At 36.8% G+C, this 71,069-nt stretch overlaps 7 protein-coding genes and 1 long non-coding RNA gene across 10 annotated transcripts in view; 3 read left to right on the top strand and 5 right to left on the bottom strand.

The window, feature by feature from the left end:
• Positions 1-2,130, bottom strand: part of LOC130940222 (uncharacterized) — a 2,931-nt gene extending 801 nt beyond the window's left edge. The window contains exons 1-5 of the long non-coding RNA XR_009070253.1: positions 2,051-2,130; positions 1,416-1,490; positions 825-881; positions 596-624; positions 107-182 (exon numbers count right to left, since the gene is read on the bottom strand). This is a non-coding gene — a long non-coding RNA (uncharacterized LOC130940222). The remainder of the gene's footprint in view (positions 1-106; positions 183-595; positions 625-824; positions 882-1,415; positions 1,491-2,050) is intronic.
• Positions 2,131-14,318: 12,188 nt separating this feature from the next.
• On the top strand, positions 14,319-15,696 carry LOC130939482 (uncharacterized). Its single transcript, XM_057867584.1, has 2 exons — positions 14,319-14,862; positions 15,041-15,696. The coding sequence occupies exons 1-2, from the start codon at positions 14,319-14,321 to the stop codon at positions 15,694-15,696; spliced, it is 1,200 nt and encodes a 399-aa protein (XP_057723567.1).
• A 6,216-nt stretch (positions 15,697-21,912) lies between these two features.
• On the bottom strand, positions 21,913-24,525 carry LOC130939481 (uncharacterized). The gene is made up of 2 exons (XM_057867583.1): positions 23,871-24,525; positions 21,913-23,765 (listed from the first exon to the last, which is right to left on the bottom strand). The coding sequence occupies exons 1-2, from the start codon at positions 24,523-24,525 to the stop codon at positions 21,913-21,915; spliced, it is 2,508 nt and encodes an 835-aa protein (XP_057723566.1).
• A 5,842-nt stretch (positions 24,526-30,367) lies between these two features.
• Positions 30,368-33,973, top strand: LOC130939480 (uncharacterized). Its single transcript, XM_057867582.1, has 3 exons — positions 30,368-31,135; positions 31,760-33,192; positions 33,274-33,973. The coding sequence occupies exons 1-3, from the start codon at positions 30,368-30,370 to the stop codon at positions 33,971-33,973; spliced, it is 2,901 nt and encodes a 966-aa protein (XP_057723565.1).
• A 14,412-nt stretch (positions 33,974-48,385) lies between these two features.
• On the bottom strand, positions 48,386-50,926 carry LOC130939478 (uncharacterized). The gene is made up of 4 exons (XM_057867581.1): positions 50,877-50,926; positions 49,426-50,284; positions 48,910-49,349; positions 48,386-48,818 (listed from the first exon to the last, which is right to left on the bottom strand). The coding sequence occupies exons 1-4, from the start codon at positions 50,924-50,926 to the stop codon at positions 48,386-48,388; spliced, it is 1,782 nt and encodes a 593-aa protein (XP_057723564.1).
• A 14,146-nt stretch (positions 50,927-65,072) lies between these two features.
• LOC130940243 (B-type cell cycle switch protein ccs52B-like) lies at positions 65,073-68,219 on the top strand. Its single transcript, XM_057868333.1, has 8 exons — positions 65,073-65,818; positions 66,234-66,356; positions 66,455-66,559; positions 66,669-66,848; positions 66,948-67,010; positions 67,253-67,447; positions 67,528-67,692; positions 67,925-68,219. Exons 1-8 carry the CDS (start codon positions 65,327-65,329, stop codon positions 68,045-68,047), a joined length of 1,446 nt encoding a protein of 481 aa, XP_057724316.1. The 5' UTR covers positions 65,073-65,326; the 3' UTR covers positions 68,048-68,219.
• On the bottom strand, positions 67,686-69,614 carry LOC130940244 (uncharacterized). Of its 3 annotated transcripts, none has more exons than XM_057868334.1 (8): positions 69,570-69,614; positions 69,311-69,443; positions 69,093-69,242; positions 68,916-69,017; positions 68,473-68,740; positions 68,291-68,389; positions 68,109-68,172; positions 67,686-67,997 (listed from the first exon to the last, which is right to left on the bottom strand). In XM_057868334.1, the coding sequence occupies exons 2-7, from the start codon at positions 69,392-69,394 to the stop codon at positions 68,114-68,116; spliced, it is 762 nt and encodes a 253-aa protein (XP_057724317.1). In that variant the 5' UTR covers positions 69,395-69,443; positions 69,570-69,614; the 3' UTR covers positions 67,686-67,997; positions 68,109-68,113. The 3 variants fall into 3 exon arrangements, with proteins under 3 accessions (XP_057724317.1, XP_057724318.1, XP_057724319.1); XM_057868335.1 differs by having other exon boundaries at positions 69,093-69,233; XM_057868336.1 differs by lacking the exons at positions 67,686-67,997; positions 69,570-69,614 and having other exon boundaries at positions 68,147-68,389; positions 69,311-69,556.
• Positions 69,615-69,676: 62 nt separating this feature from the next.
• Positions 69,677-71,069, bottom strand: part of LOC130940242 (telomere repeat-binding protein 3-like) — a 5,696-nt gene continuing 4,303 nt past the window's right edge. Inside the window, exons 7-9 of the mRNA XM_057868332.1 lie at positions 70,943-71,069; positions 70,803-70,866; positions 69,677-70,170 (exon numbers count right to left, since the gene is read on the bottom strand). The exon at positions 70,943-71,069 is cut by the window's right edge and continues 191 nt beyond it. Coding sequence (XP_057724315.1) covers positions 69,940-70,170; positions 70,803-70,866; positions 70,943-71,069 — 422 coding nt within the window. The 3' untranslated portion in view covers positions 69,677-69,939. The remainder of the gene's footprint in view (positions 70,171-70,802; positions 70,867-70,942) is intronic.

Genomic DNA, 71,069 nt, shown 5'->3' with positions numbered 1-71,069 from the left:
TACGTGAGTAACATTTTTTCCATATCATACAAGGATATACATTAATAAACAAACTAAAGAAAAATGTTTATCATCACAATGAGCAATATTTTGCCATTAAAATCACCTCTTTGTATGTTTAACATTCTTCTGTGGTATATAGTTGCTTATGAAAATCTTGGTCTTTCACTGATCAAGTAAGCCTGAAAAATTAAGAGGAGCAAATAAAAAGTAGCACCCTACATATATATAATTGTTTTATAGTAATATGATATACACTAATTTTGTATAATTTTTTATATATAGTTATGTTTAGTATTAAAAATGATATGATTTATAAGAAATGAAAAAAAAAATGATGTAAATATTATTTTTTTATTATTTTTATTCGTAATTATTTGACACTTAAGTTGTGTAGGTCATCGCCATATTCTAATTTTGCTACAATTTTATTGAAATACGCCTAGCTGATAGGTGATGGGATGGCAAATTGTAAATTAAATAGGATAATATTAAGGTCGTCATCTACATCTAAATATATCCGAAACTTAACTTCTTGCATTGCTAGTTTTTCTAAGCAAAAATTCAGGGGTAAAATAATGGAGGATACACTTACTCAAATAGTGTCGATTTTTTTCTGTAGGCCTATTTCACAAATCAAAAAATAAAAAAAGAAAAAGAAAAAAATATATGTTAAATTATTTTATAATTAAATTTCATAATTGTTGCAATAGTGCAAGCTTCTTAATAGGGAATATATAGGAAACGGATCAAAATTCTTTTCTCTACTTGAATATAATCATTATTGGGATGAAGATGTATTGTGATCTCCACCAATATCATACCTTTGCTTTATAGGAGGACACTCCACCAGAAGGATAAGTACTTGCAATTAAAGATCCCTGATGATGAACAAAAGAAAAGTATATATTTCAAAATTATTATTATTAGTATAAAATCCATGAACCAATATTAACAAATTTAATGTTTAAATTTGGATACCAAATCTTGTTCATCCTTTTTATATCGAGCACTAATGGATACCAAATCTTATTCATAAGATAGAACCTTTATCTTGATTAGTAGACCAACTCTTTCAGCACTCTTCACTCTAGCTCTTACTTTAAATCCAAGTTTTATAAGTTCTCTGAAATGAAACTATCACTAGTCAGCATTGTAAAGAAAAGTTTCTTCTTAAAGAATAAGTGAATTGAAGAGTACTAACAAATGTACCTAACAGTTCTTAAACCAACTCTACTAGTAGCACCAACAACAAATACTAAATTATCATCCTTGGAATCTGTTTTCTCAGAAATTTCCTCAATTTTTGTTAAACCTTGTATAGAGTATAAACATTAACATTCATATTAGTGATCATCAACACAAACCAAACATGTATAGCAAAATTATATATCTAACAGTTCTATCTGAATCACCTGAAGTTTGAGCTCTAATGCAGTGGAACTTGTGAGGCTTAGTTATCATCCTTTTTTTACCATCTCATTTAGTACCTTCAACAGAAGAAACTTACATTTTTAAATTCTAGTATGATAAGATAGTTATTCTGATTTCAACGCAATATGAACACTATGCAGTATGCACAAGAAGATCACATTTCTCCTACTATTAATTCATCAAATGCTCATCTTCTCTCCCTGTTCACGGGCGATGGAAGCCGAGAGAATTCCAAGATCACGATTCAAGACTGTCAATACTGATTTACATTCAGGAAGAAGCCAAATTATAATGAGTTCTCAAAAGTGAAACTCAATTCTAGTATTGACAGGAAGAATCAGAAATGCTAAGTAATGTTTGAGGGTGATTATTAGTGTTGAAATATGTCGAGATATATTGTTAACTCTCTCTCTCTCTCTCTCTCTCTCTCTCTCTCTCTCTCTCAAGAAATAAAACAGGATTATCATAGGCTTGATTCAGTTATGAATGAAAAATAAAAGACATTACTAGGTGAATTAATAAGCATGGAAGCAAAAACAACGGATAGAAGATTTCAAGCTGCTGATTAATTTCTACACCTATCCAAAGACAAGAAGTGCATTAAAATATTTTGTACCTTGGATGCTAATTCATCCACCTTTTGTTGAAGATTCAACAAAGTTTTTACTCTTCAGAAAGTTTTTCCTCGAGCTCGAAAACTTCTGGCCTGAATGAAGTTTGATTAAAAGAAACAGAATGTTACTATAGTGGTGACCTTAGATAAAAAGCACACTAGAAAACGATTTAAATCAATATTTGTTGCTATATTTGTAATCACTGAATATGAAGATAAGTAATTTATAGAAAAACTAAAGGAAGCAATCTTTTACAATGGATATATGGACTGAATCTGCACATCTACTGGAAACAATTTATATTTTTCTGAAAATATCAGGGATTATTTTTCAGCAATGAAATCTATCAACTGTGTATCCTTGACTACCTGCTCATCAACACCACCAGAAACAGAATGTAAAGCAAATGTAAATCAATTCAATATGTGCAAATAATAATAACTGAAAAAAAGAAAAAAATACCACTTAACTAGTAACAATCTCCATTCTGAATTATCAGCATAGATAGTTGCCTCCATGAGATCTATCTTTGATGGCACTTTAAGCCACAAAATATAATAGAAAAATGATTTTTTTTTGTTTTTCATCAACTGAATTTGTACCTTGTCACTTGATTGTTTGCACTACTAGAAATAGGGTTTTTTCGGACGAATTTTGAGACAAAATTGAAATAAATTTCAAACAAATTATAAACAAAAATTTTTTTCGAACAAAATTGGGACGAATTTTTTTTGTCCCAAAAAGCCTTGTTGCTAATTTAAATTTTGTCTGAAATTTCGTCCAAAATTTTTTTTCAGACGATTTTGTGACAGATTTCGAATAGCCATTTATCTGCTAGATTTCTAACTATTATGATGTATTTTAGACGAATTTCAGACAGATTAGCTAACATAAAAACAACGTATTTCAGACAAATTTCAAACAAAAAATATACTTTATTTCAGACAAATTTCTAACGAATTTAGTCAAATATAACAAATTTTTTTCAAACAAATTTTAGACAAATCAAATATTTCTTTTCAATTAAATTTCAGACAAATTTAATTTAAAAGAATTTACGTATTTGAAACAAATTTCATACAAAACAACCAATTATTTTCGCACAAATTTTCTACAAATTTAATATAATATTTCAAATAATTTTCATACAAAATAATTTGCTATTTAATAGATAAATATTTTAGAAAATAAATTGTATTCGATTTGCTTTCTATATTAAAACCATCATAATCATTTTTTTCAAATTACATTATCCAAATTATAAACACATAATAAAATCATGAAAAAGTTAATTACCATAAAAGAGTTAAAAAAATATTTATTATTAAAATACTTTTGTCCATAAATGTAATCAAACTAAAATAAGAAAAAAATACTTAAACTAAAACAAAAAAAGCCTTTAAAAAGGTCAAATATCATGAATAAAATAAAATGTACTAACTAATTCACCTAAAATTCCTTAATCTAAATCAGAAGATACATATACTCCAAATATCAATCACTCATGTTATCATCACTAGAGCCTGTCCCAAGCTCATCTTCCGTAGGATCAGACAAGGTTGAAGGAGGGCAAGTTATATGGAATGAAAAGTCATGATTATCATATATTTATGGAACGTTTACTGCCAATTGCTTTTAGTTCATTGCCAGAGCAGATATGGAAGCCAATAACAGAGTTAAGTCAATTCTTTCGAGATTTGTGCTCAACATCGTTACGAAAAAATGTTCTAAATAAGTTAGAAGAAAATATTCCAATTGTGCTATGCAAGCTAGAACGTATTTTTCCTCCTGGATTTTTTGACTCAATGGAACATCTACCTATTCATTTGCCATTTGAAGCATTGCTTGGTGGTCCTGTGCAATATAAATGGATGTATCCTTTTGAGAGGTACCTTATTTACACCTCTATATTTACTCTCAAATTTCTTTTTACTGTTTTATTAGGTCAACTATTTGTTATTTGATTTTTGTTATGAATTTTTTCATGATAGGTTTCTCCATCATCTTAAGAAAAAGGTCAAGAACAAAGCACATGTTGAAGGATCTATCGTTGAATCATACCTAATTGAGGAGATTTCTTACTTTTGTGAGTACTATTTTAACCAAACTAGCATCGATGCAAAGTAAAATGATGAAGGTGATGATTCAATTGAGCAAAATTTGTCTATTTTTAATTTGCCTGGTTGTTTTGCTGGTGAATAATGCAAAATTCGTTATTTAGATGACAAAGAATTCAGTGCAACTATGAATCATATACTAATAAACTGTGATGAAATTAAGCCATATATTGAGTGAGTATTTATCTTCATATATATATTCTTACTATTAATAATATTTTCTTATATTAATAATTTTAATTTATTTGAAATTCATGTACTATAGGATCTTTGTGGATTTCATACGCCAAGATCATATTACTTTAAGTGATGAACAAGTTGATCAATTTATTGAAGCAGAGTTTGCAAAATGGTTTAAAAATTATGTAAGTCAACATGATATGATAGTCTTATTGTACACACAATTTTTGGTAGATGACATATTATATTCTAACTTATTGGTTCTTATTTAATACAGGTTCATGATCCTTTAAATAATGTGACAGATTCGAATATTCATTCCTTGGCATGGGGTCCTTTGAGAATTGTTAAATGTTGGCCTATCTACAAATTCAATGGCTTCAAGTTTCACACAAGATCTCACTCAAGTGGAAAGTCAACTCAGAATTATGGAATATGTGTCAAAGGCACAGGTTATGGTGAATATGAAAATGATTTCTATGGCCAGTTTAATGAAATTATTCAAGTTGAGTATACTGGGCTACTACTAAAAAGAGTTGTACTATTTAAATGTGAATGGTTTGATCCCACAATTGGCAAAGGAACAAAGGTAAACAAAGAGTATGGAATCATACATATTCGAAAGAATCGACGATATGGTAAATATGATCCGTTTATCATTGCACATAAAGCAATTCAAGTATATTTTGCACCTCATCCAATGAGCAACACCAAAGAAAAAGCAGAATGGTGGTTTGTATTCAAGACTAAATCAAGAGGTGAGATTGAGATTGAAACAACGGAGGATTTTGCATATCAAGAAGATGGCACAAATCAATTTAACAATCATATCTCAAATGATATTGACATTACTGTTGATTTACTGGATACTAATAGTACAAGATATGAAGGAGGAGGAGGAGGAGATGATGATGATGATGATGATGATGATGATGATGATGATGATGATGATGATGATGCCACTTGGGGATGAAGACGAAGATATGGATGAGGATGAGAACGAAGACGAGGACGACGACGAGAACAATGAGGATGAAGATTAAAATAAATAGTATGAAAAAGTCTACTAAGAAATGTATTTATTTGTATTTTTTTAAATTTTTAATATACTACAATCTTATGAAAAAGTATATGACTTTTTATTTTACGTGATTTTTTTTATTATATTTTATTTTTACTATTTTTTTTAGAAGATTGGATATAATTTATTGAGAAAGTCTAGGAGCTAGCACTTTTATTAAAATTTGGCCGGCATTTAATTATTAAAGGAAAAATGAGTAATTGTCCATCATTAGATGTAATCTCACACCATTAAAAATACTACTGATGGCTAATTGATGGCTACAAATCACAAAATCTGCTGACCCCTAGCACTTTTCTAATTTATTTTTAAAATTTTTACATATGTAATTCTTTGATACACTTTATCTTAAATTTGTTAAAAAATTAAAATTTGAATTATTATAACGTAAATAATTAAAATAATAAATTAAAAAATAATATGAGGTAACTAAAAAAATCAAAATTAAATATAAGATGGTTTATAAAAATTTGTATGAGAAATTTAATATTAAGTATAATAAAAATAAAATAATACAAAAAAGAAGAAAGAGTATATAAAAAAAAATAAAAGATAGAGTCTCCCAAGTTTGACTAAAAAAAAGTCAAACATAATATACAATGATAGAAAAAAAAAACTAATATAGTCAATTTAATTCTAAAATTTAGGATTGAATAAGTATATTTGTTAAATTTTTTTTATTTAGTACTGAGTACGTACTACCTGAATTAAAAGAATTACGGTGAATAATAGATTAATTTATTAGTCTTATATTTTAATGGTTGATCTATAATGATTCAATTAATTATTTTAAGATTATAATTTATTTCATATTTGATATTATATAAAAAGAAATTATTAACTTAATAAAAAATTAAATGATTTTTTTATTTTTTAAAATATTTAAAAATATATTTTAAAAATAAACCAATTAAATTTCATGGTAACCCCACCAAAAGTACCCATTTTGTTAGCGCTAGGCACAAAAAGACTTCCCTCACGAGAAGTTTCAATTCGTGTGCGCCTCTCCTGAGATGATGACACTAAATCCATTTCGCGAGTACTTTGCGAACAATGGCCTGCGCATTTTTGTAAAGCTTTCTCTGCATGCGTATTATGAGAATTAATTTTTTTATTTACTTATTTATATAAAAAAGCCTGCATAAATAAGCGCTAACGTACCTATTAATCTAATTTTAAAAAATATGTATAATAATAAATAAGATGTTAATTGATATGATGATTATTTCATATTTTAATCAAGAGGTTTTGGAGTTGAAAGGTGCAAACAAAAACGGTACCTTTTTATAAGTTATATATAATTAAGGTTATTTTAGGAAAAAAAGAATTTATTTTAGAATAGTAAAAATATTTGGGACAAATCATAGACTAATTTAAAATATAAATAATATTTTTATACTAAATTTTAAAAATTTTTAATAAATATTTGAAACGTGTTTGAAAATTGATGAACTTTCAAACGGAATTTATAAATGATGCTATTTTTGTCTCAAATTTGTGGGAAAAAATTTTGTCTACTTCGAAGGGTTAGTTATAGTAAAAGCATTTAAGACTAATTATAGACAAATTTGGAATAGAATTAACATTTTTCAAAATGCGTCCCAAATCCGTCTGAAGTTATTGCGCATATTCAGATGGAATACAGACGAATTATAGGTTTTTGTCCAAAATGTGTTGCTAATCTGTATGAAAATTTTGGCGCCATCTAAAAAATTTTGGCGCTAAAATTTGGGACAAAATTTAGACAAATTTAGGACAGACTATATTGTTTCAATATCTCCACTAAAAATTGTTCAACATTTGTATCAAATTTGTCCGAAATAAAAAAGTCATTCAGACGGAATAAATTTCGTTTGAAATTTTTGTCCGAAAAAGTTCTATTTCTAGTAGTTGTGGCTCTTTCTGCCTTCAGTACTTAGCTCAAAATAACTCGCTCCCAAAATCAAGACAAGAAATATAATGTTAGCTGAAATACAATTAAGACATCACAGGATAATCAGAAGAATTAAAATTCACACTACACTGTATCTACCTACGCAAATGCTTGTTAAGAAAAGAATAGTCAATACTTCAATAGGTATCCCATAAACACTAGATAGAATTCGATGTGAACAAAGACAATAACAGAAACTAATCGAAAAATGAACTTTCTACCAAAAAAACTAAAAGAAGGTATGTGTAAATGAAGAGATAAGGAATAAAGGATAAGAAAAAAAATAAGGAACAGAATAATTAAGTTATCTTTAAGTAATGAATACAATGGAAAAAAGAAATATAGAAATAATAGAATATTATACTCAAGCAAGTCACAAGAAACCAATCAGCTCCAAACTTGGACATACCACAAATTTATTTTCTTCTGCTACTATATATATTTAAACAATACATTGAAATCACAAAGTAGTCACAAAGATAGCTTGGATAATGAGTAATTAGTAGTCATTTAAAAAATTTTGGGTAATGACAATGACAATACTTACACTGAATTCTAGCTGTCTCCTCATCACGATCAAGGACATCTCTTTGTAAGTTTTGTTGAGAAAAATGTGACTTAGCACCTAATAGCCTTTTGCAATTACGAGGACCAAATGTCATATCTTGTTAAATAGCCAAGAAATCAACACAAAAGATTTAGTAAATAATGCATTACATAGGCTAAAGCATGTTAACATTATTAACATTGTGAGTGCCGGTCATGTTTATATTCATGCAATTCCTCGTTCAGGTTAATGAAAACAAAGTCAAGAGTTTGTTTTCATATTTCAATGTTTTCTAATTTTAGGATTTTGTGAAAGATAAATTAATAACAAAATATGACCAAGAGCGGGGCTTAGCAATAATATAATGTTCTTAAAAGAAATAAATCAATATATTGTAGAACATTGTGCAGTATAAGTAAATGAAATTATTAGCAATAGCATGTGAGGATTGCTGGAAAACATGTAGCTAAAGTGGAAGAAGCATACCAAATTCAAAAATACAGTTATAGCATCAGCAACACAAGTCAGATTCACAGGCAACTTATTCAACTCAGATAAATTGTAAGTCAGCTTCTCATTGATTTTCTTCACAATTTCGGACAGAGTTTTGGATATGATCATGCCTTGAACTTGAACTAGCCTCTGTGCCAGAACAGGAACACCAACAATAGATTTGTCAATCTTTGAAAGCATTGGATGAGACTTAAAAAGCCTCTCTTCTTCAATCCCCGCCTCCTCATAAGATTCATCACCAATCCTGTTCCTGACACAGACATAACCAAGACCAATGTTAACATCATCAGCAGTTACCTTCTCCAACAAGCCTTCAGGAGACTTATCAGCCTTTGTTACAACAGCCAAGGTTCTCAAACCAGTTTTATCCACAGACTGAGACATTCTTATGGAACCGTGTAAGCTTATAACCATAGAGTATGCTATATAGAAGAAGAAGAAGAAGAAGAAGAAGAAGAAGAAGAAGAAGAAGAAGAAGAAGAAGAAGAAGAAGAAGAAGAAGAAGAAGAAGAAGAAGAAGAAGAAGAAGAAGAAGAAGAAGAAGAAGAAGAAGAAGAAGAAGAAGAAGAAGAAGAAGAAGAAGAAGAAGAAGAAGAAGAAGAAGAAGAAAAGAAGAAGAAGAAGAAGAAGAAGAAGAAGAAGAAGAAGAAGAAGAAGAAGAAGAAGAAGAAGAAGAAGAAGAAGAAGAAGAAGAAGAAGAAGAAGAAGAAGAAGAAGAAGAAGAAGAAGAAGGGCTTTAATTAAGTAAGTAATTGTACTTGTACTTGTTCCTAACTTGGAGAAGAGCAAAGAGACAGTTGTTGAATCTGCCAAATCTGCTGCAAATATTGCCAAAATAAAAGTGTAAGAAAATAAAAGAATGCCAAAATTAATAGTTTTCCAAACAACAAAAGTGAGTCAGTGAAGAAAAACATAACACATTCTTGTAATGTAATGTATCGTAGAACAAAGGGATAAAAATGAAGGTAAAAGACATTACCGTTATTGTATCAAATATGTGGTGATCATTACCCCAAGTGGTGCCAATACAGAAGGCCTTCTCCTTCTGCACTTCCAAACACTCCTGCCAAATAAATAAAATAAATAGGAAGTTTAGAAATGAATTAGAATTAGTATTCATAATTTCATCTAAATCAGAAGTGAAAGCGTGAAGCAGCTGAGGTGTTCACCTTGTCGAGATCCTCATGAGAACGAGAGGTTCTCGTAGTTCTTGTACTGCTTCAATCAAGTCTCGCGGTACTTCTGTAGCTGTGGTTAAGCTTCACCCATGGAATCCGTTGTATATCCTTCCTATGGAGCTTCAGTACAACCACACGCAAAAGGAGACAAAGACCGGTGACGCAGGAAGAAAAATAGAGCGTTACGGATTTCAGCCATAGAGGAAGGAGCGACGTTTGAAGGCTTACGAGAGAGTGAGCACAACGGAGGCTTTGAGACGGAGGGAGCAGCGATGGAGGGAGCGGCGAAGCAGGGGGTTGGAAGCGCGACGTTCTGGGATTAGGTTTGGAGGCGCGACGAAGCTCTGGGGTTAGGGTTGGATGCGGCGGCAGAGGGAGTCCGTGCGACGCAAGGTACGACGGAGAGAGATCTGTGACGCCAGCAGCGGTGACAGCAGCGGAAGAAGCTGGTGCGACGAAGAGAAGAAGCAACTCGGTGACAAAGAAAGGAACAAGCTCATTTGATATGGATGGAGTGTAAATGGATCGAGTGGATAGAGATAAGATTAGGGTTATCTCAATATTTATCGACGAAAAATTTAAATTACAGACGAATTTTTTATCTGTAATAATTTAATAAAACGCACCGTTTTCGTCTACTTAATTACAGACGGATTTTCTGTCTGTAACCATTTTTCACAGAAAAAAATTAATTTTTCCGACGGAATTATCGACGAATTTTCTTTTCCGTCTGTAATTTATGCTAATCTATTTTTTTGGTTTTTCGACAAAAAATCCCTCTGAAATTTCTGTGGGATAAAATCCGTCGGAAATATCCGTCTGTAATAATTAGTTTTCTAGTAGTGACAAGTTAAGGTGATCAGATATGAGTAGTTGAGAATCAAAGAGAGAGGATCATAAATCTTGAAGCTAGAGTAAGTAAGCATTTTTCCAGTTGAGTCCACCATGTTGAGAAAGTAGTATCCAGAGAGAGAGAGAGAGAGAGAGAGAGAGAGAGAGAGAGAGAGAGAGAGAGAGAGAGAGAGAGAGAGAGAGAGAGAGAGAGAGAGAGAGAGAGAGAGAGAGAGATGTAAGTGGAATAAGAAATGAAGGGGATGAGTGCAGAGCAAAGAGACATGCAGTGAGTGAAGAGTGATTGAGTGAAGAGAGTGTGTGGTGGCTATGGAAGGGAGACGAAGAAGAAAGAAGAAAAGAGAGGGGTATTTACGAAATTCTAAACAAAAATTAAATTAGAGTAAAGTATCGTTTTTGTTCCCAACGTTTGGAGTAAATCCTATTTGTATCCCTAACGTTTAAATCGTCTTATTTGTCTCCCTAACGTTTATAAAAGTGATTCAATGTCATCCTACCATCAATTATACTAATAAATAGGATTACATTTTTTAATTATTCACATTTGGATGTATTTATTTTTAATTAGGTCTCACTTGGATGTGTTAAATTTTAATATTGTACCCAAAATTTGTGTTCAAGTTCAATTATATCCCTAAAAAAAGTGAATTATGTAAATGTTGCAGGGATTAGTTTCAACTTTTAATGAGTTATTATCTGGAGTGGATCAATCGGTTCTGACCCAGATATTTGTATTCTAACTTTAAGAAGAGATTTTTAAAACTCCAACTAAAGCTCATGATGTGTAATTAACGGCAGGATAATGTTGAATCACTTTTATAAACGTTAGGGATACAAATAGAACGATTTAAACGTTAAGGATATAAATAGGACTTACCCCAAATGTTAAGGACAAAAACAATACTTTACTCATTAAATTATTAGTCATTTTTGTCGGATAAAACTAATTTTGTATGTGTGTAATTTTAATTTTAATTTTTAATGGTTAATTTTGTCACCGTCTCAATCTTTCATGATCAGAAATGACTATTTATTCTATAATTTTATTTCTATTGTTATGTTACTTTTTTGTCTTTTAAGATATTGTTGAGGTTTGTTATGTCATTGTTAATTATTTAAAATTTGATGTTGAGATTTTTTATATATATTTAATTTTTTTTAATTTACAAAACTACAAATTCAATCCAAATCGCATTGTAAATAAAATTAATGTTTGCATAAAATGAGTTTTTGAAAATCGATCCAAACCGCACTCCAAACATCCTTAATAGAAACTATTTCTTTTTGTAATAGATTTTATTAATTAGAAATATATGCTAGGAATATAGGCTTTTTTTTTTTGGACATTAAACGATACAGCCTTGTTTTTGTCAGAGTAAGAGATTCGGGTAACATAGAAACTTAGAAAGATAGCACTTTAAATAACATTGGCAAGATTAGGCTCTTTTTTTGTCAGAGAAAGATTAGGCTTTAATCACCCTTTCTTCCTTTTCTCTGAGGCTTAGAGGGCTTTTTGTAGAAGCAATCTCATATGATTTAGCCCAAACAATAAACATATAAATTGCTTTGGTCTTTAATTAAATTTTTGACAGAAAATAGGTATTAAATTAATTACTTACTTTGATAAAGAAACGAGAATACTTTTAATGGTAGATAAAAAAAAGGGAGAGATGGCCATGTACCTACAGGTTTCTATGCATAAAAATGACAACTTTTTTGCTGGTTATGCATACAAACTTGGATGACATTAAATTTATATGTGGGTGTATACCATAAGAACCTATGGGCCTCTGAGTCAATGTTTTAATTTTCAAGCATAACACTCACGCTCAAGATGTCTATTGTCTGGTCAAGAAGATGTCTATTGTCCAATCACATATACAAAATACTTACTCTTCAAAAGGTTTCAGACCTCTGTCCAAAAACAAAGTTTTCATAGCAACCAAAAAAAAGTTGTTTAGAGAAATCAGACCAAAAACATTAAGGCTGTATTTGGATTTTAAAATAAAACACGACATGACACTAAAAATGAGATATAAAAAATAAAGATATAAAATTTAATATATTTTACTTGATGATAAATTAAATATAAAAAAATAAATTATAAAAGTCTAATTTACTTTTATTTTTTTCACACAAAAATTTAGGAAAAAAATAAAAAAATATAATTATAAAAAAATTAATAAAAATAATAAAAAAATAAAATAAATTGTATTTTTTATTAATATCTTTATGTCCTTTTAATCACACAAAATACACTAATTCAATATCTGAAGACACAATATTTATATTCATATCTTATATGTCAAATATAAGATGTGTTTAGTTTATATGTTTTCTGTTAATAGAAAACAATGAAAAAATTTGTTTGGTTGATTATTTTCATTTTTAAAATTCTTGAAATTTTTGAAAACAAAAGGTAAATAATTTTGTTATTTTAATTACTTTACTTTTTTTTCTTTCTTCTTTTAGCACCCATTTCTAATATTATTTTTGTCTTTTTTCTTCCTTCCACTCTTGCTCTTTATCTCCAACACTATTTCTAGGCCCCTTCAAACTACTCCCTCACCAACATCAAATGCTTTCTATATAAGCATGCCTCTAACTTCTCTATCCTCCATAACCTGATTCCTTGTTTCAAAGATGGAAAAATCCATAACATCCATGACAAGGATAAGCATTGTACGACTAGGGAGAAGCCATAGTGCTGAAAATGGTCAGATCAATATAATGCTCATGGTGGCCATGGATCAAAAGGTAAAGTTTGAGAGGAATGTCAGTTAAGAGGATTTTTTTAATTTGTAAAATAAAAAATTAATTATTTCTCCAAAAGAGATTTTTCAACTTTATTTTTAAGGATACGATTTTTTTTTTTGGTATTAAGAGCAAGTTCGTCGCACCTCCGGCGAACTCTATAATTTATATAGAGTTCGAGCCCTCCCCCGGCGAACTCTATGATGAGTTTGGAGATAAAAGCAAGTCTGTTGGATATCAAGTAGCAACAATTTCTCTAATTACTTTCTTCTTTACTATTAACATTATTGCTACGATGTCAGAAAATCCATTGTTATCCATTCATTACAATGGTAAAATAGTGTATGATGAAGAAAGTTCAATTGTTTCTAAATCGGGCCAACCGATAATTATGTATATGACACTGGAAGTCAACAGTTTAACAGCCTTGAAGAATTTGATATTACATGCCCTCGAATAGCAGGAATCTAAAAGGGTGAAAAAAATTTACTACAGATATCCAACCGAGTTAGATGGCAATTTATTTTATAAAAGGTATATTATAGTTGTGTTGTCTTTGTCTCTGTTACTAGTATATTTATCAGACCATCATTGTGAGCGATATTTCTATTGTTTTGAATTAGGTACATGTTGCGCGACGACGAGAACGTACGCTTATAAGGTCGTGGCACAACCGATGGACCAATATTCATCTGTTGAAATTATCCGTGTTTTTTGTTGACTTTGGTGGCCGAGGATCATCTGCAGATACTGTCGATGATAGTCCGACGAGTGGAGTTGTTAGACGAACTATCAGAAGGACCATGGTAGATTTAAATATGCCACCTGAGGGTAGTCAGGAGGGGTCTAATGTTGAAGTTCGTAACGTTGACTTAATGGACGAAGGTTTTGAAAGTCATGATGGTTCTGCTATCAAAGATACGATGATGGAGCAGTATGAAGTCAACCCCGATGATGGAGACGATGCTGACGAAGAACCACCCGAAATCCCTGATGATGGTGACATGCAAGAGGAGATGAGCTAATACAGTGACACGTAGATTGCTCTGACACAGCCTGCCATTTCTCAACCATATGACTGGCCAGATCATTTCACTAGGTTGAGTCTCGATGCAATGACTTCGGATTGGTCGTTTACCCAAGGAGGTCCTAAAGAAGACCCAAGCAATGAGTTTGAGGTTGGACGACAATTTGGGAACAAGGAAGAAGTCATGTTGGCAGTTAAGCAGTACAACATCAGGAGGGCTGCGGAGTACAAGATAGTAGAGAGTGACCATTGGAGGTATAATGCACGATGTATCCAGTTCGGACCCGGTTGTAATTGGAGCATACTTGTATCATATCGCCGAAAGCAAGAAAGGTGGGAAGTTAGGAGATACACTGGTCCTCATACTTGTATGCAAACTTCCATGGGGCAAGATCATCGTAGGTTGGATTCGAAAGTGATTGCACAACACGTTTTCACAATTGTCAAGACCGATCCAACAATCAGCATCAGGGTTCTACAAGGAGATGTAGAGAATCACTTTGGTTACAAGGCGTTGTACAGAAAGGTTTGGCTTGCAAAACAGATAGTCATTGCTAGAATATATGGCGATTGGAAGGAGTCATACAACGAGCTTCCTCGTTGGTTATTCGCTATGCAGATGTACTTGCCAGGTAAGATTTATTTCCGGTTTAATTATTCGCTATTAAATACTTCAGCCGTCTACAAAAAGTCGATTAATGTATGTCCATTTAGGTACTTGGGTGCAACTAGTGACACAGTCCTAGCCTGCCTCCACCAACACTGTGATGTTTCATCGGGACTTTTGGATGTTTCCACCATGTGTTGAAGCCTTCAAGTATTGCAAGCCACTTATCTCTATTGATGGCACCCACCTATATGGTAAATATGGTGGAACTTTGTTAATGGCCATAGCGCAAGACAGCAATTCAAACATTCTGCCCATTACATTCGCAGTTGTTGAGGGTGAGACAAATGAGACGTGGTCGTTCTTTCTTTCATACTTACGGGAGCATGTTACATCACAACCAGGAGTGATATTAATTTCAGACAGACACAAGTCCATTGATGGAGCACTAAATGTCGAAGGGAGTTTATGGAAACTGCCTCATGCCTTTCAAGCGTTTTGTACAAGACACATTAAAGCCAAATTCATGACCCACTTTAGGAACAAAGACTTGAAGAAGGTTCTTATTAATGCAGCGTACTCGAAGTCGCATCGTGAGTACGCTTATTATTATGGCCGTCTGAGGGGAGAAAATGTAGCTATTACAAACTGGCTTGAAAAAATGTCACGATTACAGCGGGTACAGTATGCTGAAGAGGGACGTCGATTTGGTCACATGACGGCCAATATTTCCAAGTGCATTAATGCTGTTATGAAGGGTTCCCGTAATTTGTCAATGACGGCTCTTGTTAAGTCGAGTTATTTTCGTTTGGGTGAAATTTTTGCAAGGAAGGGTTCTGAGGCACTGGCCCAACTTTAGGTCGGTGCTGAATTCTCACAAACATTGATGAAGGCCACAAAATTCAACTCAAAGTACGTGAACATTATGAATGTTTACCAGTTTGATCGGTCCAGGACAAACTTCATGGTTGAAGAGTTAGCGGCAGTTCCAGGATCTAGGCAACAGAGTTATCAGGTGTTGCTTGATGAGCGCAAGTGTTCAATGGCCTAGTGGGAAGTGCTACAGGCCACCGAACTGACGTACTACCCGGTCCACCTGATGCTACTCGATGATAGCTAAGCATAATAGTGGACATACAACCGTCGCCGAGGCATCCGCCTCTGCTATCGCCGGTGGAACAAGCCCAACCAGCTGTGGGTCAACATATAGAGTCTACTCAACCTGTTCACAGAACACAAATGCACGACAAAATTCAGATAATCATATGAAACGGGTACAATAGTTAACTAAATATTAATCACTTACATTCAGCATCCCAATCTCGTTCAACGTACACCTGTACTGCCTCAGCCTGCTTTCGCCTGTGGCAATGTCTGGCCGGTACTAAACCCACCTACACAACAAACAATAATAATATTTTATCCTTCATTACTAATAATAAAGTTAATAATGAGTTGAATAATTTTGGTAAGTGTTTATAATACCTCTCGACCAGGGGAAAGCGACGAGTGTCAAACCCATCGGGCCGTACTAACGGAATACGGTGGTAGGCCCAAAAAAGCATCAAGCTGACATATCCTCCCAAGTTGCGCTGACCATGCTCCATGGCCCGGCACATCTGGCGGTACAGCCATGCCAGCACATCCGAACCCTACGACAACTGGTCACACGCATCAAGGTTCTCCAGCAGAGGAAGCCACCTGAAATGCACCCGAGAGTCAGATGCATCGGGGAAGAGGATACCATCTATCAACTACATGATGTATCCTCTTGTATATCTCATAAGGCGCTCTTCTGTGGCATCCTGCTCTAGCTCTCCACAAACCGTATTGTAGAACCAAGTGAGTTTCATAGTCCACTTCGTCTGAGACTGTCTGTCCTTTGGGCCGGGAACAACACCTAGTATCTGCTCACATAACTCTTTAATAGTCCATCCCTGGTGGTGCTGCTCCCACCCACCTATGCATCTACTCACAGGATCATCGTCAATCTTGAGTCCCAACTGATAGGCCACGTCTTGTAGGGTGATAGTCATCTCCTCATACGGTAAATGAAATGTGTCGGACTCAAGCCTCTACCTCTCTATCAACACCGAGGAAAGAGACCAATCATGCTCGAACTCGACCATATATGCAACGTACTCAAACCCGGCTCATATCAAATATTGCCTAATCTGCTCCAGCGGCCGTGTCATCAAATTCCGTCTGTTGCACAAGATCCAAGGTGCCTACCAAACGGAAAAAAATTTAATAAAAGAAGGTACCGTGAATAAATACAATAGCAAGTTCACTTTTTATTCAATACAATAACATAAAAAAAAGGTTAAAAAATCATACCACTCGATCAAGCCTCCCAGCGATGTGCTCAGCGTGATCCAATCTATACATCTCATGCTCATAACCCAATAACTGTTGCTCCATCGAAACACAATCTAGTAAAATAAAATCACACACTAGATTATTAAAAAATAAACTAAATGAAAAATACCTTATAAACCTACTAACTTTAAGCTTAACCCTAAATTTAATTGATTATTCGACTAACTACCTTCTAATTCACAACGCAATCTAATACCTCTGACTAAATTATCTAATAATATACTTTTCTATATTATTTAATATGTTCATAGACAGCCACTATACTAAAAGACGGTGACATAACATGATCCACATAACATAACAACACTTAAAAGTATGTCTAACTAACTAACATGTAAACAATAAATCTGTTATTCTAACCTGCAAATGATTTATACCTAACAATTTTATCTAACATGTAAACAGTAAACCAAATAATTCTAATTAAGATTAAAAAAAATAGACTATTGTTTATTAACCTGGAACTGAGAAAATCTCCCACACTAAACTTCAAGGATGTCGAAAAGGTAGAAAAAAGTAATAGAGAAAATTTGGAAGAAAGAATAGAAAAAAAAAAGAGAAAAAAATAGTCCCACCAGTATATATAGTGTGCCGTATTCATCATAAAGTTCGCCGGGAGGGGACGGCAAACTTGCCCTTAATACAAAAAAATGATATCTTTAAAAATAAAGCTGAAAAATCTTTTTTGAAAAAAAAATAATTTTTATTTTATAAATAAAAAAATCCTTAGTTATGATGTATGTTGATGATGTGAAGATGGAGTTGGAAAATAATTGATGATGGTGATGATTGATGATAATTATGATATTAAACAGGGAAAGTAAAAAGAAAAAAAATTGAAAACAAACAAAGCAAACATATTTTTAAAATAAAAAATTTGAAAATGAAAGAAAAATTTATAGAAAGAAAATAGAAAGTAAAACTAAAAATATTTTTTAATATAAAAACTTACATGCAGTTATTTTCATGTAAAGTTATTAGTTAAAAATTATTATAAAATTTAATATATTTGACTAAATTATTATCTAACCATTCTCATCTATTTATTAACTTTATATAAAAAAGTGTGCATGAGTCTTCATAATTTTCTAAATCTAAACACATTCTTAGAAATTTTCAACTGTGGGAGACCAAAATTTTTTTTTATGAAAATACAATTTTAATTGTGAATTTGTGAGTAATAAAATTGTAGATCATAACACGACTATTAGACCTAAAAAAATTTGTATATCATAATGTGTCCAAAAGTAAAAAAAAAAATGTGGATAGTACAGTGAAAGCTAATTTTACATTCTTTTGTCAAATATATAAAACCTATAATGCACAGAAACTAAGCAAGATACGATGTAATATGAAATACGAACACACATAAATTTAAATTCTTATAGCATATCAGAATACGATATATATATAAAATATAAATTATTTATTAGATAAATTATAATAATATTTTGATATTTTATAAATATTAAAATATAAATTAATTTTTAATTATTTTTAATATTTTTTTATTATATAAAATATTTAAAATATTTTTTATTTTAATAAATAATAATATATACTATTTTTAAACTCATTTTAAAAATACATGTTAATAATAAAGTTGTGCACGCTGAGAGTCTGAGACATGATGGTATTTAGGTATGCCTAAGTGTCCGATGAAGAATATTTTATTTTTTATTAATACATAGTTAAACACAAAAAACAAGTGTGTTGGACAAATATCAATGAGTGTCGTATTCAAAATGTGTGCGACATGTATTATCTCACAATTTTGTATTTATGCCTGCAAAATAAGAAACAATATCTTTCTACCTCAATTTTGCAGTCACTACTAGCGTAATAATTGTAGACGAACGTGTTTTATTTTAGAACGAATGATAGAGATAATGGCCTCCTAACTCAGTCAATTATTAAAGGAGAGGTCATAAGAATTTACGTTGAGATTGACAAATTGATCCAACACCGATTTACTTTGTTTCATTTTTACTCGTTAATTTACATTTACTCGTTATTATAGGTAAAAGTATTGATATGATAAAAAGCATTTGTGGAACCGCCAACTTGAGGTTGAAGGAAAGGCCAATGTACATCTAATTGTAATTTGATTATTATAATACGAGTTTAATTTCATTATATTGTTTATTTATTGTAAAATTTGATTATAAAATATAAATTAAAAAATAAAATATTATTTTGTCCCAATTATTTAAGATATATATATATATATATATATATATATATATATATATATCAAAATGGGCAATTTACTTAAATAAATAAAAAGAGGAATTCCTTTATGTAAATGTGCAAATCTGTTTGTTGTTACGATTTTGTGCAAAACGGATTTATATGTAAACCGTGGCAACCCACCACGGTTTCTAAACATGCATAAACCGTGGGAGGTCACCACGGATTAGGAGCAAATGGTTTTACATGTAAACCGTGGTAGGTCACCACGGTTTACGAAGGCAAATCGGCGTGCATAAACCGTGGGGAGTCACCACGGTTTATGAGGAAACAATGTTGAACGTAAAACCCGGTAACCCACCGCGGTTTACGTGTATCTATATATATATGTAATCCGCTGAAGGCAGGGACGGATTCATTTGCAACATAAGGAAGAAAGTGGATTGATTGTTGTAGAGAGAATTTGGGAAAAGGTTTGGAGGCAGCGAATTTGTCGTGGTACGAACAGAAACGTCGTTAACTTGGCTGGGCCGCTACACCTACTACAGTCTTGGATTTTCTGGAGGTTTTCCACTCTGAGGCCCACTGGTTTTGACCGGTTTGGTTTTCCGCTTGCTTCTAGGTATGGTTTAAAAATATGCGTTCATAAATTGTAAAAATTGCTAGTGTTATGGTTTGTTTTGACATCATTTCAATTTAAATTGTAGGTGGGCGGAGTTTGTTCCGAGGAACGATGCAAGGGCACAGAAATTTTTTCCGCACGCCTTGCACTTGATCGTTTGCGTGTCCACGATGTGAGTGATTTATTTATTACTGATGGTCGAACTAGTTTTTCTTACATGGCACTGCCTCAGGAACGTCTTACTGTTTCTATGCAGTTTGTGTGGGAGCCTTATTCTTCTGCTGATGTTGCTGCTGTTATTCATCCGGAGATACTAGTTGATGAGCACCGACGGCTATGGATGGCCGTCACTAGCCTGATATATTTTGCTGCGATCGAGTGGCATCAGGTGGATAGGGTTCTACCCCAGTTCGGCGGTGTTCAGCCTCTCCCAGATGTAGCTCTGAACATAGATTGGCTACATGCGAAGGATGGTAGGGGTGGGGACCGGTGGTTTCCTACATATTATCGGGAGTGGCACCAGTTTTGGGAGAACCAGCATCAGTCGGTCATATGGGTCGATCGTGTCCTCGACCCTGGTCCATCATCAGATTACCTAGAGTGGTGGTGCCGTGTGGCGCACAGGTTCCTATCCCCAGATGTAGCATTTCAGGATCCGAGGCCGATTGTGTTGACTGAGGAGGCGCGTCACAGAGGGTCATCCCAGGCACCTCCTAGAGTTCATGTTTATGACAGACCAGATAACAGACGAGTTGATAGGCGTCGCTGTATTGGGACCCGGACCACCGATCGCGAGTGGAGGGAGTTTGCCGACCGATTGGAGCAGGACGTTCCTGGAGCTGAGGCTGGGGATCCAGTGGACTACCGTGTTCCTCGACGTAGAGGCAGACGGCCACCTGCGCGGCCTGACCGTCGAGGTGGGCCTGATGGAGGACCATCCGAGCAGGGGGGCGGCACTGGTCACGTCGCCGCTGAGGATGTAGTTGGATCAGCATCAGCCATGGATCAGCCGACGTTCGACGTGGGTTCTAGCTCACAGCTGTTTGGGAACGTGAGCCCATATGGTTTTGCCGAGTTTACGACCGCGGCTGTTGGGGTGGACATTGCTGATCCTGTTACTGAGTCCGAGTTTTACAGAGATATAGCTGGCATGCTTAGGGATGATGATCAGACCCATTATAGGCCACAGATGCCTGAGGAGCATGCCCAGTTTGGTGCTCAGCAGCCAGGCAGTGACGATGTTCAGGCTCAGTTGGCAGTTGACCTGAACGAGCCAGCAGTTTCGCCGTCCGACCCATGGTTTGCTTTAGGAGGGACACCTGCCTCCGCTTTCAGCGCGGCTCCCGCACACCCCACAGCACCAGCGCCAGATCAGAGACCTAGGCGGGTTAGACGTCCTCCTTTGTGTGGCACCGGAGGGCACTTGCTAGGCCAGTTCGACGATGATGACAGTGACACCATTGAGGATTCTGATTAGTTATGTTATATGTTCCTGTCCAGTACTTTGTTTGTTTATTTATGTATTGATCATGGTAGTTACGTTATGTATTGAGCATGCTAATTAGTTTATGTAATGTGCATGCTTGTTAGTGTTTATGGATTTCAGACTTATTGTTAAATATTATTTATCTTTTGACTATGTAGTGAGTGCCTGCTTCAGAATATTTCATGTGTTCATGTATGGTTTATATTATAATGCACATTAGTAAAGATATCTAAAGTGGTTTAATAAAACTGATAAAATAAAACGAGTTTATTATACCGAGATTTCGTTGTTGATGAAACACGATGAAAGTGACATACTTAACCAACGACGCATTACTAACAGTATTTAGAGCAAGAAACAAATAAGACAGCATGGAAGAGGGTTACACAACATGAGATCTACGCATCCCCTCCACCACTTTGTGATCGCTGGTGACAGTTCCTTCGCGTATGCCCAGGCTGACGGCATAACCCACAACGCTTCGGCTGATTCTCTTGAGACTGATCCATGCTTCCACGGATCCTGGTTGCCTTTGGACGACCTTCCTTTGCACGCCGCAGATTAGGGTCAGGAATAATGGTTGGGCCACCATATGGAGGCCGCAGGCCTTCAGGAATAGGTGGGAGAAACCCCTGCTTGTAAACGTTGAACACCTCAGTCATACGATACACTTCGTGAACATATGACTCCCAGTTTAGCCGGGAGTAGGCGCAACAGGCAATGGCGTGGCAACATGGATAATGCAGCGCCTGGAAGTGCCCACAGTCGCATCGGTGATCTTTAAGGGAAACTCTATAGCTACCAAGAGAGAACGTCCCCGTTGGTGTTGTCTCAGCCACGGTGTACTCGGACTGATGCCTGTCGTATAATGTCACAGTAAAGCACCTGGAGTCTCTAAGGTTCCGATCAATAGCCTTGACCAATGCCTGACAGAATTCATGGCCGGATCCGAGTTGTGCCTCTGCTGTCTGTCCCCTGACCACAAATAGCTGAGCAAGCCTCCCGTAGGTTGACTTAACCAACGATGTGACCGGGAGGTTGCGAGTACTCTTTAGCACGGAGTTCACACATTCACTGATGTTTGTGGTCATGTGCCCGAACCGTCGACCAGCATCCTCATGTTGGGTCCATTTGTCATACTCCATACGGTTGGCCCAGTCACACATTGCTGGATTCTCAGTCCGCATGATGTCGAACCAGTAGTAAAACTCACCCTCAGTCTTGGCGTAGGCAGCATTGACCAGTAACCTCCTTGAGTCCTTACCTTTGAACGTTAGGGCGAAATTCGCTGCCACATGCCTTATACAGTAGGCCCGGAAAGCACGAGGAGGCAGCCATCCAGTCTCAGGTGCCTCAAGGGCCGCCTTGATCCCATTATGCCTGTCTGAGATAACTAGGATACCCTCCTGAGGAGTCACATGCTCTCGGAGGTTGGACAAGAAGAATGACCACGACTCTGCATTTTCCCCCTCTACAAGGGCGAATGCTATCGGCAGGATGTTCGAGTTTCCGTCCTGAGCTATCGCCAACAGGAGCGTCCCTCCATACTTCCCATACAAGTGGGTACCATCAATACTGACGAGTGGCTTGCAATGCCGGAATGCTTCGATACAGGGTGGAAATGTCCAGAAAAGTCGGTGAAAGTACACCGTCGACTCATCAACCGCACCACCAATCTGAACCGGAGACGTCTTCAGCACCGTGATTGTTCCCGGCATTATTGCCTGGATCCATAGCATCCAACGGGGCAACTCCGCGTAAGACTCTTCCCAATCTCCATATATTTGTGCCACTGCCTTCTGTTTAGCCAACCAGACCTTCCTGTAACTAGGCCTGAAACCGTAATCAGCTTCTGTCGCTTGTTGAAGTACCTTTACTGTAACCGCAGCATCCGCCCTAACCATAGGAAGAATCCTCGCACATATAACGTTATAATCCAGCTGACGGTGATCACTTGAAATAGAAGTTGCGAGGCACGTGTGTGGCCCGTTGTACCTCCTAACCTCCCAAGTTCCCTTTCGTGCACGAAGCGCTACACGAATCAACCAAGTGCAACCCTTGCCGAATTCCTTGCATTTTCCATGATACTTCAAATGATCCGATTCGATGACTCTGTACTCAACACCTCGCCGGATGCTATAGTCCTTCACACTGAGCACAGCTTCATCTTTACTCTGGAACGATTGCCCAATCTCAAATTCTGTAGAAGATCTACTCACTCTGTTACCACTGTCTTCCTGTTGACCAAGAGCTTCCAAGTTTAGTGTGGAGAAGTGTGGAGGGTATTGATGAGAAGCAGAACTTGAAGGCCGATGCTACGCATGTGGATCGCCGCCTGTGTTTTCGTCGCTGTCACCATCGATATCAATAGGCTCCTGGTCAGACTCATCGTCACGCATTGCATTCTCTACTTGATCAGGTCCACCAAAGTCTTCAAGATAAGGCACGAGGCCACCACCGGTGCCCACAACGTTGGGAGGCTCCATGACTGCTGCATGGTCCAAAGGGACAGAACCAACAACCTCCGTTTGTTCTAAGTCAGCCGCAAAAGAAGGTGATTGAACCGGCGGAAGATGCGGTCTGACCGCAGGCATCGAACTAGATGCACCACCCGCGGAAGCTACGCAAGGAACTGGAGCGGATGCCCCAGAACTATCGACACCAACCTCCAACTTCGCGAACAACTCATGGATTCTGATCTCCGGAAAGCTCCTTACACAGTAGAACAGAACCCTAATATCTTCATCAGACTTAACCGCAAAGGTTTCATACTGAACACTGGTTGAGACAACCGCCATGGGAATCTTGTAGAATAGTTTCTTCACCCACTTGCAACCCAACACGCCAAGCTTCTCCAAGATGCTATTCTTCAAGTCCGACAAACTCATAGACGAACTGATAAAAATACTTAGTGGTTCTCTATCGGTGAACTTCACACCTTGGCTTTTGCTTTTTTTAATTTTTCCAGAGCAATGCACCAGAGCAAGAAAGCTCTCTTCCTCACTAGCCATTGTGAGAATGATCTCTTCTGGGGATTGAATCACCCACATATATATACATTTTCCGTCATAGTAAACCGTGGCAACCCACCACGTTTTTTGCACATTACTCTACATAAACCGTGGTAACCCACCGGGTTTTATGTGCTTATATCTTTTCCGAATAAATGACCATTTGTACCCATGAAAGATGAAAACGCTGACATTTGTACCCATGAAAGCTCGAAACTAATCTTGTACCCATGATAGATGCTGTCCGTGTGACAAAAGTGCCCTGGCTTGGATCTGAGCTTGGTTCGTGGGTTTCCGAACCTACGTGGCACTCCTAACCTCCTCCCCCCCAATCTGAGCCAACCATTCACCATCATCATCTTCATCTTCATCTTCTTCACCATCACCATCACCATAACCTCCATAACCTCCATCACCATCACCTCAGCACCGTCACAGCCACCTCCCTTCACCACAACCTCCGGCGACAACGACTTTAAATCGAATCAGCAGCAGTAGCGGCATTAGCCGCACCAACAGCTTCCCGCAACAACAATGCCATCGAACAACTTACAAAGGTATTGACATAACCCTAATGCAATAATGTCTCAAAATTCTCAATCAACCATGAAAATAGAACGGTAACAATGAGGGTTTTGGAATAAGGATAACTTACTAAAACTTGAAAAGAACAGAGGAATGAAGCGGCAGCAGTATTAGCTTCGTTTAAGCACAAACAACCCCACGGCCACCACCACAACAGCAGCGATTTCAGCACACAAGAGAGGAATCAGAAACAGAGACAAGGCTGAGCAAAAAACGGAGACAGTGGTTTCGGCGACAGCGGCGGCGACTCCCGCTAGTGACGACAACGAGCTCCCGTGATGATGACGGCGACTGGGTGTGGCAGTGGTGACAGGATCGGCTTTCCCTCTCTCTCTCATCTTCGCGCACTTTCTCTCCCTTTTCGAAGCTCGACAGTGACGCATAGTGAGGCGCGATGACGGCCCTAGCTCGATGGTGGCTGGACAATGGCGGAGCACGACGGCTCCTCTTCCCCCTTGCGGCGTCTCTGGCTCGCGACGGTGGTGGTGCGCGACGGTGGCTGGTGACGGCGCGATACCCCCTCTCTCGGATCTCTTCTCGTGCTCTCTCCTCACTCTCTGAATCTCTCGTTTCTCTGCTCTCTTCCTCCTTGCTCTCTTATTTCCTCTGTTAGTGTTAGTGTGTATGTCATGTATTTTTGTCGCCGGAGGTTGTGGTGAAGGGAGGTGGCTGTGGCGGTGCTGAGTGATGGTGATGGAGGTTATGGTGATGGTGATGGTGATGGTGAAGAAGATGAAGATGAAGATGGTGAATGGTTGGCTCAGATTGGGAGGGAGGAGGTTGGGAGTGCCACGTAGGTTCGGAAACCCACGAACCAAGCTCAGATCCAAGCCAGGGCACTTTTGTCACACGGACAGCATCTATCATGGGTACAAGATTAGTTTCGAGCTTTTATGGGTACAAATGTCAGCGTTTTCATCTCTCATGGGTACAAATGGTCATTTATTCTATCTTTTCCTCATAAACCGTGGTGACTCCCCACGGTTTATGCATGTCAAATATCCTTCATAAACCGTGGTGACCTACCACGGTTTTCTTCTACAAAAATTTGCTCCTAATCCGTGGTGACCTCCCACGGTTTATGCATGTTTAGAAACCGTGGTGGGTTGCCACGGTTTACATATAAATCCGTTTTGCACAAAATCGTAACAACAAACAGATTTGCACATTTACGTAAAGAAATTCCTCTTTTTATTTATTTAAGTAAATTGCCCTATCAAAATTGTTCCTAATATTTTTTTCATATTTGCGTCCCAAACATTTAAAAATAATTTAAAGTTATCTATCTTATATTTTATCCCTAAAAAATATTAATGAAGAATGAATATCTTCTTAACTTCTATCCTTTATAATTTTTTTTAAGTTAGAAATGAGATTCAAATTCGAGACCTCTAAATAAAAATGAGGAGATTATGTCATTTGAACTATAATTTGTTAGTTATTTTTTTTACAATTTAACAGAGAAAAAAATGGTTTTACATATGATACAAGACCTTTTATGATAATGATGATGATGTGAGGTGAAAAAGAACATAATATCGTAATTTTTTTATAAATTAATTTTTTTCTTTTAATTTTTTTTAATGTATCTAAAATGTTTTAGGATACTTCTACGATACTACTATCAGAGAAATTATTAGCAACATTTATCATATATCACCTCTTTTATTAGTAATTTGTGATCGAGTTAACAGTAGGAATTTTAAAACGTTCACAATATAATGAAAAAATAGAAATGATATTAATAATTATTCATTATGAAATAAAAATGAAAATTTGGCCAAGCATAAATTTTAATGTAGGATGCCTAAAAATTACTTCTAATGAAATTGAAAGTACAACCAAACATGTTTTAAATTTAAAGCATAACTAACCCTACGGTTTTTTTAAAGGGTATTTAAGCACCACTTGAAAAGTGTTAAAGTTGAAGCCAAGAGAAAAACGAAAAACATAGTACGATGAAAAGAGAAAAAGCAATTAAATAGATGAAAAAAAGTTGGTCCGAGGAAGATCATGATTTTGTGTGATCCACTTCTCCGTGTTCAACGCCGATCCTTTTATAGCTGTCTGCAGCCACATCAATGAATTCAGTCACATCGTATGAATATATATGTATCTCTCATTTTATTACTCTTTTGTTATTAGTGTTTAGTTAATATATGTCTTAAAAGTATATGATAAAATTATATTAATAAAAACGTTTAAATATTTTATTTAATAAATATAAAATAAATATATTAAAAATTTTAATTTTTTATATTTTTAATAATTTTTTTAATTTATAAATTTAACATGGGTGCTAAATCCTTGTTATTAATTTTGCTACCAAAATTTGTGCCGCATGCAACATGTCAATCTGACCTAAGGGCACATTCTTGCACTTCTCCCATTTCCATTGGGCTTTGAGTTTTATTTTGACTAATTAACAACCCAAAGGCCAATTGCCTTTCCAATTCCACTTATAGTGCATTGCACAGGGTTTCGTAGTATTACCAAAATCGTAATACCAAGGAGATAATAAAAAAAAATAGTTCAAATTTATTTTATTTATTATTTATTAATAATTAATAATATTAAATAAAATAAAATTTGATTGTTTAAATTAATATTTTATCATCTCCCAAACATTATTTGGTATAAAAACGGATTAAACCTCTTTAATTAGTTGTCATCTTCTACTAGAGGTTTTAATAAGAGCTTCTCATTAAAAGTCGAAAGTGGTAAACCAAATATTCTCAACATTAATTACAGACTTCACATGCTTAATTAGCTGCGAGGTTATGGAAACATTCGGATAGTGTTGCCTCCACAACAGTTTGTTAATCTGGAAACTCATAATGATTAATGAATACGTTAACGAGAAAATAAGAAGCATTAAGGTCTGTTTGGGAAATTTTAAAAGTAATTTTTTTTAGTTGTTGACTTATAAAAAGTAGTAGTATTAATGTTTGTTGTAAATTTCAAAATCAATTTGTGGCTTTTTAAAAAATTATTTATGAACTTATAAAGAAGTTAAAAAAACGACTTCTTTCATAATATTACTATTTTTTATCATATTTTTATAAAATAAACACTTTTAAAATAAAAAATTTAAATATTGTTACGGCCTGGCCCAAAATCCGCACGGGTCGACCCGACCCAAGCAATACCCGACCCGGACACGCGCCCCCAACCGACTCGGACACGCGTCCTGTACGGTTCACACGCGGCTGCAGGACAGCGTCCTTGGGAATATGGGCCTGTCCCCATGAGGGGCCCACTACTGACATGTATATAAAGGGAAGATTGGCTCTTCCCACGAGGTACGTCATATCCTTTCACCTCGTTATTCTGCCCGCCTGCACATTACTGACTTGAGCGTCGGAGTGTCTTTGCAGGTGGCACCCCCCTCATCTTCTCTTCAGACCAAGTGCTCGTCTGCTCGACTAGTTCGCCACCGGTGTGACCCAAGCTAAGGCGTCCTCACCCCTTCACTCACACACCCGACCTGTCCGGAAACCGACCACCGAACATTGGCGCCGTCTGTGGGGACTCCCGCCTAAATGGAAGTCGCGCTAGGTCCCGGCGACTGAGCTCGAGCAGCCGGAGCAGACGGGGCAGCCTCCGTCGCCTCGCAAAGAGGAGGGCGGAGATCCCCCCAACAACGCACGAGAACACGACCATTCGGGGGAACGGGCGGCGACAGCGCCATAATAATGCAGGAGCTACGCCACAGAGTCCAGAACCTAGAACGACAGCTGGCTGACCGGGAACGAGATGGACAGTCCACCGATCCGAGCTATACCCCGTCTCCCGGGGGCGAGGAGGAAGACTCTCACCGAAGCCGCCCGCGGCGCATATCTGCATCCCGGACGGAAGCAGAGAGCACGCGAGAGGAGTCACCCATTCCGAGAAGACGGAATGACACAGTCATCTACTCTCGCGGCAGACAATCCCGCCGAGCGGCAAGAGGTCGCGAAGACGGAGAAGGGAGATCCGAGAGAACACGACAACCCGTGATAATGGGCATCACGCCGTTCCACCGATCTATCCTCGAGGTCCGGTTGTCGAAACACTTCGACAAACCAACGGACATGAGATACGACGGGACTCAAGACCCTCTGGAACACCTCACGGCCTTTGAGGCCAGGATGAATCTGGAGGGAGTGGGGGACGAAGTGAGATGCCGCGCCTTCCCGGTAACATTAGCAGGGCCAGCGATCAGATGGTTTAACGGCCTCCCGCAAGGTTCCATCTACAGTTTTTCAGACATCAGTCGCGCATTCCTGGTCCAATTTACAACGCGGATTGCGAAGGCTAAGCACCCTATCAACCTTCTAGGGGTAACCCAGAGACAAGGAGAACCGACAAGGAAGTACTTAGATCGGTTCAACGACGAATGCTTGGAAATTGACGGCTTAACCGACTCGGTGGCCAGTCTTTGCCTAACAAACGGCCTCCTCAACGAGAACTTCCGAAAATACCTTACCACGAAACCGGTTTGGACGATGCATGAAATCCAAACAGTGGCCAAGGAGTACATAAACGACGAGGAAGTCAGCCGAGTCGTGGCTGCCAATAAGCGGCAGTCCGGTTACAGCCAAGCCCGGCAACCAGTCGACGGAGAGAGAGCAAAGGAAAAAGCTAGGGAGGAAGCGTCAAACAGGGCACCTCGACCGTTCCCCCGGGTCAGGAAATTCAATAACTACACTCCACTCACTCTCCCCATTGTGGAGGTCTACCAGCAGATAGCAGAGAAGGGAATTCTTCCGAAGCCCCGAACACTTAAGGACCGACGGGAGGAAATAAGAACCTTTATTGTGATAACCACAAGGGTTATGGCCATCAAACGCAGGACTGTTTTGACCTGAAGGATGCGCTAGAACAAGCGATAAGGGAAGGAAAGCTAGCAGCGTTCTCCCATCTCATCAGGGAGCCGAGGAGACGTTACCGCGATCAAGACGAGGAAGACAAAGCCCGTTCGGCCAAACGGCGACAAGAGCCCGAGGACAGAGACCACGGCCTCACGGTGATAAACGTGGTGACGGCAAAAAACGCTGCACCAAAATCACGGTCGGCACACAAGAAAAACGCCAAGGTTCTGGCGATCTCATCCCCGCCGGTGCAGAGCTCCAAAAAACCTCCATCCATTTCCTTCGGCCCGGAAGACCAATGGTTCAGCGACGCCCCGGAAAACCCTCCCATGGTCATAACAGCCAGAGTGGGAACCGGCCTCGTCAAACGGATCCTTGTCGACACAGGAGCTGATTCAAACATCATGTTCCGCAACGTGTTCGATGCACTAGGGCTAAAGGACGCCGACCTGACGTCTCACCAGCACGGGGTTATCGGGTTAGGCGACCACTTCATCAAACCAGACGGAGTCATTTCCCTACCAATCTCGGTGGGGCAGATACAAGGCCGAAGATCGGCGATGGACGAGTTCGTAATTCTCCGAGATTCCACAGCCTACAACATCATCTTGGGAAGAAAAACAATCAATGATTTTGAAGCCATAATCAACACCAAGCTGCTAGTTATGAAGTTCGTTACCGATGATGGATCCATAGGGACCATAAGAGGAGACCTCGAGACGGCGGTCGCTTGTGACAACGCCAGCCTTTCCCTGAGAAAGAAGTCCAAGGAAGCATCCGGCGTGTTCCTAGCCGACCTTGATGCCAGAATAGAGGACAAGCCGAGGCCAGAGCCAGAAGGGGACCTGGAGAAGTTTAGAATCGGTGACGAAGAGGAAAAGTTCACATTCGTTAACAAGAACCTCCCACATGAGCTGAAGGAGCCTTTGATTGAAATGATAAGAGCCAACAGGGACTTGTTCGCCTGGACACCAGCCGACATGCCGGGCATAGATCCAAAAATCATCTCGCATCATCTAGCCGTCAAGACGGAAGCACGACCAGTGGCTCAACGGAGGAGAAAGATGTCGGCGGAAAGAGCAGAGGAGGTAGCCAAGCAAACGGCCAGCCTCCTAGAAGCAGGCTTCATACGTGAAGTGGACTACTCGACATGGCTCTCGAATGTGGTATTGGTGAGAAAACACAACGGCAAGTGGAGAATGTGCGTGGACTATTCCGACCTTAACAAAGCATGCCCCAAAGATTGCTTCCCCCTCCCCAACATAGATGCACTCGTCGACGCCGCGGCGGGATACCGGTATCTAAGTTTCATGGACGCCTACTCCGGTTACAATCAGATACCGATGCACCGTCCCGACGAAGACAAGACGGCGTTCATAACGCCAGGAGGAACTTTTTGCTATAAGGTAATGCCATTCGGCTTGAAAAATGCGGGGGCAACATATCAAAGGCTGATGAACAGGATATTCCGCGACCTCATAGGGAAAACAGTTGAAGTTTACGTGGACGACATCCTGGCAAAAACAACACGACCTGACGACCTCTTGAACGACCTGGCAAGCGTATTTGCGTCCCTCCGTCAACACGGTATGAGGCTGAACCCCCTCAAGTGCGCCTTCGCCATGGAAGCCGGCAAGTTCCTGGGATTTATGATAACTCAGAGAGGGGTAGAAGCTAACCCGGAGAAATGCCAGGCAATACTCCAGATGAAGAGCCCGGGTTGCATCAAGGACGTCCAGAGGCTGGCAGGAAGGTTGACCTCACTGTCCTGATTTCTCGGAGCTTCGGCAACAAAGGCCCTGCCATTCTTTAACCTCATGAAGAAAGGGATGGCGTTTGAGTGGACACCCGCGTGTGAAGAAGCCTTTCAACATTTCAAGGAAATCCTGGCGGCACCTCCTGTTCTCGGAAAGCCAAAGGACGGGGAACCACTATACCTATACCTCGCTATAACAAGCGAGGCCCTGGCCGCAGTTCTGGTACGGGAGGACGGGAAGGCTCAACAGCCAATCTATTTCATAAGCAGGGCCCTGCAAGGGGCGGAATTAAGATATAGCAAGTTGGAAAAGCTAGCCTTAGCACTCCTAACTTCCTCGAGAAGGCTTAAGCAGTATTTCCAAAGTCACCAAGTTGTCGTCAGAACGGACCAAGGGATCCGGCAAGTTCTCCAAAAACCCGATCTGGCAGGAAGAATGATGACTTGGTCCATCGAGCTCTCCCAATACGACATACGATACGAACCCCGGCAAGCCATTAAGGCGCAGGCCATGGCGGATTTCTTAGTTGAAGTAACAGGAGACCCAAGCGAAGACGTGGGTACACGGTGGAAGCTCCATGTGGACGGAGCTTCCAACCAGACCTTTGGAGGTGCCGGGATCATCCTGGAAAGCCCGGTCGGGGTTGTGTACGAACAATCGGTCAGGTTCGAGTTTCCCATCTCGAACAACCAGGCAGAATATGAAGCCCTTATAGGAGGCTTAACCCTAGCGGCAGAAGTCGGCGCGAGGAGACTGGAAATATGCAGTGACTCCCAAGTCGTCACTTCCCAAGTAAACGGTAGCTACCAAGCCAAAGACCCCTTGCTTCAGAAGTACCTGGAAAAGGTTAAAAGCTTGAGCCAAAAGTTTGAAGAGGTCACGGTCCACCACGTACCTAGAGAAAGGAACATACGGGCAGACCTCCTGTCGAAGTTAGCTAGCACAAAGCCGGGAGAAGGGAACCGGTCTCTCATTCAAGGCATGACGAGAGAACCCGCAATCACACTGCACGTGACAAGCCTAGGTTCTTCATGGCTAGACCCCATCATCGACTTCCTAGAACACGGCAAACTCCCTAGTGACCAAAAGGATGCGGCGAAATTGAGAAGGGAAGCGGCCAAATACGCCGTCATCCAAGGACAACTGTTCAGGAAAGGGCTCAACCAACCCCTACTGAAGTGCCTACATCCCGACCAAACGGACTACGTCCTCAGGGAAGTCCATGAGGGCTGCTGTGGGCACCACATCGGAGGCAAGGCCCTAGCGAGGAAACTAATCCGAGCCGGATACTATTGGCCGTCGATGATGACGGACTCCAAAGAGTTTGTGAAAAAATGCGTAAAGTGCCAACAGAACGCCAACTTTGCCAGGGCGCCGGCCTCCGAGTTAAGCCTGCTAACGACCTCCCGGCCATTCTCTCAATGGGGAGTCGACCTCTTAGGACCCTTCCCAGTCGGCCCGGGGCAAGTCAAGTACCTCATAGTCGCAATTGACTACTACACCAAATGGATAGAAGCCGAACCGCTAGCTAGCATATCCTCGTCCAATTGCAGGAAATTCATGTGGAGGCAAGTGATAACGCGATTCGGGATACCGGAGGTCGTCATCTCGGACAACGACACGCAGTTTACTGACAAAAAGTTCACGGAATTTCTCAACGGCCTGGGTATAAGGCAAAAGTTCTCCTCGGTAGAACACCCTCAGACGAACGGACAGGTGGAGTCCGCTAACAAGGTTATCCTTTCAGGGCTAAAAAAGAGGTTGGACAATAAAAAGGGTGCTTGGGCCGACGAACTAGCATCGGTCCTCTGGTCTTACCGAACAACCGAGCAATCCTCCACCAAGGAAACCCCTTTCCGACTAACGTACGGGGTGGATGCTGTAATACCCGTAGAGATCGGTGAACCGAGTCCGCGGTTGCTTTTGAAAGGAGTAGAGGAAACCGTAGAAAAGGACCTGATAGATGAAGCCCGGGAAATGGCCCATTTGACAGAAACGGCGCTAAAACAAAGAATGGCTCTGCGCTACAACACCAAAGTGCTCAAGAGGGAATTCGAGCCAAACGACCTCGTCCTAAAGCGAAATGATATCGGCCCGCCGACCCCCGGAGAAGGCAAGCTAGCGGCTAACTGGGAAGGCCCCTATAGAATCAGGAAAGTGATGGGAAAAGGAGCATTCAAGCTAGAAAGACTTGACGGCAAAGAAGTCCCGAGAACATGGAATGCGGACAACCTAAGAAGATTCTACTCCTAGAAGAAGGCCCGACAAACCAACCAGGCTAGCTAAGTAGTTAATTTGCAAATTTAACTTTTGAACTTCTCATAGCGACTTACGAGTCCTTTATACAACTACCGAATAAGATAGACTTGTGCAAATTTTCTCTCCTATTTTGTCACTTAATTTTCCAGATAAACCACCACGTCCAACAACGGCGCGCGTTCCCGGGACTGATCACCCCGGGAACCCGTCAACCACAATCGTAACGACTACGCAAAAGGCCGTAGGCCATTGATATAAGTGACGACAATAAACCAAAAACGGTTAAAAGAAACGGAAATACAACCAAACGAATGAGGAGAAATTCATCACGACAACATGAGCAAACGATTAAAACGGTCATTGACAAGCCAAAAACGGCTAAACATCAAATCGTTCACAAGCCAAAAACGGCTAAAACTAAAATAGTTTACAAGTCAAAACAAAGCGGCTAGGAAAAAACCGTAAAAAGAGAATTCATTTCTTGGGGACATCGACAACCTTGCCATCCTGAATAACCTTGCGGACACCAATCGCCGACGTGTCGAATTCGGGGGCAACAATTTTAATTTGAGCTTTGAGGGCTTCCTCGGTAGCCAGGATCGCCCCCTTGCCCTGTTTGACGACGTCCTTATACTTCGCCTTCCATGTCGACAGTTCGGCCTCCACGGCCCGCTTCTCTTTCTCAACTTCGGCCACACGCTTTTGCGCCGCGCCGACCTGACCCTCCAAAGCCATTTCACGCTCGACCAAACGTTCAACCGTCGCATCCGACTCCTTCTGTTTCTTCTCAGCAGCTGTTGCCTTCTGTTCGGCGGCGGTAGCTTTCTGCTCGGCAGTGGTGGCTTTCTTCTCGGCAGCGTCCAGCTTTTCCGAAGATTGAGTCAATTGCTCCCGAAGGGTTTCAACTTCACTTTTTAGCTCGTTATTAGCCTTCCCGGCAGAATCCAACCTCCTACGGAGAGACTCCATACCGGACAGTTCGAACTCGGCCTTCCGAGCTATGACTGCACCGCGCAGGAGAGTGCGATACATCCACCTCGCCTGCCCGGCAAGGGATGACTCGTGGAAATACTCCTCGGTACCGGGGATCAGCTGGGAGTCTATGAAGTGCCCGGCGTCAAAATTCCTTTCCATGACGGTGAGAACGCCCTCAGGGCTAGACGACGCCGTGGAGGCCTTCTTTCTTTTTTTCGGGTTGGGGACCTCTTCCACCTCAACATCCGCTTCTGGCACGGAACCCCCAGTTCCAATCACCTCGCGGATAGGGGAGGCATGGACGGCCTTGCCACCGCCAACCACGGTACCTTGAGCCGAGGTGCCGATCTCGTCAGTCTCGGCCCTTTGCTCGAGAGCATCTTTGCCCTCCGAGGGAGCATCAGGCCCCTCGGGCGTGGGCTGCTCGTCACCCTCCTCGTCGTCACCATTGCCTAAGAAGGTCTGAAACAAGTCGGGAAGACCCGTCACCGACGCAGACATATCCACTGCAGGAAAACAAAGAAGGTCGGTTAATCGCCACATAATATCAACAGAAGGAAAAAAGACAAAGGGTAAAGTAAAAAGCTTCTCACAAATATAATTACGACCGGACTCCCGGTCACCCATGAGGAGGTGGGGATTTACTTGGTTCTTCCCAAAAACTGCCATCAATACCTCGGCAATTTGCTTATCCACCTTCGACATGCCTCTATAGGTTACTTTAATAAAAGTATTGGCCCCCGCCCCGAAACTCCAATAAGTCGGGATGAGCCGTACCCCCTCCAAAGACAACCAAAAGGGATGACGACCTTTGGCAGGGCGGACCTTAAAATACTTGTCCTTAAACCCGTGGTAAGAATCTTCGAACAAACCGAAAATCTTCCGACCCTGGGCAGACCGGAAGGACATGAACCCTTTTCTGTGTTTCCCCTCCTTGGAAGGGTTTGTGAGGGTGAAGAAGAAGAGGAAAACATCCACGGACACCGGCAGTTCGAGATATTCACAGACCATCTCGAAACAGCGGATCGAGGCCCAACTGTTCGGATGCAACTGCGACGGTGACACGGAAATTCGATTTAAAAGTGCCATTTGAAAGGCTGAAAACGGAATACGAACACCGGCTTGAGTGAACATGGCTTTGTAGAACCAAATCCAGTCGGCGACCTGGCGAGGTTGGAAGTTGAGTTCGTACAATCGCTCGTGAGGAGCCGGGACGAAAACGTCGTAGTTGGCCTCCTCGTCAGTCCCACCACACAGATACCCGGCTTGACGGAACTCGGTGAGCTCCTCCTCGCCCATTTGATTAGGCGAATCCTTCACGTCGGAAACAACCCAAGCATAGGGATCGTACGCCGCGGGGTTAACGGATGCCCGGGAGACCGTGCGAGCCATACCTACATGGGGGGACCATCCAGTCAGTCTAAGAGATCGGTTGCTCAGGCCGAATACAGACACTACCCCCCACGACTCCCCGACCAAGGCCAATCAAGACTAAATGGCGAAAAGAACAAGAAAAAGCCTACCCTGGAATGGTACTTTCCCCCCTAACACATCTACTCGCAACTAAAAGGCTATACAGTAACATCAGAGAACCAAGCAACAAGCATACAAAAATAATGCATAAAAAGGGGAATGATTCGAGAGTTACCTAAATTGATGAAGAGAGGATAGAGTTGTGAGTCTGGAAAAATGCAAGAAGGACGAACAGAGGCACCGCAGCAACACCTTGAAACTTTGCAACAGGGAGGAAGAAAGGAAAAAAAAAGGGGAAGTGTAGAAAAGTACAGAAGCGTCGAAACCGATCGTTTAAAAACTGCTTCCCCAAAGCGCGAAACACCTGGGGGCAGAATGGTCTTTTCAAACGGGGTTTTTCCACCCCATTATGAGCATTCAATGCTCGGCGCAAGAGACGATGCGATGAAGCGGTTGCTTGAGCAACCAAGAGACACGCGCGTTGAAGGCATATCCTCCCCACGAGCGGCCGACCAAACGAGATGCGAGACGACACGCCATTGGTAGCTCCCACGACTACCATTGGCGCGTGGGGGCACTGTTACGGCCTGGCCCAAAATCCGCACGGGTCGACCCGACCCAAGCAATACCCGACCCGGACACGCGTCCTGTACGGTTCACACGCGGCTGCAGGACAGCGTCCTTGGGAATATGGGCCTGTCCCCATGAGGGGCCCACTACTGACATGTATATAAAGGGAAGATTGGCTCTTCCCACGAGGTACGTCATATCCTTTCACCTCGTTATTCTGCCCGCCTGCACATTACTGACTTGAGCGTCGGAGTGTCTTTGCAGGTGGCACCCCCCTCATCTTCTCTTCAGACCAAGTGCTCGTCTGCTTGACTAGTTCGCCACCGGTGTGACCCAAGCTAAGGCGTCCTCACCCCTTCACTCACACACCCGACCTGTCCGGAAACCGACCACCGAACAAATATAAAATAATTTATTTATAAATTACTCTTAATATAATTATTTATTATTTAAACTTTTTTTTAAAAAGAATTTAATTAAGCTGTTTATTCAAACTGCCCTAAGTAGTGTCCAAATTAAAAGAAAAAGTGGAAGAAGATACTCTAAAAGAGAATCGATAATTATTTTTATAATTATATTAAATGTATATATACATAAAAAAATATTACTGAATTAATTATTAATATAAAATATATATTAAAAATAAATTAAATAATAGAACTAAACATTTTCATTGTTCTTATGCTAAAGGCCACAAACACAAACAGTTATCGGCTTTATATGATAAAATTTCAAATCAAGACTGAAGAATGAATGAACGATAAGATGGATAAAACCTTTACTAGATGTTTGATTTAGAGCGGCTAGTGCGGCATTTCGTTGCGTGTTGAAGCTAAGAAGCAAGCATAGGCATATAAAAGAGAGATTCTCTCAAGATCTTCATTGCATTATAATACCCACTGTGTGCAACTCTTTAGCCATTTTCTTAGGGACACTTTTCTTTCATTTTTTTATTCGTCATTATTAGGTATAACGAGGTTAAGATTAAAAGCCATTACTAGTGAATTGTGCCTTTTGTAGGTCATCAACTCATATTTGAATGTTTTAATTAATTTGATGAACAATTGTTATATGTATCCTGATAGGTAAAAATTCAGGTGCGGTGAATTTTATGTGAAGTTAATAACTGAGTCGTTAGATAAAAATTTAGTTAAATCAGTCAAATTATTTAACCATTCTCAATTATCAACTTTACGCAAAATTAATTACACTTGAATTTTCACCTTCAAATTATTTACATTTGTATCAAAAATTAATTATCATATATTTATAAATATTTTTATCTATTATTTTGTACGCATTTTAATAAAATTATTTTTAATAATTAATGAAAAATAATATGACACATTGTGTTTTATATATAAATTTAATTTTAATGTATTGTTAATATAAAAGTATTATAGTTTTATATGCGCATCAAATTATCTATTATCACGTCAATAAAAATAATTACTTTTTATATTAACCGTCTGAATGATTATTTAAAAAAAACATATGTGATTTGACTATTGTGTAAAACATTTTAGATAGTCAATATATCAAAATTAAACTTTCTATTTATTTCATTTTTACAAAAAATGTCTATTTTTGGAGGAAAAATAAATCAGAGCATAAAAGATACAAAATATATTTCAAAACGAATATGGAATCTCAAATATAAATCAAAGTTAAAGCTAATACTCCATCAAACTCTTTTCACATTCAAAGAATAAAACTACATCTAATACTAGAATATGGCCACTACTCAACCAAAAAGCAAAACTAAAACAAAGGGACAACTAACGACTACTAAGATAAAGAACTACACTTATGCATTATACTAAATCAATAGCATTTCTCAAAAATAAATTTATGTGTATAGAATTTTCTTTTTAAAAAAAAATTAAAATCTACACACAAAAAAAAATTAATTAATTCAAGAATTATTTGCAAATAAAGTCCTCCTATAATATGTGCTCTTAAAAGGACGAAGATAATAGAGCTGCAAATCATACAATTACAGTGATTAGTAGAATGAACGTGACCAGGAATATATTCGAAATTAAAAATAATGATATGTGATTTGTCTTACATTTGAGTTAATATTAATCAATTTTTCAAATTTTTTTACTAAAAATGTTGGCCTCCTAATATTTTCCAAAATCCAATTTACTTAGAGTTGGATAAGATAAAAAAAACTGCAAATAAATTGTTGGCCTTTTAAATAAGTACAAAATAATGTTATATGTATTATCATACTAAAAAAAAATTGGTCTTCTAATAATAATTATTGTTATTATATATGGAAAACTTATGTATTCATATTTTAATTTGGCAACCTGGCACAAAGATGATTTGAAAAACAACTAGACAACAAGAGCATCAATGCTGACAATATCTACATTATTTCCTTGGTAAAGAAATTAAAGTCTAAATTAAACAGTGTTTATATGGCCGTTACGTTACACTAAAGAACAAAGCTTAATGAGGGAAATTGGCTGAGTAGAGCAACAAATAGATTAATTAATTAGTTAATTAATTGAGTGATTAAAAACATGAGAGCAGGAGTAATGGATGTATGTCGATGAGGGACCATAGATCGATAAGCTAATTAACCGAATTGAATAATAATAATAATAGTATATAAAATTTAGAAAAATAAATTTTAATTTTAATTTAATTTTGATGATTATGCACCGATAACATCACAAAAACAAACTACTTTTTATAACTATTTTGTGAATATTCAGTTAAAAAAAATATTAAATTAAGTGTACATACAAAAATGAACCATTTATATAAAATATATAATAAAATAAAAATATTTATTAAAAATAAATTAAATATTACATATATTTATACATAAATACATAATAATTAATTTGATAACTAATTTTTTATACATATAATACTTTGTTGTTTAAAATGGTTTATACTTTTTGCATTATAAATTTAAGAATTTAATTTGACGTACTTTTAATATAAAAGAGCATCACACATATATTTAATTATATAATATAATATTAATAAAAATAATCATTTTTAATTTTGTATGTATTATGTGAATAATAATTTAAAAGAATAGTGATGTTCAAGATAATTACATAAAAATTAAAACTCTTGTAATTTAAAAGGAAAAAAGAAAAAGTGAAGTGAAGTGAAAGACTGTATGAGATTGAGAAGAGATAGTGATAAAGTAAGTTTGAAAAGAATGGAAAAAAGGGGAAAAGGAGTAAGAATGGAAGGAGGGGTTTGTGAAATAGAAACCCTAAAAGGAAAAGGGAAAGAGAAAGAAAGAAATTAAAACACTTTCTTATCTTCATTTGAAGACGCAACAACTTCCCTTATTCGTGTTTTCCCAAATAATCACTATCACTCTCTCTGTAACTGTCAGATCTTACTATAAGCCTCACTCACACACTATCATTATTTCCTCTATATATACACCCTTTATGCCTTCTTTCTTTTTCACCTCTATCTTAACCCTTCCTTGCTTCGCTTCTTTCTTCTTCGATCCTTTTCAGCTCTTAATTAACTATAACTAGGGTTAGGGCTGATGATGATTGCTCTCTTTTGCATCAAGAAACCAGTCACTGTTTGCCGATGGAGCATCATCAAGATTCACATAGCTTTAGTTTATTACTGCGTGCCTTGCCTTTAATTTTGCTTAATTAGTTAATCCAGTTTAATTTCCCCCTTTAATTAACTTGATAGATATGAGAATCTTGATGATGCTGCAGCGGCAATAAATGGCTATGACTACTACTACCACCAGCTTGGAGCAATTAAAAGGTTATTCTTTTATTAATTTAATTTAATCAGTAGTTAAATGCTTTCTATTATTGGGAGCCCTAAATAAACCATCTGGAAACAGAGTTATATAATTTTTGTGATACTATTCATTGTTATAAAGATTGATGCATGCCATTGAATGATTTAATTTAATTAATAATGGTGAATGTTGTGGCATTTTGAGGTATAACAATGTTACAGTGACTATGGATTATTATTTGTGTCCTTTCATAATATACCTTTCTTCTGCTGCTGTGCGGTGTGATCTGATTTATTTGTACTACAAATAAAACACTCAGCCTGCAAAAGCTCATCAACTATGTGTTTATGTCTGTACTTTGTTGTGTACCATTTACTCATTGCTTTTACTTCATGGATATTTGGGATAACATTATTATTATTATTATTATTATTATTATTATTATTATTATTATTATTATTATTATTATTATTATTATTATCTGCTTTACTTTTACCCTTTAATTTTACCAAGTTTTTGAGTTTCATCCAATTCTTGAGTAAATTAATTTTATATATGATATTGCACAGATAGCTATAATGAGATCTGTTTCGTCATGGTCAGATTTTAATTTGAACCTTTGCAAACGTGGTTTTCTCTGGAATATATATAAGTTGCAAACTCATTCAATACATACTATATATTATATATACATATATACATGTGTAGTGCAGGGAACGATTCTAAATTTGCTTGTTATTGTTGTCAGAATCCATGAAATTAATGATATCCTGTAAGTATTAACTGAATGAGGGTATGTGTGTGCTAAGCTTTTTCTAAGAAGCATTTTCTAACTGCCTTCAAATTCAAACACAACTACAAAAATAAAGAGACATAACTTTATTTGGGAGAAGAAAGCTTACTTAAAAATAGATGATAATTATATATATATCGTTGATAACAAAAAAACTAAATTTATTTAGTTTTCTTTCTATATTAAACTATACATAATCTTTCTAAGTTAAAGAACATAGTTGAACTGCCAACTAGAGCATTACCTGTATAGCAAAGTCTTAAATTATGTGGATATATGTGTCAACTAACTATTATTTCTATTTTTTACTTATATTATCTACTACTAATAATTCCACAAGAATGATTTTTCTTCAAAGTTTAATATTTGGCTTTCCATTGTAGATTACCATATGAAAAATTGAAGCATTCTCCACATTAGAACTAGTTCACCTATTTAAAACATGTATTATTTATGTTGTTCTACTTCTACGATCAATTTATCTTGTATCAAAATGTTGATACTAGGGTTGACATGTACCCTATTTCCAAATATTCAATCTAACCTAATTCGATTGGGTAGATTGTCTATCTGACTCGCTACAGATAGGATAGGATGTGGGTAAAATTTATTTGTGGGTAGGGTCGGGTGCGGGTATATCTTATCCTATTCTACTCACATTCTTAATATATTATATATAACAGTGGTAAAATGGGCCGAATCCAACAGGTCAAACCGTCAAAACTAACGAATTTTGTGGGCTGGCCCAGCAAGCTGATAATTTTTTTAAGAGTATTTTGAACTTTTGTTTACTCATATAAATATCTCATTATATGTAAACCAAAAAAAAAAATCTCATTATATGATTAGGATTTCTCTTTACACCACTTTCACACAGACAACACACGCAGAGACAGAGTCAGAGCCCTCCTCCTCTTGTCCTCTTCAGTCTTCACGTCGGCGAGTCTTCGACCTTCTCCCTCTTTCTCTTTCTCTCGATCATAGGTTGCAATGCAGCGCTGCGCGCTGCAAAGCCACGACAACTCAGAGCATCGGTGGCACACTCGGTAACCTTCCCTCTCTCCCTCCCGGATCGAAGTCGTCCAGAGCCCAGAATGCATCGGAATCACCGCGGCAATGACAACTCAGCTCTCTGTCTCGTAGCCCACCAGCGTCCTTGCGTCTCTCTCCGTCCTGGCCTCGCCTATCTCTCTCTCCCTCACAAGTCACAGCCGCAAAGCCGAAGGCCAAAGGCACTCTCTTTCAATCTAACAAGCATCAGCGACGGCAATCTCCCTCCGTCCAATTGTCTCTCTCCTCCTCCCTCAACGTGCACTGACAACTTCTGTGTCTCAACTCAGCCATCCTCTCACTCAAGCAGTTTTTCATATTCATCCGGTTGAAACTTTTTTTTATCTTTTTATTGTTAAAATATTAATTACTAAACTAATTATGTTGTGAAATATTTGATTCCATTATAGGTGCTAATTTGTCTCTAATTTTTTGCTTATCCCTAATTCTTTTGTTTTTAGTTTAGTTTATTATTTTTTGTTATTTTGTTTGTCTTCTGAATTACTATTTTGATTTTGAATGCTAGACTGTGCTATATTTAATATAGATTATTTAATAAAAAAAAAAAGAAAGAGAAGGCGGGTCAGTCCGCTAACCCGCCACTCCGCCTTTTGACGGGATGGAGTAGCAAGTTCAACCCAAATCACTTTGATAGAGCGGGACGGACTGGCCCGCGTTGTCACCCCTAATTATATAATATATATTTAAAAATTATATGTATAGTAAAGAAAGTGGGTATTGAACCTATAACCTCCTTTTTGTAAGAATTTAAAGTAACTACTAAATTAATAATTTAAAATATTAATTTAATATATCTGTTATTTAAAGAGTAATGTTGTAAGAATTTAAAATTAGAAGAAGAGTGATAAGACGTTTATTTTTATTTTTGTTATTTTAATTTTATTAAAAACTTGATTATCATGTTATTTGTAATTTTATGTTAAATTTTTCTTTTTAATTTTAATTTGAACTTAGTTTTTATTTTTATTTTATTAATTTGTACGAAATATGAAATGATTGAATTTTATATTTATTTAAAATTTTTTATTTTTCTGCAGATAGAGCGAGTAGAATAAAGTTAAGAACTTTAGAATGTGGATAAGATTAGGATTGAGAAATTCACGAACAAAATAAAATTAAATTTTAAAAAAGTTTTAATCCACTAATAAAATTAAAGTATAGTCCAAATCTTACCTTGCTTGTTAATTGCTATTCCTATTTAATACGTTTACTAGCAATAGATTCATTGAGTAGAAGAGGATTCGGTTTTTATTCAGCTGTCTCTAAATAACACCCACCATAAAAAAGTGTTGAAAGTGATTAAACTAGTTAGCTAATTTTTTTATCATATTTTTTTTTATTTTAACGGTTAAATTGATAAAGTATTTGTTTAAAATATGAAAGAAACAATGAAAATATAAATATAACATTTTTCTATATTTTTAAGGCGGAGAAATGATTTTAAAGATGAAAATAAATTCATATTGTGGAATATATGTAGTTGCAAAAGAAAGAAGGTACAATTATATAGACTTATAAAAAATAAGATTTAGTATAAAAATAAAATATGATTGTCCTTACAAGAATGGCAAATCTTTGTTCCATTATTAGAAATATATAAAATAAAATTCAGGGAAAGTTCTTTATTTCGATTGAAGAAGGAGATTAAGGTATCTGCTAAGTGATAAAAATTAAAAAGTGAATATTATGGTGTCTATTATTTTGAATCTAAATTACTAGAAAAAGTAAATAAATAATATTTAATAAATTTTTTATTTATTTTGTACTTTAAAAGAGAAATTAGACAATTTAAACACCATAACAAAGGCACCATAAAATTCACCAAATTAAAATAATGCCTATTGCGTATTTATTAGAATAAATAAATCTTATTGAATGATTAATATTATCCATCAGAGTGGCGCAGCGGAAGCGTGGTGGGCCCATAACCCACAAGTCCCTAATAGTTTTGATATTATTATTAGAGAGGAGTCCTACTCTTTTTCTTAGGTCATTTTTCTTTATGTTATTTTCAGTCACAAAAAAAAAAATATACTAATTAAGAACTCTACTCTCCTATTTGGATTGAGTCTTAAACAAACTATTTTAGAAAAAACTTGGTGCATTAATCAATGTTACTCGTAGATAATATTTTTTTTAATGAGAGCCTAGGAAAACAACATTCATTCTAAATAACATAAATAATGGTTTAAAGGAAGAATGTTAAATTAATTTTCAAAAGTCAAAATTTTAATTAATTAGATATAATCTTTATTTTATTTTGGAGGTGGTTGCTTCCTCCTAATAATTTAAACATTATTATTAGAGAGGAGTCCTACTCTTTCTCTTAGGTCATTTTTCTTTATGTTATTTTCAGTCACAAAAAAAATACTAATTAAAAACTCTACTCTCCTATTTGGATTGAGTCTTAAACAAACTATTTTAGAAAAACTTGGTACATTAGTCAATGTTACTCGTAGATAACATTTTTTTTTAATGAAAGCCTAGGAAAACAACGTTCATCCTAAATAACATAAATAACGGTTTAAAGAAAGAATGTTAAATTAATTTTCAAAAGTCAAATTTTTAATTAATTAGATATAATCTTTATTTTGAATTTAACTTCAATAACCACAAAACCCTTACTCTGCACCTGCACCGCACCCCACCCCTGCTCCCCACAAACCCCTACCATCTCTTGCGAACTACCGCACACGTTTTGACTTTCTCGTGCGTCCGCAACCGCCGAATGCATCAGTACTTTGTCACGCCTCCCCAACCGCTGCACGTAACCCAGCCTCCTCGCGCCTTCATCCTGCCTATCGCTGTAAGCAACCCAACCTAGTCGCGCCTCCATTGTGTCGCTGCAAGCAACCCAGGTTCGTCCTCCATCACATAGCGGGGACTGTCTCTGCCCCCTCTCTTCCATCGCGCCGTTGCAAGTAGTCCAACTTCGAGTTGTATTGAGACGACAGTTGCGAGTCAGTTTAAGGTTGTTCGACCTATTAAGGCATTGTACGCCGAGTTTACATCAACCACAATGTAATCTATGCTTAGCGTCTTTGACCTTGCACCCTTTCCAAAAGCAGTGTATAAGAAAATGTACCCCAAGGGTCGGATTGGCGTGTCCTCCAGTTCGAATAGGTTGTCTAGGTAGGCCTTTAAGTCCTTTTCTTCCAGTCCGAGCTTTTCGAAGACGGGTTTGAACATAATATTCGCTGAGCTGCCTTCGTCTATTAAGGTTCTATGGAGGTTAGCGTTTGTGAGGATCATTGTTATCACCACGGGATTATCGTGCTCAGGTGTTATTCCTTGGGCATCTTCTTTAGTAAACAAGATGGTAGGCAAGTCGGGCAGTCTGGTCCCCTCTCCGACTTGGTATACCTCTTTGAGATGCCATTTCCGTGAAGATTTTGACATTCATCTTCCAGCAAATCCCCCGTAGATCATGCGTATGTGTCGCTTGAGAGTCTCAGGTGGACACTCTTATCGTTGTTCCTTATCTTCCCTCATTCTCTTCCTCAGATCGTCTGACCTGTCCGTCAGATACCTATCTAGTCGGCCTTCTCTGGCCAATTTTTTTATGACATTCTTTAGGTCGTAATATTCATTAGTGGAATTTCTGTAGAGTTTATGGTACTCGCAGTATTCTGTCCGACTTCTTGCCTTCTTATGTTTGATTGGATGATGAGGTAGAAGTTTCTCAGTGTGGTATATCTCTCTATACACATTCACCAGAGAGACTCTAAGGGGAGTATAATTATGGTATCTTCGCGGCTTCTCTGGGTTTCACTCTTCCTTCTTTTTGGGTTCTTTTTCCTTCTTTCGAGGTTGATAGGGCAGGTTTGGTTGTGGATAAAGGTTCCCTCGATCGAAAATTCTCTTCCATGTTGATGTATTTTTTTGTCCTTTCTTAGACTTCATTTAGTGAGGTTGGGTGCCTTTTTTATATGGACTGAGAGAATGGTCATTCTCTGAGGCCATTGACTAGTCCCATGATCACGGCTTCAGTGGGCAGGCTTTGAATCTCCAAGTATTTCTTATTAAACCTCTCCATGTAATCCCGGAGGGTTTTTCCGACCTATTTTTGACTCTCAGTAGACTCAGTGCGTGTTTCGTTTTGTCCTTTTGGTTAGAGAATCCGGTTAGAAACTTCCATGCCAGGTCGTCGAAGCTAGTTACCGATCTGGGGTGTAAGTTATCAAACCATTTCATGGCCGCTTTGGTCAGAGTGGTCGGGAAGGCTTTGCAGCGGGTGGCATCAGAGGCGTCAACCAAATACATCCGACTTTTAAAATTACTAAGGTGGTGCCTTGAGTTGGTCGTTCCGTTATAGGGATCCGTGTTGGGCGTTTTAAAGTTTCTAGAAACTTTGGCCCGCATAATCTCTTCTATGAATGGATCTTCTCCACCTAAAAGGCCTTTCTTTCCAGTCTATTCGATGGTTTTGAAGGTCGGTTTCCAGCTTCAAGAGCTTTTCTTCTAGCTCCCATTGTCGTCTTACTTCCCTCTCATTGTCACTCAGCATCATGCTCGAGTTGTTCAAGCCGCTCTCGTTGGCCACATCCTAGGCCTAGTATCTCGGCTGCTTGTGGGGATTCTTCTTCTTCAGGATGATGGATTTTCGAATGAACATGCCTTGGCTGGGGGTTTGCCGATGGCCTTTCCCCATGAGGACCATGCATCTGGTGTGGTGGAGGTAGTATAAGGGCGTTGCCCTCTGGTTGGGGTTCAACTTCAGATTCAGACGTCTTATGGCCGTCTTCATACTGGTTGTCCATCATCGTTACGGGATGAATCCCAGGTTCCCGACAATGATGCCAATGTTCCTAGACTTACCTGAAACGTTGAATTGGGCTTGAACGTGAGGTCCAGATCCCTTTAGTGGCAGCGTCTGACTTGTTGTTGTCGAGGTGCCGCCTGTCCGAGTTCCTCGTGAGGAGGTGGGGGGTGATACCTGCAAGAGACTCCGATGCTTAAGTTAGCAAGGGTTTTAGGCAGATTTTTAGTACATTAGAACGTACCTTATACTTGAGGGATGTTAGTGTATTTATAGTAGAGTTGCTAACCACATTTGTTAGAATACTTCCATCTTTTCTGATGGATAACCGTTCTCTTTATCTTAAAAGTTTGTTAGAGTCTATTTTTTAGTAAAGGTGGAGATTGCAGGCAAATTCGTGGAAGCAATTACCTGTTTTTGAACAGGTAGAGCTGAACTTTTTTATCGGTGTCCGACCTCTTTAAAGAGGTCAGGTATGTTGTGGAGGCTACCCATCTTGAGTGAGCCTTTTTTATTTATTGGACATGGCTTTGTTTATTGTGATAGAGTATAAACATTCATCTATGAAGCACAGACACGGACACGGGACACGACACGACACGCGACACGGCGACACGCGAATTTTAAAAAGTTGTCGGACACGGGGACACGCATATATTAATAATATAATATATTTAAATAGAGATATGTCTTAATAGAGATATTTCAAAAACAACCATATGATATGCATTTTTCCTAAAGTGTATAGGTATTCAAAAGATAAAATTCTAAATTCCTATGTCTTAATAAAGATAGTAAGAATTTTGTACATCACATGTACACAAAAAAAAGTTATCTAAAGTCATTCTTTCTCCATCATATATGGTTGATATCTTCATCATTAGAAAAAGTCACTCTTTCCAACTCCGGTTCATCAAGAGAAAGGTGAGCAACTTCAAGAACACCATTTTCTTCATCAATTGGTGAAAAAGCATCTCCAGCAATATCCCACATCATAGTTTCTCCTTTATTATATTATGGAGTTTTTCTTGAAAGAAGACGAAGATTAGTGTGAACAAATACTAAATTTTCTGCATGTTTAGGCTTCAACTTGTTTCTTTTCAGGGAGTGGATAAAAGAATATGTGCTCCAATTCCTTTCACAACAAGAAGATGAAGATGGTTGCCCTAGTAGACTAAGAGCAATTGGTTGAAGAAATTTTGCTTTACTACCATGAATTAGCCACCAAGACTTTGCATCAACTATGCTTCTATCATTCAAAGAGTCATAATCATCAAAGACACCTCTACCATCAGAAAAGCTTGCAAATTCGATGTTTACCTTTCTCCTCTCTTCTTCATTAGGAAAATACCTCTTCAAGCATTTAACTCTCTCATTAGTGATCTCAATATCTTGATGAGGAGAGACTCGTGTAAGATCTTCTCTCAACCATTGGTAGCTATAATACCTATATAATTAGTGTTTAAGCATAAATTAATAATGATTCAATTATCTTCACTTATAAATAAAAGTTATAAACAATAAATGTAAAAAGTTACCTTGGATTCAATGAATGTGCTAAACAATGAAGAGGTGTGCTACTTTTTGTCCATCTTTGAACTAATATTGAGCGCACAACATCGTAGAAGGACGATGACTCTTGTTCATCTTTTCTTTCATAGAGATATATAGCACTTTTTACTTTCTTGATCATTGAATCCCACATATCATGGACCAAATGAAGAGTATGTGCATCTGTGTCTGTACTTCTTAAAACATCATAAATAGAATTTGTGAAAGTAAGAATATAATCAATTTTTTGCCACCAATTTTCACTCAAAATCTTTTCTGTAACAACCTCAGCTCTGCCAATATTATCTTCCTTGTATGAAGACCACTTCTCACTTATAACCATCTCTTTGAGGCCTTGCTTTAACAACCTAAATCTTTTGAGCATCACAATAGTAGAAGCAAATCGAGTAAGAGCAACATTAAGCAACTTCAATGTATTAAATTCATTGAAAATAGATAACCTCATATGATGATTAACAATAAAATTTTTTTATAAAAGAAACATCGTCAGCAATTTGAGTAATCCATGAGCATTCTTGATACACAAAATTATTCTTCTCTGTATTCTTAGCTGCACAAATGTCCTTTAAAGCAAAGTTGAGAGTATGAACAACACAAGGAGTCCAAAAAACAGATGAAAATTCAGCTTCAATCAATAAACCAGCCGCTTTACAAACCGGCGCATTATCAGTCACAATCTGCACTACATTTGAGAGACCGACTTCTCTTATGACATCTCTTATTTGCTTTGCAACATAATCCTTGTCTTTGATCTCATCTGAATAATCTACAGCTTTAAAAAACATAGGCCCACTTTCAGTTACAGCCATAAAATTAAGAAGAGGCCTCCTTTGGAGATCACTCCATCCATCACTTACAATGCTCACTCCCTTTCCACTCCATGAATTCTTAGTAGGTTCTAACATTCTCTCCACATGTTGCTTCTCTTTCTCAAGCAAAGTTGTCCTCAATTTATTATATCTAGGAGGAATATAACCATCAATATAATTATTGGCAGCATAAGAAAAAGCTTTGACAAAATACGGATTTTTTGCTAGATGAAAAGGTAATCCAAATGAAAAAAACATTCTAGCAATATGTAAATATAGAGTCTCCCTTGCATTCACATTAAAAGCATTCTCTAAAGGTCCAGTAGCTCTTCTTTTTCTTGAATCAATTTCACTTGCATTAGATAAGGGTGGAAGAGGAATTGACTTAGCCTTTTTACTTTCATGCAACAATGTACTTTCACTATCAAGTTTCTTAAGTTCTTCAAGCTTTGTTGATGTAACTTTTGCACAAAATCTAATTTCTTTTCCTGAAATCTTCAATAAATGTGCTCTTACTCTAGTATAAGAACCACTGAATAAAACTTTGCAAAATTTACATTGAAATTCAAGATTTCCGCCCCCTTCCAATTTTATCTTTCTTTGTTACAAATTTTGATAAAGACTTATCAACACTTTCTTCAAAATTGTTTTGAACACTTTCTGAACTCATCTCTCACAATCCTACAATAATTTAAGAAACAAAATTATTTTTTTATAATTCAATTTCTTGAGCAAAACAGAACCAAAAAAAGCATTAAGAGAAAACAAAACCAAAGAAAATTATTATATAATGCTAAACATTTGTGTAAGTAAGCTGAGTTCATTCCCAGCTATTATTGTTTAATGTTTACTACAAAAAAATATATAAAAACTATTATAAAAGGTGCGAATTACCAAGGACCACAACAAAACCTTAACAAATAATCCTTCAATATGAACATGATTACTAAGAAGAGAAACATAACCTAAAGCTATGAATCAGGATTAGCATTAGAACCATGATATATATAATAACGGCATATACATAAATGTATATAGAATAAATTATAGTACAGACAAATTGCTATCTAGAGTCTAGACATTTACACTAAAACTCAAAATAAATTGATTTCTAAGAATCTTACAAGTCACTGCCATATTCCACTTCATATACATAAGTGCTGAATACTGCCATATTATGTATGTTAAAAAATAAATTAACGATCAATCCAGTTTTTGTTCTCTTGTCTTTTTTCTATCAGTTCTGTGTCTTTCTATTATTTTCTAGTTTCTAATCTTCTCATAGCAGCAGTAAAAAATTATGAAAGAAGTCTCTAACAATATCTAATTCAAGAAGCACAAAACAAAATAAAACAAAACAAAACAAAACCAAGGAGATGCACATAACAAAATAGAAATCCAAAATCAAATGGAAGCACAAAAATGACAAAACAAATCAGAACCAAAGAGAAGCACAGAGGCCAGAGAAAAATAGAAATACAGAACTAGAAAATTGATTGATGAAAAAATAAATATTCTCCCTTAGTTGAAATGGAGGATGCAGAAGAGCACGAGAGCAGGGCAACGGTCACGGTAGAAGTGGCGACCGGGGAGGTGGCGAACACGGCAACGAAGAGGTGGCGAACCGGGGAGTGAACGGCAGCTAACGGCGATGACAAGCACCACAGAAGAAGTGACGGCAGTGAAGAGGAGATGCTGAGATTAAGATTGAGCGGGTGTGGAGAGAGATGATGAACATCCACGGCGGTGACGACCGAAGGTGGCAGCGATGGCTGGAGGTGGCGGTAGACTGGCGGTGAGGAGAGGGTGAGTGGGTTGGAGCCACAGAGCCAGAGACGGGTTTGGGAGTGGAGGTGAAAGGTTAGGTTTTTAACTTTTTGTTAAAGTGAAGGGTGAAAGACTGACAGTAAAATTGATATTCGAAAATGGCATTGGGCCATGTCTGGGCCGTGTCCGGCTTGTTTTTTTGTTTTTTTTTACAGGACATGTTTGGACACGGGAGACACGCGTGTCGGACGAGTGTCTCTGTGCGTCGTGTCCGAAATGTGTCCGACACGCCGACACGGCAATTAAACAAAGTGTCCGTGTTTCATAGACATTCATCATGTTTAAATACTAATATAAGTACATTAATTTTTTAATTTACAATTACCCGTTTTAAACGGTTAATTTTTTGAAATTAATTAATTATAATTAATTATATGAGTTTAATAATATGACAATATTTATTTTTATCAAATTAAATTAAATAGTTACTTTAAATTATATCTATTCAAATTTTAAATTGTAAATAAAATTAAATTAATTAAAAAATAAAATATACCAATATGATTTAAATGGTACGAAAATAAAACAATCTCTAATTATTTTCGATGATTTAGTTATTGGATTGGCAAAACTTTAAAGTTAATTAAATTGCGATTCCCTGACTTCATTATTGAGGAGGGTATAAGCTACCAAAAATATATAACAATATCCCATTAGAAATGGTATTTTTCGAACACATATAATGTTAATTTGAAAGTGAAAATAAATGAATGAGTATATACTTAAATAGATTTTTAAAAATTTTTGTATTGGATATTTTTGTTTTTAAAAAAATTTTATTACGTTAAAATTTTTAAATTTTATAAAAATAAGATATATAAATCTTATTTTAAATAGGTCTGTTGTTTTTATTTAAATAAATAGATTCTTAAAAATGTGATACAAAGACTTATATATTTTATATTTATAAAATTTAAAAATCTTAATATAATAAAAAAATTTTGAGAATAAAAATGTCATAAAATTTTTAAGAGACCTATTTGGTATATATATATAAAAGATGGAAGGATAAACCGCGTTCAACCAAAATCAACGGAGCCAGAAAGTACAGAGTTGACCGTAGAAAAGATATGGTTGAAGATAGATTGCCAGTATTGACTGCTAATTAATGCAGCCGTCTTCTACCCTTAGGAAGAAGGTCCACCATTGTCATGTAAATGGAGAAATTCATAAGATTTTCAAGAACAAAGGGAGGAACGTGAATTTTTAACAATTCATATCACATTATCACTAATTTATTACAACATGAATAGAATAAAATAAAAATTCACATTTGCTCTTAAATAAAATAAAAGATTCTCAGTATAAAACACTTTTATCCAACCTCCATCATTTTTATGTTTTGATATATGATGATGGTTCTGAATTGAATTTCGTTGACGATTAGGCTCCTTTGACCATATATTTAATCAACTTTATTGTTTGTTGATTCACCAGAAATTAAGTAGTAACAGTATACGATTGCAACAAGCACTACTGTTCATCAAGTAATGCAGCTTATAACTAAATAAACAAATTAATAACTTAATTGTTCAGAACTCAGAAGTCAGAACAGACATTCGCTTTTCTATTTTAGGGTAAACCAAATATACATACAAAAGGGGAAAAACAAAATCCAGTAAGGTAATATACATATATCACTCCTAAATTCTAATCCCTAATCCGTAATGATATTCTATTCTACACTACATAAGCAAATTAATTTAGGAGCTAATCCTAGAAGCTAGAAAGGAGAAAAACAAAACAAAACAAAAACCAAGGATAGAGTGTAATAGAGAGTTAGAGAAAGTAATTAAGCTAATTTAAGGAAGAGGTTCAGTTGAAGTTGAAGAAGGAAGCATTCTGAATATGAGTTCGAGATCAGGTGGTTTGAAGTAACCGCACTTAGGTGGGACCCTCTGCCGTTTGGTGTGCACTGCCGCCGCAGGTTTCTTCTTGGGAGCCGGAGGACATGCCGTTGGCGCCGGTATCCGAGAGGCGGTGTGCCTTGGCGTCCGACAACCTTCTTCAATGTCCTTCTTCGCCATTCTTCTTGAGAGTCAAAATTGGAATGAGGGTAAGTTTGCTACTAAATCTAGCTATTTATAGCTAGCTGCTTGGGTTGCTTGCTAAGCAAGATGCAGAGTAGTTGCTGTATTATTTTTATTCTTTGAGTTGGTTGCACAAGCGTGTGGTGGAATTTACTGTCAACAAGGTGAATGAGGGATTGAGGGGTGATCCCCACGTTGGGCTTTTGGACTTTTTGGGTAACAAAGTTTAGTTTTATAAATTAAAAAAAATAGTAATAAAAAATACGAAATTTGCCTTGCTTTGATCTTTCTAATTAAATATATTGAGATTTAAGATGGTAAATATTTGAGATGTTTTTTAATAAATATTTTATTTACTAAAATAAATAATTTGTAATATTTTTACGAAAGTTAATGCACCTATTTCATTTATATTTAATTTTATTTCGTTTACAGTGTAAATAAAATGCGTATATTATTATTTCTTTTATATTATGTGATGAATTTTTATAAAAATGTTACAAATTATTTATTTTAGTAAATAAAATATTTATTTTATTTATTTAAAAAAATTCCAAATATTTGAGTTATATATATATATTACTGAAATGATTATAGGATTGTGTGGGACCTGGAAAAGAGGAGCATTGGATTCTGATCGTATCAAAGGGAAAGGTAAGAATGACCTTTTGGGGGGTTTTTAAATTTAGGCCACGTATTGGGTTTTGGCGGGAAATAATAGTTTTGGGTTGGATTGGTGTTACTGTTAGGTATGGGTAAGAAATGTGGAGAAACTGAGAAAGAATAGTTCACGTGGAAAATGACCACCGCTAAACTAACTTTGGCCATGAATATAACATCGGCAATGCTCCTTTTGAGCAACCTGTGTACTTCTGAAGAATATTTTTACATTAGGATGACGAGGAAAGTGATAATTAATTAATATTATTTAAAGTCTTCAGAATATAATTAATGTAAAGTATATATATTTTGTTTTTAAATTTTTTTAAAATATTCTTAATATTTAGTTTATTTTTAATTTAATATTTTTTTCTTATATTATATTTCAATCTAACAACTCAAAGACTAAGAATAGCAAAAACACACATACCGGCTACCCACAAGAAAAAGACAAAACATCATGAAGAATTGAACTTCATTTGAAATCAATGTATTTTTTGTCTTTTTTTTTTGTTCATGAAATCAATGCATCTTTTTGTTTGTAGCGTTTGAGTTGTATAGGCTTTTTGTAGGCCTAACTACTGAAAACTTTTAGCAAGCCGTGTCACTTTGTGGACCAAGTACAATCTAAATCCAGTTGTAACATGGACCCTGAAAATGTAGCTTCTGAAATGAACTAAACCAACAAGTGTAGAAAAGGTAAAAAGCGAAAAAGATAAAACGGGTGATCAATTCAGGTAGCTTAGGAGTTAGGATTGGTATATTGATCCCGACGTGAATCGAACACGAAACCTTCTGATAGTAGCATTGCGCCACGGAAATGTGATGCCCAACTTTTTTAATTTATTGGGAAAAGCCCAACATAGATTTGGGCCATCGTTTTGGTTAAATATATTTTCCATATCGTAAATATTATGTGGTTCTCCAGCTCGTTTCATTGATGACCCAGCTCTTGTTTTCCATATTGTCAGACAAAAACTTATCCATACTTATTTAGTTATTTAAATAGATTAGTGGGCCCAAATTCGATAGGTCAAGAACTAAAGTAGTGTTTGTTTAACCAACGCAAGTTGGCACAGATGGATGAGGGTCTGTGTCCCTTAACCATCTCTCCCGGGTTCGATACTCACTGGAGGATGGGAATGGAGCTTGCTTGCTTGGGAGGGTCGCCCACTTTGTGTGCCTCTACAGTACCCGAGGGATTAGTCATTGGGCTTCCGGCCTGATGGATACCCTGGTGCAAACCAAAAAAGTAGTGTTTGTTTTCGAAAACAGAATAACGAATGTTTAAAATGTATTTGGAGGCAGACACATAGACACAGAATAGTAGAACACATTGTCTTCAGGACACTATTTTATATTTTTGTGTTCGCTCTTTTACAAAGTACAATGATGGACACGGAATTTAAAAAGGTGGACATTGATTTTTTATCAAAATTTTTTCCCTTTTTATCTATAGATATTTTTATTATTCTACTATTATCTCTTCTTATTTCTCCTAATTTTAGCTTCTTCTCTACATCGTAATTCTTCTTTCTCTACTTTATGTTACTTTATTTATTCTTAATTTTGTTACTTTAATACCATTTTTATCTTATTGGTTCATAGACCAATTTTTCTTGTAATTTTTTAACTTCTGCCTCTTCCTCCACGTAGCTACAGTAGCTACCTCCTGTAGTGGTTGATCAAAAGTAGAGACGTGCCATGCCTCCAAGGATCTTCTTCCTCTGACCGAATGGATCTTCTTCCATTTTTGGGTATGGAAGGCTTAAGATTACTTCACCACATCTTACCTTTAGTGGTAAAGATTTTAGCCACACCATACTTCAAATTTTCTTTTTCTTGATGCCATCGTCACTATGGCTTCATGCTTGTGCATAGCTTCAACTTCTTTCTTCTAATAACTTGCCTTAGCTTCCATATTTCCTGAGAAGTGACCGAAAGTTATGAGAGCAAGGAGAGAGAAGAGAGAGAAATTAAAACACTTTTAATGTAACTGGGAAAGATAATGAAATGAATTTAGTTTCCTTCTTCCTTGTTGCTTAGTAGCGTATGTCATTAATGATAGCAATCAAATCAATTGCTATTTCTCTCTCATGTTTCCAATGTCTATATTAACTCCACTTAACAAAAATTTGAATTCTACCAAATGAATGATGTGGTATCCATGGAAGCATGCAAAGTTTTCTCTTTCTCATTTTTACAATTCGGACCAAGCCTTTTGGTCTTGCACCAAGATGTTATTTTGGGCTTGTTTGCATTCATTCTGGCCCAATTAACAAAATATTGTTTCAGCCACCATAATCAAAACAATTTTGCATCAAGGCTGAATATTATATTTCATTGGGCTTGCTATTTTTCGGCCCATAGCAAAATCTGCAAGTAACAAAATTATTAATTAGCACACATGAATTAAAATCAAATTAATAATTTTACAATTAATTATATTAATAATGTTTGATAATCACTAATTTAATTTGGAGTTTTCCAAACTCATCAATTAGCAACATTATTTGAGCAATATTCAGCAAGGCAGCGATGACACTAAATTAAACACTGAATTAAATTTCAGAAATTAAACAGAGCATTAGCAAGGTAGAAATTAAACAAAGCATTAAAAGGGCAAAAGAAGAAGAACATTAGCAACATTAGCAATATTATTTGAGCAACAATTTCAGAAATTAAAAGGAAGAAGAAGAACCAAGCATTCAGTAACCAGAGCAAAATTAAAAAGAAGAAGCAAAGCACGACCACTCACCTTCGACAAAGACACGGACGGCAAACAGCAAGCTGCTCTAACCTCCAAGCCACGAACAAAGAGGCCAGTGGACCACATGCCGAGCTACCTGGTTCCGAACCTGGGGAAAAGGAAGAAGTGAAGGCACCGAGAACGGAGAGCCTGGGGATGGCGGCGGCAAGGAACCTAACGAAGAAGTGACTAGGGTTTTGCTTCAAAGCAGTTTTCACGAATGATGAGGGAATGAGGGGTTCACGAATGTGCAAATGGCTTCAGCTTGCACATTTGGTTTTTCTTTTTCTTTTTTTTTTTTGTTAACGCTTAACGGCGTCATTTTCATAGAACCAGCCAATTCAGCGATTTTCAAACAGTTCTCTAATCAACGGTTATTGACAGCGAATTGGACCGTTTTCATTGTCAGTTTTCGGTTGAGCCGGTTCGACCGGCCGGTCCAGTTTGATTTTTAAAACCATGGTTACAGAACAATACTTAATATCAATATTTGTTGATCAAATTTTTTTTTTGTCATAGGTCTCCTAAAGACGAACCTACCGAGACCCTACTCGAAACACCACATTTAGAATTGAAATCCGACCCGGCTACCAACTCCAAACCCAACATGTTTCCAAATTCCACCTGATGGAGTCTCTCATTGCTACCTAAGCTCCGAGGCTGTCCAAAGCTCCGAGGTGCTTGTGGCTCCCAGTCTACCGTTATACTACTGCAAAACCTGGTGAACCTACACGTGTTCTTCTTCCGTCGAGTTCCTTCTATGGCCGTTCAGAGCTCCTAGATGTACCTGCCGTCACTGGTCATCTTATCGCCATCACAGGTTGCAGGTTCTAACTCCAGTTCCATGTCCTCGTTTTTGCTGGTCCAAGACCTGGTGAACCTGCGCATATTTCTCTTCCATTGTGCTTCCCTAACTGCATGTGCTTTTATTGACAAGTTTGAATTTGCTTTCAACTTTGTTGCAGTTCTTGTTAATATTGATCCTTTCCAATCTCTAACAATATAAGCTATTGTTTCATCGCTATTTGAGTTTCTAAAAGCTACATTTGTGTTTACTTTCAACCATTCTTTAGGAGGTGGTCTCCAGCTAACTCTTCCTCTCTTGTCTTGTGTTGCTGTTATCTTTGTTGTCTCCTTGGTTTATTTGCTTGGGTTTCATTATTTCGATATGGTTGTAGGTTTATATCATTAGAGGTGATGTAACACAGAGAGGAGTAGCTGTGATTTATAAGGTATAGTGATTCATAAATGAAACATGTTACATTATAAAATCTTCCTTCCTTTTTTCTCCAATAAGAGAAATATAAGGGAATTTCATTTCATTTAAAGATTAATGTTTGGTTCATGACTGCTAAATGTGAAACTGCCTGCTTTTATTTCAACAAAATCTACACCAATCAGGCCTTTTTTTTTCTTTTTGGCCATATCTCAGTAAATAAACATTACATAAACTCTCAAGTTGGGTTCAATTTTTTTTTGTCAAGTACATGTAAATGTATATCATAATAACTCTTCTATGCTAGCTTCCCAAGTAGCTTGTTGGTTGAAAGCATGTACTTTTAACCCAGGAATCAGAACTCTTTCTATTATTCTCTGTGAAACTTTTATATGTTCCTAATAAAATGTACGGTTCACTTTTATAGTGAATGATTGCTTTTGTAAATGTGAGCTCAAGATTCAATTAACCTATTTGAGGGGTATTTTTTTTTTAGCTGAATTTTTAGTATTTAAATTCTATTATTTTAGTTTGAACCAATTGAAATTTCACAAAATATAGATATTTTAATAAAAAAATTTAAGTACTTTACTACCGTTATTATTGCATAGGGGTGTTCATAGGGTAGGTGAAACCGGGTTTGATGTGACCTAGATCTGATCCGAAATATATGCCGGGTCTATTTGTTAGACCTGAACCCGGTCCTAAATCCGATGAAACCTATACACTTTCGGACCACGATTATATCGGGTAAAAACCGGACCGTTAACATTACATTACTTTGATACTTTCTTGTAAGTTAGCATATGAAAATATCCAAATTTCCAAGACTCCATTCATTATTTGACATGGTAAAATTCACTTAGAAAAATATAACAAGAACTAATCATTCTCTAAAATTAAAGCATAACCATAATCAATACTAATATTGTCTAATAACACCAAATTTTTAAATCAATACAAATAACACAATATTATGCCATTAGTTTAAAGTCTTATGCATTTTAAATATAAAACATTAACTTATAGTCTTATAATGACTAATAATACAAAATATTAAAGTTTACAATACTTAAATTTCACATAAAAATAGCCATCATCCATCACTAATAACACAAATATTAATTGTGTATGATAACCGCGCCACTGGGCCGAGTTCGGATGACCCGAGCTATGGCCCGGACTCGACCCGAAATAATAACCGGGTCTATTTTTTAGACCTTTACCCAACCCTAAACCCGATGAAATCAAACCAAATTAGCTCTTAAAGTGTTCGGAGTCTGTTCGGGTCTTCAGGTCGAACCGGACCATGTACACCAATATTGCATAAATGAATAAGGAATGGCAGAAAAGATGAAAGAAAGTGGTATTTTTTCACTTCCATAACCTTATATACTAATTGTACATATACCTTGAGGCAAGTTTCACATATGAGTTCAAACAACATAAAAAGTATAACCAGATCATTGTCAAGTTTTATATTCGTGCCTTGAGTTTTCAAGACTCAACAAAAACAAAGGGTATATAGTAATAAATTCTTTGTCATATCCATGCTGTTCAATTTTACTTACTTTTTAATTACCGTAGAATGTTAGTTCATAGATTATATGAAATTAATTGCAAAACCTTTTTCTCTAATCCATGTGTCAATATAAATTTTATTTTTTAATTATGTGGTTTCAAATACAGGTGTAGAGAAAACATACATAATTATCTTTGGAATAGGACTATTAACTTAGCTATTTTTTTTCTAGATTTTGTACAAAATGATCGGTTTCCAAGTAAGTTAAATGGCTTAATTAAAATGATTTTCTAATAGAGATCTGAATTTGGTATTGTGATAGAAAAATTTGGTTGTTGTGATAAAGAAGTTTAGTTGTTGCTTTGGCTTTGGTTGCTAGCTATTAGGGGTAGTAAAGATATCAACAAGAAATTTAAAATAGTTTATCTAAATGCTTAGGATTTTTTTTATTTAATAATTTTTTAAGAGACAACTTGTTCCAGTCACAGAAAATTTTCATCTAAATGTCCTCCACCTTGCACGAGATGTCCCTGATCGTTGTAAGCGTGCTAGGGAGGTGCGGCCAGACACTCGAAGACCTGCTCAGTGAGAGAGGGGGTACCAGGGACCCTGGAGGAGCGGTAGTGCCTCAACGAGAGCACATCAAACACCGTAGAAAGAGGCTGGACGTTGAGTCCGATGACGAGGCAGAGTATGTCTGGCAGGAGGATGTTGGCGACATACCCGAGGATGTGGATGACTCTCCACCACCAGCACCACCACTACCATTATCACTGGGACCACCAGCGTCTTATGTGCATCATGATGACCCTTTCATGGATCCACTTGGTTGGGTGGACCTGGATGCCTCATCTAGTATTCAGGAGAGATCCATGGTGGATGAGATACAGTTGATGAGGTATTTCAGGTTCGGACGACTGACCAACAGACCATCCACTGGATTGCAAAGTAGTTTCACATGGCTAAAGAGCATGGTGCCGCATATGGTGTACCTTTCTCTACCCCACCAGTGACTACCTCGGTTTGGGTGCCTCAGATGTCCCCAAGTGCTAGCTCCTCCTACGGACCAGGTCTTCAGCTGGGGTCTCATTATGCTACACCTTCTTTCATTGACTACGGCCGATTGATGACTACCTCACATTGGTTACCTCCCCCACCTCAGTATCCACCACTGCTACCACACTTCTAGATAGAGGCGACTGATCAGGCACACCCGTACTTTCCACAGTCTCCTCTGCCACCATCACATGTAGTGGCCCTTCTACCACCACCAGCTCCTCAGGACCTGTGAGGCCGTAGACTACCTTGCCAGACCCAGCCTTTCCCTTGTGGCATTGAGCATCGCCTTCATTACCCTAGAGACCAGCATCCATGACTGACAGTACGTGTTGTTAGATTAGTTAGTAGTTTGTCCTGTATTACTCTACAGTACAGTGTTTTGCACCAAAATTTTACATTATAGTGATGATGTACTCCTTTATTTCCGTCTTTGTTTTACCTTGTTTAATGAATTTATTTAGTTACTATCCATACCTTGATTAGGGTTATGTATGCAAATTATCGTTATACAATATAAAACATAGGCAGTTCAATTGCTAAATAAAACAAAATAACAACGATACATAACGTAACCATAAATGAATAGCACATTTCTAGTACATATGAAATGTGGCACAAGTTACGCAATTGCTAAGTATCCTCTGTGGGTTGATTCGGACAACCTCTCTGAGTATGGCCGGTTTGCCAGCATAGCCTGCACCCTTTCTTTTGGCGCTCCACCTCGTCCATATTGCTACAAAACCTCGTAGAAACTGGCCTACCAGTTGCCTTTCCACACATGGTCAAACGTTCCCCGTGCCACTCTGGCCGAAGCTTCTTGTCAGGGGTCGAGGGAAACTCTATCTCGTAAACCTTGAACATGACTCCTGCAGGTAGACTAGGTGAGCATATGGCCCCCACTCGATGCTGGCAGCAGCACAAGCAGCAAGTGCATGACGACAAGGAAAATGAAGAGACTGGAAAAGCTCGCAGTCGCATGTCCCCGAGCTCAACCGAACACGGAATGAACCCTGGCTCCAATCCTCAAACGGCTCTAATTCCTCTACCAAAAAAACTGAAGCCCTCCTATCGCAATGCGTAATCCGCATCTTCTAGATACCCTCTCTATTATTTTCAACCGCAGCCTGTAGCCACTGTGAATACCAATTACTCGCTACCATTTGAGCTTGCGCCTCCTTACCTTTCCGGACGAACAGCTACTGTAATCTCTCATACATGCATCTAACGATTGCTAAAATGGGTAGATATCTTATACCCTTCAAAACTGTGTTGATGCACTCGGATAGGTTAATTGTCATGTGCCTAAACTGACGTCCACCATCACAATGTTGCAGCCATATTTCCTTATTAAATCGACCAGTCCAGTCAGCCATCTCACGCGATAATATCCTCAGAGCATCCATGTACCACTCGATAATGTTGCAACCATATTTCCTTATTAACTATTTCTGGCAAGCATACCAAGTATCGAGCTTCTTGCCCAGACTTTAGCTGCCTTAGGGCATAAGAATATATAATGACTAATTGATTTTGAGCTTAGATAGTAGCGTTAGTAGAGAGCAAAAATAGCGTGGATGTGGTGATAAAGATTCTAAAATACCGACAGTTTCTCATCAGTAAATGATACAATCTAATTCTAATGACAAAATTAACCTAATATCAAACTAAATAAATAAAATTAATGAGATATAATTATATAATATATTAATAGTTAATATTTTAAATAGGGATGAAAATGGGCATCTAGTATCTATGGGCGAGTACCACTTTTCCGCCCCCTTTCATACCCTATCCTCGTTGTAAATTTTTATTTAATTCTTTTTGTGAAGAGACAGATAACTGTAGATATTTATAGATATTAATCTTTAATTTTTATTAAAATAATTAACACAATTATAATATAATCAAATACAATTTAACCAAATTTATCATATTAGAACTCAATTCAAAGACAAATTTAATATAATCTACATACACAAAATTTTCAATATACATATTAAAAGAAAATAAAATAAAAATAATTTCTAACAAAATAATATAACATAACTTTTATAAATAAATGCCTCTATGTCCGTCGCCATTTTTGTTTATTTGTAGGAGCAAATTTTTGTCACCATCAAAATTTTACATAAGTTCACACTAAAATTTCGTGGCAGATACTTGTTTCTACAAATATTTTTGTCATCCTTATTGCTAAATATATTTGAAAAAAAAAAATACGTAAAAAGAAAGTAACTTTAATGACAAAACAAATAATATATTTATTAAAATAAAAAAATATATTTTTTAAATTAGATGTGTCCAAAAATCCCAAATAATGAGAGGCAATTAAAGCTCCCTTGTTTAAGCCATGTCATAATAATAATCTCTATTATTTTGTCACAACACCTACAATGGATTTATCTTTTTTTTTTTCTCTTCAAGTACTAATTACGGTTTAGAGATTTTTTTATTTATTTTTTTATTTAAAAATCTACATTATTTATACTATTAGATTGCGTTTATTTTTTGGATTAGAAACGAGAGTAGAGAACTGACAGTGAGTATTGTATTTAGTGATCAGATATTTAAACTAAAATTTTAGTTTGTTCAATATTTTTAGAAAATTAGAATATATGGGACTAAAATTTTAGGGACGAAGACTGAAATTTTTATAACTTTTTAAATTAAAAATACTCTTATTTAACTTTTTAAATTTTAAATTTATTTCTCAAACTTCATATTTATCTTAAACTAAAAGTGATATTAAGACATAACTTAATTTAGTACATTTTATATTAAACACACAGAAACTTAAGTCAATTTTTATCTTTCGGTCTCTGTCTTGCAATCTTTATCTTTTAATCTCAGTTTTTTTTCAAACGCAGCCTTAAGAACGATGATTAGCCCACTTTATTCTTTGAAATTATATTTTCAAATTTAGAGGAGTCATGTCTAATAATTGAATAAATTTTAAAAAATAAAAATTTAATTACCTTTAAATTAAAGTTGTGAGACTCACGCATAATAAAATTTACAAATAAAATAATAATTCATTTTTTATTTTATTACTTTACAAATCTCCTAATTGAAGAGATCATTTTTTTAAGAATCATATATCCAAAATTTATGCATCCGCGTCCCAAATTTCAAAATTCACATGTCAAATAATAATAATAATAATAATAATAATAATAATAATAATAATAATAATAATAATTTTGTTTTTATGTTTATATTTGTTAAAAAAAATCTATCTAACATTTAATTATAGTTAATTTTGTCTTTAATATTAATTTTTTGTAAAATATTAAATATAGAATTAAAAATTTTTACGATAGTTTTGACTTTTGATATAAATAAAAAATATTAAAATAAAATTAAATAAATTAAATAAAATTAAACGTTAAAAATATTTAAAAAAATTATCACAAAGACACATACCATAAAGACAAAAAATATAGTTTACTTTAATAACAATAATAATAATAATAATAATAATAATAATAATAATAATAAGAAAACTAGACTCATATCCAATGACACCACCCGTCAGGAGCAGCTTTAACATTGCATTCTCAATTTCTCAGAATTTCTCACAAATGGTCTCAGATTTCATGCAAACTCTTGTTGCATTTTTTTTTGTGATTAAACATAACACAAAAAAAAAAATCTAAGAAAAACTCTTGTTGCATTTGTGAAGCCTAGATGTTTTAATTAAAGAAAAAAATATTTTCAATTTTTTTCTATTTTTAGAGAATTTTTTATAGTAAAAATAAATGTACAAAAATAATAAAAAATATATTTTAGAATAAAATATTATTTTGGTGTTAAAAATTAGACCAAATCCTAATTTAATTTTTAACTTTTAAATATTTTATTTTAATTTCAGAAACTTTCAATTAGATTTTATGCTGTCCTATTATTAAATTTGATATAAATAATTAATGAAATCAGTGACATAAACGCTAATAAAATTATTAGTTAAATCATTTATTTTTTAGATGACTATTTACGTTGTCAACAAAAAAATAATTATTTTTACAAATATAACCGTACATAATGAATACACGTTTAAAATTATTTTATATTGACAATGCATTAAAATTAAATTTTTAAAAAATTAAATTTTTAAAATACCGAATACAGAAAAGTTAATATTTTATATAAAGTATCAAATTATTTACATTTTCAAAAGATCATTAAAAAAGATATTACTTAAAAATAAAATTTTTTAAAAGTTTATGCAAAACAAATCATTAACCAAGGATGAGAATATTATGCAAATGCACATACGCTCATGAGGACCCGTTTCGGGAATTGACCGTTAGAATGAGTGACCACTTTCCTGTTTCGTCTCTCTCAACTCTTAATATGAAATGTGTAAACCTCACCAAAATTCGACCGTTGTAATCTTCCTCTTCACTCTTGAATCTTGATTAACCTAAAACCCTCTCTGCTTCAACAGAGAGCGAAGAAAAAGAACCAAGCCTCATTCAAGAAAAAAGCAACTAACTTAATTCCAATCAAGAATGGAGTCACCTGAGATCAAGAAACAGGGGCTGAATCTCCCGGCAGCAATGTCCGGAGCCTCGCTGCGCCTCGATACGTTTTCGCTCTCGCTCTCAGCTCGCTCCATTTCCAACCTCTCATCTTCCTCGCCATCAAGCTCCAAGTCCTCCACCTGCAGCGACAGATTCATACCCTGCAGATCTACCTCGAGGCTCCATGCATTTGGCCTCATCGATAAGCCTTCCCCTTCCAAAGAAGGAGGGAACGATGCTTATTCCAGGTTGTTGAAATCTGAGCTATTTGGTTCTGACTTTGTTTCTTCTTCTCCTTCTTCTTCTTCCCCTGCAGGTCAAAGTTCACCTACCAAGAACATTCTCCGCTTTAGGACCGACCATTCTGGAGGGCCCTCTTCCCCTTACTCGCCTTCCATTTTGGGACACGATCATGGACTCTCCAATGAGACATCAACTCCTCCTAAGCCTCCCCGGAAAGTTCCCAAGACACCCCACAAAGTAAAAATCTTCACTTTTTCACATGTTCAATGCTAAAGTTTGTTCTTTTTCTAAAAGAGGAAAAAGAAAAAAAAAGAATTGTTTTGGGATTATGTTATGATAGTTGTTTGGTTTTTTATGGATGTCCAACAAGGTAACATAGTTAATTTATTATTAGATTGCAATTTTTTATTTTCTTTTATGCATTTTTGGGGGGGTGTTATGATCATTGTTTGGATTCGCTAAGAGGTAGAATTGTCTTCATTGTGCACATTATGGGAATTAGAGAATCAATATTTCAGGGTGACAGTGACAAATAAATAGGATTATCAATTGATCTTATGTGAATAAGAACTTGATGATTGAGCAGATTTTTTAGCCGTTGACAGTGACAACAACACAAGATGTTTAAGGATTAGTGTTGATTACCTTGCAGGTTCTTGATGCTCCTTCACTCCAAGATGATTTCTACTTGAATCTTGTCGATTGGTCCTCGCAGAATGTTCTTGCGGTTGGCCTCGGAACTTGTGTTTATCTTTGGAGCGCTTCAAACAGCAAGGTGTGTCAAATTAGGCGCTACAAACTTATCAATTTCTTGGGCAAAGGGCAAAAAAAAGAAGGAATATAGTAAAATAAATATTTCGTTGTTATTTCCAGGTAACCAAGTTATGTGACTTGGGACCTCAAGATGGCGTCTGTTCTCTTCAGTGGACTAAGGAAGGTTCCTATATATCCATTGGTACATGTCTTGGTCAAGTTCAGGTACCTCGTTAATCTTAACTAATATATGGTTTGATTTATCTTTCTATGTATTTGAAGGTTTTCAAATTGAATTTGTAAGAGGGCCTTTTTAATTTGCACATTGATATAGATTTGGGACGGAACTCGCTGTAAGAGGGTCAGAACTATGGGTGGTCATCAGACAAGAACTGGCGTCCTGGCGTGGAATTCGCGCATTCTGGCTTCAGGAAGCAGGGATAGAAACATACTTCAACATGACATGAGGGTTTCAAATGATTATATAAGCCAGCTTGTTGGCCACAAATCTGAGGTGGAAGAGTTTTGGAAAATATCATCTGAACCTGCAACATTAGCTTACTTATGGTGTAGAAAGTTTGTTAAATGTCTTTTTTGTTCTTCTTTGTGATAGGTATGCGGGTTGAAATGGTCAAGTGATGACAGGGAACTTGCATCTGGTGGAAATGATAATCAGGTATCCCTATCTCTCATTTGTCTTTACTGATAGAATTTATGATAAATTGTATATTCAGATATTATAATGACAAAATCAATATAATATCAAACTAAATCAATATAAAATATACTTAAAATTTAAAAAAATAGAGTTGTTTAAGAAGACATTTATTTATATTTTTCTTATATCTTCACCGGTGTTTCTACCAAATAGCAATGATTTCAGTGCTAACAAATTCATGTCTTGTTTTATATGTGCAGCTACTGGTATGGAATCACCACTCTCAGCAACCCATTTTGCGATTAACTGAGCACACGGCTGCAGTTAAGGCCATTGCTTGGTCACCTCACCAGAGCAACCTCCTTGCTTCCGGTGGTGGAACTGCAGACAGGTGTATTCGCTTCTGGAATACGTCAAATGGACACCAATTGAACTGTATTGATTCTGGAAGTCAGGTTTACTTCTCATCCTTAGCTCTATTATGAGGGTCCATATCTCCAAGTGTATCTCATCTCACAAGCTTAATAATATGTAGGTGTGCAACCTTGCTTGGAGTAAAAATGTGAATGAGCTAGTGAGTACTCATGGGTACTCCCAGAATCAGATAATGGTATGGAAATACCCTTCATTGGCAAAGGTTGCAACTCTAACTGGCCACAGCATGAGAGTTCTTTACCTAGCAATGTCACCTGATGGACAGGTACTGCATCTGTCTATTTATCAAAAGTCATGTAACAACTGAAAAACTGAATCTGTTTTATTTCCTACACAAGTTTCGTGTCCATCATTTCTCATCTATAAGTCTGTAACATGCTAACCATTGCTAGATGCACTAAGGTAACAATGTTAACCTGGTGCAACTGCATTGTCTGTAATTGCTTCTCTAATTTCCATGGTTTCTAAGTTTTTTTTTTTTATGGATTGTGTTGCAGACAATAGTGACGGGTGCAGGGGATGAAACACTGCGATTTTGGAATGTTTTCCCATCAGTGAAAGCGTCCGCCCCTGTCAAAGATTCAGGGCTTTGGTCACTGGGACGTACACAGATTCGTTGAGGAAGAGGAACTACTAATACTACCAATTATCACTGTATATTTTTATTGATGAGATACTTACACGAATTATGTGTTTTGATGCTTGTAATTATCTATATCTTTGTGAGGAACAATGCTTTTATAAACTGCAAAGTCATCAAATCAAATAATCAAAATCATTGCATTTCAGAAAGTACTCAGCTAGAAAATAATAATTGAATCAGAACTTTAAAACAATCTATTTCTCTGCTTCTGGCTTTAAACCTAGACAGATCAAATAAATCTCTCTTGATGAAGGCCTTGTGGCTTTAGGTCTCAACCATGAAGATTTTCTAAACAATGGCTTAGAAATCTGGCTTATTTCTGCAATGTAAACGTTTGAGAAGTTAGACAAAAATTATGCAACCAAAAATCAGCAATTTGGAAAAATAAATGAACCACACCACCTTTTGCGTCTTCACTCTCCAAAAGCTTTATAAGAAGGTTCCCACCAACTTGCAACACTCCAGTTTCCGCCAAAGTGGATGGATCACCATGGCTTTGCTCACCTTCCTGATTATCATCACCGTCAGCATAAACTGACAATGCAGCTCTTCTGCCAACAGCCAAATCCAATGCTCGCATCCCTAGCTCCACTGACAGAGCTGCATCTTTAGTTGTGATTCCAGAAACCAAAGGGCACATGTCCGAAAGTATAACAGAAAACCCTTTTTGCTGAAAAGTCAACAGCCAAAACTTGATTGTATTACATTTAGGAATGGTGATTGTTGAGCAAAACCACCACCAAAAATTCGGAACCCTAATTCCATAAAATGTTTGTTCAGCATTTTGCCACAACAAAGTCAGTCCATTTTCTTTTATTTGGTAAGTTTCAAGTAAGAGAGGGTACCTGTGGAGAGAGAGCTCTAAGTTGGTGAGAGGGTAGGGTCATGACGTCAGCAGAGATGGTTTTCACCCTTGAATCACAATGAAGAGGAGGAACCTTCACCTTCTGTTCTGCACCATGAGCACTATTCAATTGACATGCTGTGTTTCCGTGGAAGAGAGAGATGGAGGTTTGGGTTACCTTGAGATCGATGCCGAGAACGGACCCGCCATGATTGGGAGGACCGAGGCTCTGGCAAGCGACTTGAAGCCAAGCACCCGGAGCACAGCCGAGGTCCAGTACGGATGAGCCAGCTTTGATGAGCTTGTGCTGCTTCTGTATCTGTACCAACTGTTAGCTCAAAGTTAGTTAGTTAGTTAGTTAGAAGAAGAAGAAGAAGGAACAGAAGTTTCGAGAACCTTGAAGGCAGAGCGAGCAACATAGCCAAGGCGCTGAGCTTCCTTGTAGAAGAAATCGGGTGCCCCCGCCGCCCCTCCCCCCATCTCGATCCCTTTTCAAGGTTCAATGAAACTTGCACATTTTCTTTTCAGGCTAATGTTTAAAAGAATTTAATTTACAAATACATCCAATTACATGCCACATTAGTAAAAATAATTATTTTTTATATTATCATTCAAAAAAACGAATGTATTACATCTGTTAATGTATTAAATTCACCTCTTATCTTCTAATTAGGTGGCCCTGAACCTCGTTTTAGTTTTTACTCTTAAGAAAATAAACCAAACAGAACAAGTGGTAGAATATGACTAGAAAAAGATCAACAATAAAAGGAATCAACAGCACTTTCCTATTTCTTTGCTATGCTGTCATGTTCATTGGACAGTTCTACTTACATTCAAGAAATTGAAAGAACATAGTTAAGTTCCTACCATAACAATCTTATTCCTTCAAATCATTTACAAATGCCAACACCTCAATGCAACTAAAAGGCTGGCAATGAATTTGGTGAGAGAATATTACAAGGGAATTGAATCAAAATGTACAAGTTCGTTGCATAAGTCAACAACATCAACCATTTTCTTTCTTTCTACATAATCACAAGTGGTTGGACGGCACCAACACTGAGTTCTTCAGCAGAAGCTTCTGGAGTCTTCATGGTAAGAGCCCGGTTCTTGCCATGCCCATGCTGCTTGGCTTGGTGGTGACACCAGTAAGCATGTGCAGTCAAAACCCTATTCAACAGATCCTGGGGAACTGGCTCTCCTCTCCTTTGTTGAGGCGAAATTTTTGCAGTGTGCACTAATGTTTTCCACTTATCCTGAATACATGAATAGGTCAAATCACTTAGCAATCAAACAATAACCAAAATAACAAGAATAAGATTATCTATCATAAAGATCAGTTTGTGTATTGGAGTAAAATAGAGCCAATAACTTTTGACCAATAGTTTGACCAAAACACTCAACTTTTAATATTCTGTTAGCTTTTGCAGACATGAATTCAATATACTTTGCACCCTCATTCACAAATTGACAGAGAACATGCAGACATGAGTCTTTAAACTTTGCAACCTTTTGCTACATGTTGTGCTCATAAAATTAAACAAAAACCTAACTGTAACCTCTTTTTTTTTTCTGTGCCAAACTCACCTAAAAGAGAACCGAATTCAATGCAAATCTACTAGTCATTTTCACAATAATGCAACCTAGATGGACTTCAGCATCCAAAGAAAACAAGGCAAACTTTAAGATGTTAATCCATGTTATACAATGTTACAGTGGAGGAAGTCAGTATACACAGATTAAACATGAACTCAAAAATAGTCATAATACAAAAAATGAAACAATTACGAATTAACATAACCATATTGAATCCCAATTTTAACATCTTTCAAGAAATAAACTGAGTAAAGTAAGTAGCTCTTATAGTTAAGGAAACTGTCTGATATACCTTAAGGTCTACATAAGTTCTATGGTCTGCATTCTCAAAAGCTCGCAACTTTACATCACGCCACCTGCATCATGAAAAAACATAGTCAGCATCCCAGAATTCCTGTCCATATATGCAGTTGAAGCTGATAAGCATCAAACCTTCCAGTTCCAAGTTCCTCAACTGCCTCCACAAGTGCTTCTACTTCAGATACAGAGAAGGGTCTCCTTGTTCGACGCTGTACAAGTTCGGGGCGCTTAGTTTTCTGGCTCACAGGAACCGTGGCTA

This window comes from Arachis stenosperma, chromosome 7 (assembly GCF_014773155.1).
Source record: "Arachis stenosperma cultivar V10309 chromosome 7, arast.V10309.gnm1.PFL2, whole genome shotgun sequence".
Lineage (NCBI taxonomy): Eukaryota > Viridiplantae > Streptophyta > Magnoliopsida > Fabales > Fabaceae > Arachis > Arachis stenosperma.
This window is presented reverse-complemented; position numbering and strand designations above follow the sequence as displayed.

What these genes read in the sequence shown, in the direction of transcription:
- LOC130939482 (XM_057867584.1), top strand. Translation starts at nt 14,319, where the DNA reads ATGACTTCGGATTGGTCGTTTACCCAAGGAGGTCCTAAAGAAGACCCA. An exon ending in TATGCAGATGTACTTGCCAG is followed by an intron (nt 14,863 to 15,040) that starts GTAAGATTTATT and finishes CATGTGTTGAAG; the next exon opens with CCTTCAAGTATTGCAAGCCA.
- LOC130939481 (XM_057867583.1), bottom strand. Translation starts at nt 24,525, where the DNA reads ATGGCTAGTGAGGAAGAGAGCTTTCTTGCTCTGGTGCATTGCTCTGGA. An exon ending in GGAGCCTATTGATATCGATG is followed by an intron (nt 23,766 to 23,870) that starts GTGACAGCGACG and finishes TAAACTTGGAAG; the next exon opens with CTCTTGGTCAACAGGAAGAC.
- LOC130939480 (XM_057867582.1), top strand. Translation starts at nt 30,368, where the DNA reads ATGTTCCGCAACGTGTTCGATGCACTAGGGCTAAAGGACGCCGACCTG. An exon ending in GGCTCTCGAATGTGGTATTG is followed by an intron (nt 31,136 to 31,759) that starts GTGAGAAAACAC and finishes TCGGCAACAAAG; the next exon opens with GCCCTGCCATTCTTTAACCT. An exon ending in GTCGGCCCGGGGCAAGTCAA is followed by an intron (nt 33,193 to 33,273) that starts GTACCTCATAGT and finishes GTCCAATTGCAG; the next exon opens with GAAATTCATGTGGAGGCAAG.
- LOC130939478 (XM_057867581.1), bottom strand. Translation starts at nt 50,926, where the DNA reads ATGGCAGTATTCAGCACTTATGTATATGAAGTGGAATATGGCAGTGAC. An exon ending in TTACTCAAATTGCTGACGAT is followed by an intron (nt 49,350 to 49,425) that starts GTTTCTTTTATA and finishes AATACATTGAAG; the next exon opens with TTGCTTAATGTTGCTCTTAC. An exon ending in GCACATTCATTGAATCCAAG is followed by an intron (nt 48,819 to 48,909) that starts GTAACTTTTTAC and finishes CTAATTATATAG; the next exon opens with GTATTATAGCTACCAATGGT.
- LOC130940243 (XM_057868333.1), top strand. Translation starts at nt 65,327, where the DNA reads ATGGAGTCACCTGAGATCAAGAAACAGGGGCTGAATCTCCCGGCAGCA. An exon ending in TTGTTGGCCACAAATCTGAG is followed by an intron (nt 66,849 to 66,947) that starts GTGGAAGAGTTT and finishes TCTTTGTGATAG; the next exon opens with GTATGCGGGTTGAAATGGTC. An exon ending in GTATTGATTCTGGAAGTCAG is followed by an intron (nt 67,448 to 67,527) that starts GTTTACTTCTCA and finishes AATAATATGTAG; the next exon opens with GTGTGCAACCTTGCTTGGAG.
- LOC130940244 (XM_057868334.1), bottom strand. Translation starts at nt 69,394, where the DNA reads ATGGGGGGAGGGGCGGCGGGGGCACCCGATTTCTTCTACAAGGAAGCT. An exon ending in TTGCTCGCTCTGCCTTCAAG is followed by an intron (nt 69,243 to 69,310) that starts GTTCTCGAAACT and finishes TTGAGCTAACAG; the next exon opens with TTGGTACAGATACAGAAGCA. An exon ending in GATTTATTTGATCTGTCTAG is followed by an intron (nt 68,173 to 68,290) that starts GTTTAAAGCCAG and finishes ATGACTTTGCAG; the next exon opens with TTTATAAAAGCATTGTTCCT.